Source organism: Notolabrus celidotus, chromosome 18, assembly GCF_009762535.1.
Source record: "Notolabrus celidotus isolate fNotCel1 chromosome 18, fNotCel1.pri, whole genome shotgun sequence".
Taxonomy (NCBI): domain Eukaryota; kingdom Metazoa; phylum Chordata; class Actinopteri; order Labriformes; family Labridae; genus Notolabrus; species Notolabrus celidotus.
Genome location: NC_048289.1, coordinates 4,510,424 through 4,582,512, shown reverse-complemented (window position 1 = coordinate 4,582,512; position 72,089 = coordinate 4,510,424). Strand labels below are relative to the sequence as shown.

Below are 72,089 nucleotides of genomic sequence, written 5' to 3'. Positions count from 1 at the left end.
TGAGATAAGACAGTTTATTATGTAGTTTACTCAGTCTTGGACAGCTTTTATAATCTCACAGGTGAAACAACTTAAAGCTCCTGTGAGGAACTTTTGGTTGCAGTCTAAAAAAGCAGTCTATGTCGATATAGTCCTGTAATTTTGTACCTAGTGTTTCCTGACAGTCAGATATGTCACTCATTGAAATGTGGAAACTGTATCAGCTGTGTGGAGTTAATCACTTTGTTTGACACCTACCCTCTGTCAGTGGGTTCAGTCCTTACAAACAGCTTTACAGAAATAGTCGGCCTTCTTGTTGATGGTCTTGTGTGCTTGTAGTTTCATAAAGACACATTAATGTTAATTTCAGTCTGTTTCACAACCTGCTAAAGACTCTTCACAGGAGCTTTAAGCTGTGGAAGCAGCTATTTAACTATTACTCATTTCTACAAGTGTTTAGATAAATGTTTCTCACATGGTCATACCTGTTTGTGAAATCACGTCTGATGGAGCTGAGAGTGTGGTAGACCGGAGCCGACAGAAGTTAGAGTGAGACCTTTATCTCTGTTTGTCTTTCTCTTTTTGTGTTTGATGAATGTGAGCAGCAGGATGAGCTTGACCTCTTCATTCAGAGAAACAGAGGTGAAGAGGAGTGCACAGGCCTGCAGACAGAGAGGCTACACTGGAGGAATCACACCTCTGTCTGCAGGTAAGGACGGTACTCAGCATGCAGACTGCTGGTACGTGCAGTGTTGCCTAAAATCATGACCTGTTTTATTCCACTTTTCATAAAGAGTCAGAGTCAAAGCTTCGGACAGAGTTTTGTGAGAATATAAGAATCAGCTGTCATTTACGTACATGCTCACTCACACTTGAACAGAGGCAGTCGTTGTTGTTTTGCAGTCTGTGACAGAGTACGAGACGACAGGTGGAAGAAGTGTGTGTACACATTCCTTCTGTTTCCCCTCCACTTGTAGGAGCCAGCTGACAGCTTCTGAGAGGTTTATGTCTGCTGAGCAATAATCACCAGTGTGTGTGCGTGTGTGTGTGTGTGTGTGTGTGTGTGTGTGTGTGTGTGTGTGTGTGTGTGTGTGTGTGTAAGCGGTGAATGTGACTGAGTAAACTAGACTCTAAGAGAGACGCTTAAAGACCCATCAGAGCTTTTTGTCCCCCTCACAAGAGCCCTTCACCGAGACAAACATCCACACAGTCGAGTTAAAGAAGGTTTCCTCTGACAGCACAGACCCAACAGCTCCTTAAAGAATGACACACTCAGACAAATACTTTGAAGCTGTTCAGGAGCGTTGATTTGTTTTAAAGAATAGTATCTCATCTGATCAGCCTCTTCTCTCTTCTAGATAACCTGATTATACAGTTTCAGCTGGTGCAGCCTCTGTATGTTTGATAATAATGATGATGTAAAGGTTTGTTGAAGTGTTTTTATTTTTCAAGCTTCATTCGAAAGAAATGATCAGATTCAGTTAATCAATAAAGAGGATGGTGAACTAAATGCAAGGGAATAAGGACTTTACATTTCAGTCCTATTTTCATACTGATCCAAGAAACTTCTTTATTTTTTGTTAGGTTTTTTTCATTGACGACAGGGACCACCAGAAATGTTGTTGAAACACTGAACTGTGTAGATGGGTGAAAATGATGAGTTCAGCCCTTCCACCCAAAAACCGAAATAGATAAATGATAATGATCATTATTTACATAGCACTATCAAAACAGGGTTAAAAAGTGCTTTACTAATAAGAAAGAACAGAGGACAAATAAAAGGAAATGAATGTTAGAAGAATAAAAACAATAAAAGATGAAAACAATCAAAAATCTGAAATATAACACATGATATATATATGTATATATATATATATGAAAGTACAATAATATTTGTTTATATATTATTTTTTTTATAATTTGATAGTTTTTATATTTTGTGTTTTTATATAAATATAAATAAGATAAAAAATATAATATATAAAAATATTAGATATAAAAAATGTGAAAATATGACATAGAAATATGACATTAAAATTTTTTTTAATCCAATGTATAAAAACACTAAATATAAAATCTTTGAAGTATAGAAATATAGGATATGATAACATAAAATATATAAGAAACACCGAAATCTAAAATGTATAAATACATAATATAAAATATATCATTTATAATATATAAAATATAAAATATACAAAATATTAAAATATTAACTTTTCAAATATAAAGATATAAAATACAAAAATATAACACTATAAAATATAAACATATAAAATATAAAGATTATGAAAATATAAAAAAATATGAACATCCATCCATCTATCCATCCATTATCTTGCTTGCTTCTCCCGTTTGGGGTCACAGGGGGCTGGAGCCAATCCCAGATGACTTTGGGCGGAATACAAACAAATTATAAAAATATAAAGTACTGCCAGTGTCCCTGCATAAATAAGATTAAAATCCTCTTGATTAAAACACACTCAGGTGACATATCCTGTTAAAGCACATTGTTAAAAAGTAAAACAAAAATAAATAAACAAGAGCATCAGAGTTCAAAATAATTAGACCTAAGCTCAGCATCCATCCATCCATCCATTCCGCTTATCCCATTCAGGGTCATAGGGGGTCTGGAGCCAATATGCCAGCTGTCTTTGGGGTTGAGGTGGAGTTGAACAAATTGACAAAACAAAAACAAAAAAACAAGTAAATAAAAAATAAATAAAAAAAGCGACATGATGAGAGTCAGATAATCTTGAGACCAATTAAAATCCCCTGACTGCTCTAAAGGCCTGTCCAGGCAGCACGTCACTCACATGTATTGATTTTGGATTATTAAAAGAATCACAGAAGATGTTTTGTGCTATCTCTCATCATCTGAAAATGTAAAAATAACTTGATATTTATTGCAAACCATCCACCTTGACAGAGATTCTAAGAAACAGCAGCACGTCACGGGTCACTGCAGGCCTGCTTCATTTTCATCTTATTATTATTATCATGACCAGGTTTGTATACCGTGGGAGCAGAGAACAGGAGGGACTTTCTGCAAAGGAAACCAAACATCCTTGAAAAACATTTATCGTTCAGCATGAGAAAGTTTTGAATTTACATTTCTGAAATATATCTTATATATCTTATCTTTAAACTCTGCTATTTTTAGATTGAAGGTGTCCTTGAAGTAGTTTCAGTTTAGAAACCAGATGTCTACCAGGAGCCCCTCTAGTTCAACTTTTTTTTTAACAGATATTTTCTTCAAATGGTTCCAAATAATACTTTTTTAACTGTGCAAGTAAAATTTGAGCAAATTATATAAAATATTACATAAATACAAAGCAAGTACTTAGTGATATGAGAGTGTCTGCTTTCCTTGTAAATGTATTAAACTTCACTCAGTCTCTTTGGACATCTAAACTACAGTGATCAGAGACAGAGCATTCAGGCATTGATACAAAATAAAAAATAATATATTCTATAAAACTGATTTTATCTACAGTGTTTAAAGGAAACAAACACGTTAAAGGGAGGAATCTGATTTGGGACACAGATGTGGTTAAACTGGTCATGTGTTCTATCTGGCTCCCTCTGCAGATCATCTTCAGGTACTGCTGCATCTCAGTGTTCAACTGATGCATGTGGGTGGTGGAGTTGAAACAATACACACCATGCATAATATAAATTATAATAGTATTTACATTCGAACCAAGATTGTGATTAGTTATTCCAGTTTATAATACCCTTTTTGTAAAAGTTTTGAATTTTTTTCACTTTTTGGTACGTTTTTGATTTTTCTGTTTTCAGTTTCAGGGCGATGCGTCTCATTTTTTCAGCACTTAATTTGATCGACAGTTAAAGAAACTCAACTCAACTAATCTTTATTAATATATCCCTTTTCATACATTCAAGCAGGCAGCTCAAAGTGCTTCACAAAAGAACTGAGACAGAAAATAATAGCAATAAGGTAAAATGATAAAAGGCTAAAAAAAGATAGAGGAAAGTAATATAAAATACTAAAAGATACAATACAATCATTACAATAAATAAATAAAATAAAATGAGAAAAAATCCAGTAAAAATAAATACAATCATTACACTAAAATTAAAAATATATATATATATATATATATATATTAAATCAGAAAACTACAATAAAATCAATCAAACACATATTTCAAATAAAATCAATACAATAAAATCGTTAAATATAAATTAAAATCAATAAAATAACACCATTACAACAAAATCAATAAAATATAATAACATAAATAACAGAATAATAACATAGAATAAAAAATAAAATAAAATAGAGTAAGATAGAATAAAATAGAATAAATTAAAATGATGCTAAAACAAGGTAGAGGTAATTTATATGAAATACTTAAAAAAAAACATTACAATAAAATCAGATATATACCGGAACAGTAAAATGAAATAAGATAACAAATAAACTCAGAAATTATTTGAAAAAAAAAGGCTTAAAAGAGGTTAACTTTCTTTATATACTTGATGTTTGCATTAGCATGTGAGCATGATATAGCAACAATCTCCAAAATGCATAACAATGTATTTTTAGGAGATTTTAAATCTCACCCTATAGTCCAGCAGCAGAGGGAGGAAACCCTGTGCAGCACTGAATGCAAAGGTATTTTAACAGAAAACAATGTGCATAGGATTTTTAAAAATCTGTTCAAATCTTATATTAGTTTTGTGTCTATAAAGCTGTGAGGTCATGCACTCAGACATTGGTTTCAAAGTTTTTAAGACACCAAAAACAACAAAACAAATAAGTACAAAGAAAAATCCATCTTATTTCTGTTTGCTCACACCTTGAATAATTTATAAAACTCTGAATATATTATCCGTATTTTTCATTTCAAGTTTAATCTGTCCTGTGACTTCATGGCTTTGTTGGATACTCAACTCTAAATGGATCAATTAATGCATCTTATTACCCGGTTTTCTTACTGATCTTCCCGCTGTGTAAGATGCTTGATTCTGATTGGTCAAAACCCCTTTACAATGGTTATTAACTTTCACTAACATGAGCAATACCAGAAGCAAACTGATCACACATTTTGGGGGGTGTTATCACATGTCACCCATATCCCACACAGACTATTTAAGACTAGGTGAGACCATCACTGAAGAATCTCAGGTGTAGTCTGACTTCACCACAAAATAACCGGCTGATGTTAAACTGGCACAACATATAAGAAAGAACCAGTAAATACTTCATATTTGTAAGTGGTTTGGTGCGCTTTCATTGTGGCGTAAACAAGAAGCAACTGATAGATTACATTTTTAAAGTGGGGCACCTTGTCATGGGGGGCTAGGTGAGATCGACTCACTTTAAGACAGAGCCTCTAGTGGCCAATGAAGGAACTGGAGTTTTCAGGAACTCAGAGTTGGCTTTCATTTTGTTGCTGCTTGGTGTTAAACACATAATTGCTTTCCCTGATTCTCATATCCTTCAGGTTTCCAGCCTTCCTCCATGTTGTTGTTGTTGTTGTTGTTGTTGTGTGTTTACTTTTCTAACTGTTAATTCATGTTGTTAAACTCTCACTTGAAATTTCATTACTAAACAGCCCATAGAGGAATAGGAACTCATCGAACATAACATGTAACGGACAAAGGGCAATACCAGAGTTGTTACAGGATATCAATATTATCTTTTCTGACCGTGCCAGGGAAGTTTTTCCTGCTTTCAAAAATACGTCTGTCCCAAAATGTCAGATCTCAAACATGGTCTGAAAGGTCTGCAGCCTTGTTTGAACATCTGGACAGCCTACCTGGCTCTGGCAGGGGACTGTTCCCATTACAGGATGTCCTTCAGAGCTATTTGTTTGGAGTGTAACTTACAATGGAGGTCAGCAGTTGTATAGCAGCCGGTGCTCCGGACAGACACAGGAAGCTGGCAGAGCTCAGAGAGGAAGAGCACATGGACAGAAGAATGGGAGCGGTGACAGTTCACAGTGGACACTCTGCTGTGATCCATACATCCTCTTTTAAAAGGGAAACATGGACAAGAGATTATCACATTATGAATAATACGGCATCGTTTTCTCCAACGTTTACACAGCATTCAAATGGACACCAATTGTAAGGTTGGTGCTTTTAAAGCACAGATCTAAACAAAGACAACAGTTGTTAAAGTGTGTGACACTGACTCAATCAGTCACATGTTTTATAAAGCTCTGACTGTACTCAAAGGTTAGAAAGAACAAAACAAAACCTGAACAGCAGGTGGACCTATACCCGCAAGCCAAAAACGTTTATTCTTAATCTCATGAACCTTTTTAGATTTGACTTAATCTGCAAAAAATGAAAGATGGATTTTTATTTTATAAAGCTACATATTTTAAATGTACATCAGGCTTTAAAGTTCCAAGTGAAGTAAGAAAACAACGGCTGTGTCAAATCATTAAGCCCAGCTAGTATTTAATAAGGATACAACACAAGGATTTTTCATTTGTGCAGTCAGATAGGCCAGTACTGCCATCTTATTGTGTTTCACCATACGTGAGTAAAATCTCCTGCCCTCTTTATTTGCACACATTTAACGCCTGAATATTAAATTATGTGTATTTGTCTACCTGAGCACCCAAAGATATAGAGCTAACTTGCAATTCCAACAGACAGCTGGAATCAGGTGACATATGAAGGTTTTCACAACACAACAGATAACCTGAACTCCTGACTCATTTTCCTCCAAGCTCCTTTTTATTCCTGTTTTGCCATTGTTCTGTTTTCAGACGAACAGAACAATGGCATCGTACAGTTCTTCAATTTCCAGATGATTGAACCTCCGCCAGTCGGTTCCTCACATCACTCATCACCGGAGGATTTCCAAGCGAGAAGCGCAAATTCCCTTCATTTGCTTGAATTACTTGCTCCATTTGTGCCACCATATTCATGCCATCTGACAAAAACTTGATCTAATTGCATCTTTACATTGACTAAAAAGAATTCACTTGAGACAATGAACTGGTGACGTGGAGCACGTAGAGCAATTTGTAAACATGACGAGGTTGTGAGTTTGGCAACAGAGGTAAAGTGGAGTACAATACAACTCAGCTATATTTATCAGCTATATCTATCAGTGAAGCCAGAAGAAACCATCAGTTATCTAAATTAGAAGCTTGTCTTAAAGACATAAAGACCTGGATGACCAGAAATTTCTTACTGCTAAACTCAGAAAAAACTGAAGTAATTGTTATTGGCCCCAAACACCTCAGAGAGACTTTTTCTAATAATATAAGTACCTTAGACAGCATTAGTCTGGCATCCAGCACCTCTGCTAGGAATCTAGGAGTCCTATTTGATCAAGATTTATCCTTCAACTCTCAAATTCAGCAAATCTCAAGGTCAGCCTATTTTCACTTGCGCAATATTTCTAAAATTAGACACTTCCTATCTCAGAACGACGCAGAAAAACTAGTCCATACATTTGTTACCTCCAGGTTAGATTACTGTAACTCCCTCTTATCAGGCTGCCCCAATAAGTCTCTAAAGATTCTTCAGCTAGTTCAAAACGCCACAGCTCGAGTATTGACTAAAACTAGGAAGAGGGAGCACATTTCTACAGTGTTAGCTTCTCTTCACTGGCTCCCAATAAAATGTAGAATAGAATTTAAAATACTTCTTTTAACCTACAAAGCCCTTAAAAATCAGGCACCCTTGTATCTTAAAGAGCTCATAGTGCCCTATTACCCCTCTAGAACTCTACGCTCACAACATGCAGGCTTGCTAGTTGTACCTAAAATCTCTAAAAGTAGTATAGGAGGTAGAACCTTCAGTTATCAGGCCCCTCTCCTTTGGAATCATCTACCAGTCAGGGTCCGGGAGGCAGACACCCTCTCCACTTTTAAGAGTAGGCTTAAAACTTTCCTTTTTGATAAAGCTTATAGTTAGAGCTGGATCAGGCTTGGACCAGCTTTTGTTATCTGCTATAGGCCTAGACTGCCGGGGGAACTGGCGCACTGACACACTGGGATCCTAGCTCACCCCCTTCCCCCCAACCCCTTCATCTCTTACTTTACTCTCCCTGTCCCATTAAAGTTACTAACCATAGACCTTTCTGGAGTCCCTGAGCTCCCTTTTCTCGTAGATTCCTCTGAGCTGCCGTAGACGTCCTCCTGCTGCGGACGTGCTGGACTCCAGCGGCAACAGCTTCTACTACTCGTCTCATCACTATCACCTCTCTCTCTTACTCCCCTCTTTCTGTCTTTACAGACCCAACACGGTCTCAGCAGATGTGTGTCTAACATGAGTCTGGTTCTGCCTGAGGTTTCTGCCTGTTAAAAGGAAGTTTTTCCTCGCCGCTGTAACTAGCTAAATACTGCGATGTGCAATGCTCATGATGGATTAAGGTGGGGTCAGACTGAGTCTTATCCTGTCTTGAAGTTGGGTCTCTGTTCATAATTTGACATAGAGTGGTCTAGACCTCCTATGTTTGTAAAAGCGTCTTGAGATAACGTTTGTCGTGATTTGGCGCTATACAAATAAAGATTGATTGATTGATTGATTGATTGATTGATTGATTGATTGATTGATTGATTGAATAGTACAATACATTTTCCGAGTAGTCACTGATTTGTAAATCAAAATGGAGAGTTATAGTAAGCAAGTTTTTATCAAAAGATTTTTTATTTTCTTTGTCTAAATACAGTTTTTAGTACTGTAAGAGGAATCATAGGGGAACTATAGATGTCTACTTCTCTCTGGACTGACATCAGTAATGTGTCATTTCAACACCAGGTGAGTAACCATAGACCTTTCTGGAGTCCCTGAGCTCCCTTGTCTCGTAGGTTCCTCTGGATCTCTGCTGCTGTGGACGTGCCAGACTCCAGCTGCTACAACTACTACTATCCGTCTCACCACTATCATCTCTCTCTCTCTTCATCTCCCTCTATCCCTCTCTCCAACAAGGTCTCAGCAGATGTGTGTCTAACATGAGTCTGGTCCTGCTGGAGGTTTCTGCCTGTTAAAGGAAGTTTGTCCTTGCCACTGTAACTTGCTAAATGCTGCAAAGTGCTCTGCTCATGGTGGATTAAGATGAGATCAGACTGAGTCCTGTCTGTAAGATGGGACTGGATCTTATCCTGTCTTGATGTTGGGTCTTTGTTAATAATAGAACATAGAGTATGGTCTAGACCTGCTCTGTTTGGAAAGAGTCTTCAGGTAACGTTTGTTGTGGCTTTGCGCTGTATAAATAAAGATTGATTGATTGGTGTCTCTTATGTCGGGAAGAGGACAGTACATATCCAAAGGTTGGAGGGTTTACTCCAGCAATAATCTTTCCTTGACATTTTACCAGTGTTTTAATCAATCAAAGCTCCTAATATATAGACTTGGAAAGGGAAAACAGAGAGAGAGAGAGAGAGTGTGTGTGTATGTGTGTGTGTGTGTGTGTGTGTGTTTGCGTGTGTGTGGATTTATAAGTATTTTCCATTCATCGATCTGTCATGTTATATCTTTGCATACATTCCTGCTTCTCTTTCCCCCATTGTGTCGCATCAGAACATCTGTGTGTCTGTTCCTGCAGCTCCGACACATTTCCTATACTGTGTGTGTGTTTGTGCGTGTGTGCGTGTGTGTGTGTGTGTAAGTGACCCACTTCTTGTTTTCAGTGGAGTAATAAGGAAACTCATAGTCAGGGCTTTTGTAAAGAGTGTATTGTTAACCACTACGTCCACACTCCTAATCGGCCAATCCATTTGGAGAAGAAGAATAGCAGGAAATAGAAAGTGGTTGTGTAAGCTGCTCGGGGCCCGCTGTGCTCCTCCAAAAGGCCGTTTCAGAAAATGTGGCAACCTTTCTGTGGTACCATTTATTTTTGTCTACACTCCTCAAGTGGCTCGCTTAAACAATGACATCATGGGACAGGTGTGCTGAACATCTTTGGTTCCACATTGTTCTAAGTAAATAATTGGGAAAAATAAGACACTGGTTAAGGAAAACACATGGAATACAATATTAGAATAAAAAACTCCACTGTAATACTCTCAGCTATGATGTACCTCAGTGTTTCCTCACATTTTAGGGGGTAACGCAAAGCTTTTAGTTCTGACACAGAAAGATATTTGTTAGCAGTGTCACAGGAGGCGTTCTGAGGCTGGTTTGAGATCTTAAAACATTGAGACAAAAGTTTATTTTCTTCTTTTCCAAAGGATTCAACCTCTTTCTACATCTTAAATGTTCCTTTGAGTATTTCAGAAAACCAAAGTGTGAAGCCCTTAGTGGCTAATGACCAAGTCTCACCCATTTCTCTGGGCTAGGCTGTGGTTTGGTTATAAAATTGAATCCAAAGCTTGAGTACCGAAAACCTACATTTTGGATAAAAAGGAATAACTCTTCTGCTCGCATGAAAAAAGTGACTCTACAGCAGATTTATAAAGTATTTTCCTAATGAGTTTACACAACCTCACCTCCAAAGGTTTACTTTATATACAAACGACAAAGATAAAGGTTGTGCTTTTCCTTTTGCCGAAGGGTAACTTCAAATTAACGCAGACTCACAAGTCTCTACAGTTTGAGATAAACAAGGAAACTCTGAGTAAAAAGTAGATAGCAGCGTTGGCCTCGCTCCAAAGGCCACACACAGGATCTGGCTTATAGAGGAAGAGAAGACCGCTGAGTGGGAAGGCTGGGGAAGTCAAGAGGAAACAGTGTGGGTAAGTTCCATATTGCATAATCCTTTGTAAATATGCATTGCACTACCTAGCCACAGTAAAGATGTGTGGTAAAAACTTTAGTTATGTGACTTTTTTGGTTAAAATATCTACCAATAATGTGCTGAACACTCCTCTGAGATGTGATTGCATTTGGCACTTTGCAAGGGTCAAGTTTGACTCTGCATTATTCTATCTTTATTCTATTTTATTTGGTCATATTGATTTTGTTTTTGTTTCATTCAAATTATAATATATAAATATATATAATCCAAGCAGGCATAAAAGCTTTAACTGTCGATACTGCACTTAATGTGATAATGTTTATAAGTTCATTAAATTCTTCAATTATTGTGTTTTCTGCAGTTACAGCCCTACAACATAGACATTGTCAGTCTTTTTGCCAGTGGTCTAGTTTTCTCTTGAAGGTCATAGAGAGGCACTGTTGTTAACTTCAGTCTGTTTCATTACCAGTTTAAAACTCAACACAGGGGATAGTGAGTTAATATAGCGTCCAAGTCAATTTCCATACATTGCACTTGACAAGTACTCATACTTTGTTTTATGGTATTAGAATAGGTATGAATGCACCTTTTGAAAAAACTAGCTCTACATCAACCACTGACAGTATGCTGCATCTGTGTTAACACATGAATGTACATAACAATGTCTGAAAAAGGCATTTACAATTCACTCTAAAACATCTCAGTATATTTATTGATCAAGGGAAATACCAACCAACATTTAAATCAGTGATCATAATCAAATATTCAATAAAAAGAAGATAAACATAAAGCTCCTTCTCACTCCTTCCTTCTTGTAATTTAATTATGAACAGGCAGCAGAGTGAGGAGGAGCTTTGTGCTTAAATTAAAGTCTCCATCTGCTGATGGTGTTTTAAAGTTGCATGCGTTTATGAAGCCAACAGGCCAGGCTCTCTCTTCATTTACAGTATCACTGAGATAAATGTATTCGCAGAGAGCTGCTCAAGTCAGTTTAGTTGGCTACAAAGTCCAGTGAATCACAAGGTCTCTCTTTCCTGTTGCTCCCTCTTTTTCTGCTGACCTTAGCAGGTGCCCTGGTTTTCCCTGCCTGTCACACACAGACACAGAGTTCTTGGTTTCCCTCTCTGTCACATATGTAGAGATTTGTCTTTGTGGTTAGAGTCCGAAATAGAGACATGAGCGGTGACAGGGTGCATGCTGCTTTACCTGACCCTCCAGTGCAGAGTGAAGATGAGAACAAGGAGGAGGAGAAGACTTTTGGGAATATCTTGGCGGAGTTAGAATCTGTGGATCTGCCTCTGGGAACCACTTTAAGGTAAGCTAATGTGATACGCATGCAGGGCAGATTCAAAGGATTGTTGATCACAGCTCAAGAGTTAATAATAATGATAATAATACATTTTATTTATAACGCACTTTTCATTTCAAGAAATCTCAAAGTGCTACAGGCACACAGTAAACTTGAAAAGTAAAAAAAAAAAGAGTACTTAAATGAGTTAAAAGGCCTCTTTAAAAAGGAATGTCTTTAAGTGTTTTTCCAAAGCATCCACGGTCTGTGGGGTCCTGAGGTGGCTGGGCAGGGAGTTCCACAGATGTGGTGCAGCAGCACAGAAGGCCCGGTCTCCCATGGTCCGGAGCTTGGTTCTGGGAGGGTGGAGGAGGTTCTGATGCGCAGAGCATGAATTACGGGTTGGGGTTTGCTGGGTGAGGAGTTCTCTGAGGTATGGTGGGGTGTTTCCATAGATGCACTGATGGGTGATGAGAGCGACCTTGTAGTGTATTCCTGCAGTGACGGGAAGCCAGAGAAGTGTGCGGAGTACTGGGGTGATGTGATTGTGTTTTCTGACTCTGAGTAGGATCCTGGCTGAGGTGTTCTGGATTAGCTGGAGCTTGTGGAGACATTTACTGGGGGTCCCAATGAGGAGGGCATTGCAGTAGTCGAGCCTGGAGGAGATGAAGGCGTGCACAAGCTTTTCAGCATCAAATACAGTGAGGGAGGGGCGGAGTCTGGCAATGTTCCTTACGTGGAAGAAGCAGGATTTGCACAGATGTTTAATGTGGTTCTCAAAAGTTAGGTGAGGGTCCAGTCTCACACTGAGGTTGGTGACAGCGGATGAAATGGGGATGGATTGTCCAGAAAAGGTGATGGTGGTTATGGAGGATGATTGGACCTGGTGGGGGGTGCCAATAAGTATGGCTTCGGAGTTCTTCCTTTTAAAGTGAGACACTCTAATCTTGTCTCATGCTTATGCACATTTAGAAATGTCAGCAACCAAGACAACAGATCCATTTTATGTTTATGTGGTGTGTATGCATTTTTATTAGACTTTACTAAAAACACTTGATATTTGAAAGATTTGGCAAATCTGTATGTTCCGGTTGATAACATAACGTCCTCAATCATAGATGAAGTATTGAAGAAAATCTGTGTTTGATTTTAGTAAGGATGCAAATAAAAACATGTCTTTTTATAGAAGAAAGATGTAGCACTAAATTCAATTTAGCAGAGGTAATAGATACATATTAATTCATGAATAGAGGCCTTGTAATTATCTGCTTTCATGAAAAACATAATAACCAATGTCATTATTCTAAGTGTAGTTGCTGGGTTGTTGTGGACTACATTTTAAAGTTCATGAAAAGAGAGAAGAGGTGTTACAGAAATATAGGCCAACAGCGTATATTTGCATTAGTGTGTATACAACTCAAGGCCAGGCAAGGCAAGGCAAGGCAAGGAAACTTTATTTGTATAGTGCATTTAATACATGAAGGCAACTCAATGTGCTTTACATTAAAACATTAAAAGCATTGGAAACATTCAGACATGCACAAAAGAGCACAACTAAAATGACAAATATAATGAAACCTAGAAAAGAAAAGGAAAGTTAGAAATATATTAAGAATAAAATTTAAATTTGCATTTAAAGTGAGTTAAAATAAGCTAAAATTGGAAGGCAGTGGCAAATAAAAAAGTCTTAATCTTTGATTTAACTCAACTCAACTTTATTTATATAGCACCTTTTAAATACATACACCGAATTAAATACATAAATAAATAATTTAATAAGAAAAATAAGTGTTAAAGCAATGATTAAAATAATAATACAGTCCTGGGCTAAAAAATAAATATATAGTATAAAATATTCAGTCATGCTGCTGATACTGACTGCAGTGCAACGATGGTGCGCCCCCTACCGGCCAGACCTCACACTGACCTGCACTCTGCTGTAGCTGCAGTCACAGCCATAACACACTCACACGCGCGCGCAAACACGCGCGCAAACACACACACACACACACACACACACACACACACACACACACACACACACACACACACAACAATCATGGCGGAGAATGAAACCCTGGAGTGTATAACGGAGCACGAACGGATCTTACAGGAAATAGAGAGCACGGACACGGCTTGTGTCGGCCCCACTCTCCGGTAAGAACATACGTGTCTTTGTAAAGCTTGTGATAATTATAATGTGTGTGTTTGTGTTCGCATCTCCTCCATTATCAGACCTTTGTTCACAGGCTAGCTTTAGCTCCCCTCTCCACCGGTGGGCTAGCGTTAGCAGCGTCAGGCTGTGTGAGGCTGAGGAGCTCAGCTAACAGGCCGACAGTGACCACTGGATCTGTGCCTTCAATGCAGATCAGGGAAAACATGGTTTCAGAGGGTTTTCCGGGCTCTGTGTTTTTGATGGTCGGCTGATGACCTGTCAAATGTGACCTAAACATCCTCTGTGGGTGTGGCTGTCGGACCTCACATCTTGTAATCATTACACAGCTGATGTCAGCTAACCATGCTAACAATATCTGCTCGGTGTTTTAGCAGCGTAAACATGGAAATGAGCCTCCTGTCATCCCGTTATAACACCGTGTGGTGCGTCATGTCGAGCCCCTGGTGTCGTGTTGTGGTTTCCAAAGAGCTGGCCAGAAATAGGAAGTCCAAATGCCTGAGCCAACTGCCTCATACACCCTGCATCGTTAATGTTTGATAGCTGCTGCCCAAGGCCAGGACGAGGACTTTATAATGAGAGGCTACAGGAGCTACTGTGCACCTGTTTCTACCCTACACACACACACACACCTGTCCTCACCTGTCTCCACCCTGCACACACACCTGTCCTCACCTGTCTCCACCCTGCACACACCCCTGTCCTCACCTGTCTCCACCCTGCACACACACCTGTCCTCACCTGTCTCCACCCTGCACACACACCTGTCCTCACCTGTCTCCACCCTGCACACACCTGTCCTCAGTGAGTGTCTCCACTCTGCACACACACATCTGTCCTCAGTGAGTGTCTTCACTCTGCACACACACACCTTTCCTCGGTGAGTGTCTCCACTCTGCACACACACCTGTCCTCACCTGTCTCCACACTTCACACACACCTGTCCTCACCTGTCTCTACCCTACACACACACCTGTCCTCACCTGTCTCCACCCTGCACACACACACCTGTCCTCAGTGAGTGTCTCCACTCTGCACACACACCTGTCCTCACATGTCTCCACCCTGCACACACACACCTGTCCTCAGTGAGTGTCTCCACTCTGCACACACACCTGTCCTCACCTGTCTCCACCCTGCACACACACATCTGTCCTCAGTTAGTGTCTTCACTCTGCACACACACCTGTCCTTACCTGTCTCCACCCTGCACACACACATCTGTCCTCAGTGAGTGTCTCCACTCTGCACACACACACCTGTCCTCAGTGAGTGTCTCCACTCTGCACACACACCTGTCTCCACCCTGCACACACATCTGTCCTCAGTGAGTGTCTTCACCCTGCACACACACATCTGTCCTCAGTGAGTGTCTCCACTCTGCACACACACACACACACCTGTCCTCAGTGAGTGTCTTCACTCTAAACACACACACCTGTCCTCAGCTGTCTCCACTCTGCACACACACACACCTGTCCTCAGTGAGTGTCACACACCTGTCCTCAGCTGTCTCCACCCTGCACACACACACACCTGTCCTCAGCTGAGTGTCTTCACTCTGCACACACACCTGTCCTGTAGACGTGCCTGCAGGCGGCGGTTGTTTTGCATACCAGGAATACCAGGTGAATGAAGCCCTGAGGCTAACAACTCTGAACTCTGTCAGCTTGCTCCTGGTTTTCATGTTCAGATTGTTTTATGCTGTTGAACTTGTTAAAATGTGACAGTCAGCAGATCTTCCTAACAATGTCCGGTTCATCTCCAATCCGCTGCGGTCCGGCTCTGTGCTCTCTCGTCCGTCAACACCCACCGGTTGCGTTTTCAGAACGCAGCACGGGGCAGGACCTCCGGACAGCTGGAGTCATGTGACTGAGGTTTACCTGCTGAAATTACTGAATCAAGGATTCTCCTCCTCCTCTCCTCAGCCATGTTGTCTTTCTGGTCCTCTGAAAACCTCTGACCTGTTGACTCCAGGCCTGGCTCCGCTCATCATGACGGTTTGTTGTTGTAGTTAAGTGAAATACGATCTGGTGATAACACAGAGTGTTTGATTCTGAAAATTAACCGGATGTTTTCATTTTGTTTTGGTGAAACCTGACTTCCTGTCCCGCTCCATCTGCTCTGTTGAGATTGATGCGTCGTGCTCCAGCATCCGGCAAAAATAGAAGTCTTGTGTATCTGATCCGGAGGACTCCGACCTGCTGGATCAGAGACAATTGGAACGTAACGGAGTGGATCCAGTGGAAGTTAACACATTGAATAGAATAGAAATCAGATCAGATCAGGTGCTGTGGCTGATCAGAGACGGACCGGACATGGAACGGGTTTTTTTTTGGAAGTTACCCAGTGTTCATGGTGCAGTGCTCTTGTTCAAATCATTCTGCACATCCAAGTTTCTAAAATAAGGATATCTGCTTGTAAGGTTTGTTTACTCATAAAAGACAAAACCAGTATAGTGAAAAACCTGATCATACTCTGCATGAAAGCTCTGCACTCATTGATGTTCAGTCTTCAGTCCCTGCTGTGAGGGCTTGTGTAATCACAAACATGTTTACTGACACACCTGAGCCTGTTTCATAGAGTCAGATCAGATTTTTCTCTCTCTCTGTCGTTTGATTATTTTTGCGTTTACACAAAGAATAATAATAAACAGCTAAAACTACTACTTCTCATTACATCAATTCATACAATACTACTTAATTATTTGTAGAGCTAAGTGTCTGTGGCACATTTGGCATCATAAGGTTGATTAAATGTTGGATATTCAACACAGAAGAGTGAATGTTTAACATCCAGAACGTTCCTCTTCTGGATTGCAGCAGCTGTCTCGTTGTGTCATTTCCCCTGTAACCATACAGAGTTTCATGGTCACACAGTGTGAGGAAACGTCTGCACATCTTGTCACTACAAAATCCAACACTTAGGTCTGCATTTCACTGAAGCTCTGCATCAGATTATCTTTATTTCACACAAAGATTTCCAGTGTTGTGATGTAACATCAGTTCAGGAGTGAGTTGGACTGTGATACAGAAGAAACACTATGATTCCTTTCAGCAGCACTCAGAGGACGCTCTCGTCCGGCTCTCCCAGCAGAAAGCAGGAAGATAGTGACTTATTAGTTTCAGCTTTACCACCTGGTTTCAATTATTAATGACATGAAAGAGGAACCTCTCATGGTGCCATGGAGGCTGATCTTTATTTGGCTGTATGGATGTGAGCACGTCCGGTTTGCATGTCCACAGAGTCTAGTCTTTATACACACAGAGAAGCTTTCAGGTACAATGATGAGCATCATCTCTCTGTTACAGACTCATTATTGAACACTCTTTGGGTTTTGGTTCTGTTCAAGAAAAATTCTGTCAACGTTAGAGCTATTTTGTAAATTCCAGGGATCAAAAGAAGTTTAATCTTTATATTTGAGGTGATTGTTATATAGAGAAATAGACATTTAAAGAGTGACGCCCAATTTGTACAGGATGCGCCGCGTCACGTTACGTCAGCACCGTGCACTGCACAGCCGATACATTCCTATTCTAGTCAATGCTCATGTTTACACAGGGAGTGCCACTGTGTCTCAGCTCCGTCTCTAGAGCGTGCCCCGTGCCGCTAGGTAGAAGTATGCGTCAAGTCTATTTTCGACAGAGCCTGCGCCCAGCACGTGTCAGGCTTAAAGCTAGGCCTTGTAGCCACAGAAAACTAGCATGAATTTGAATGTAGCATTTCCTCAGGACTCCGCTACGCTTCAAACACGCATCCTGTGTAGCAGGGCGCTCGCCATTAGACAGAGCAAAGCTGTGCTGCTGACAGAACGTGGCGCACATGCTCCCTGTGTAAATTGGGGGTTAGTGGATGTAGGGCAGGGCGATATTGAAAAATATGTTATCACGATAAAAAATGTCATGTTAGTCGATATCAATAATTATCATGATAAATGTCAAATCATTATTTCATTTAAATGTAAAGTCAGATTTTTGCTTCTGAGTGAAAGTTGAAGACAGTTTGTTAGTTTGTATCTGGATTTAGTTTTCTGATGAACTTCTTGAATCATTTCTGAAGGTGCTAACAGGAAGCAGGTCTTAAAATGTAAAATTAGATTTTTGTGAAGTTTTAGTTTGTACATTCTTATTTTTCTCAGGTCGAGGTTATTTCAATAATTTGATTTACATTGAAAACAAATACATCAAATTGTATTCTGTGTATCAGTTTAGGAGAGTACTGTTTTGTTTTTGTTTGTTTTTTTAATTATATTTTTGTCCTTTTTGCCTTTATTATATAGTACAGCTGAAGAGAGACAGGAAATGTGGGGAGTAGAGAGCGGGGGAAGACATGCAGGAAATGGTCGACCGGCCGGGAATCGAACCGGCAACCCCTGCGACGAGGACTGTAGCCTCTGTATGTGGGGCGCTTAGACCGCTAGGCCACCAGTGCCCCAGGAGAGTACTGTTTTGAGTTGTGCTCCCTCCTTTAAGATTACTAAGGGTTACAGGCGGAGTGTTGTTGTTTCTAACAGTGCAGTGAATGCATCACGGTTATTCAGTGTTCAGGTGTCCTACGGTCACGGTGGACATTAAACGTGTTGGAGATGCACAGCAGAAGTTGTCTCTGTCAGTGTCAGACTAACCACTTGCTGTCCCTCGTCTCAGCTGTGTTTACATTCCGCTCCGAACGTTTTAAGCCCTGCCTACCTCTCACCCTGCAACATGATTGGCTGTTCAATGCCGTCTTCTTCTTCAGTCAAATGTTGGGTGGCAACTAGTGTTTAAGGCTCACTAGCACCACCCCCCCTCCATTTTAAGTGGCCGGGGGGTGTAATTACATGTTTATTTATATACATGTTTTATATTTATATCGAGAAAAATTATATTGCGATAATTATGTTTATCGAATTATCGCCCAGCACTAAGTGGATGACATCTTCCACTTGTCCCTTAGCAGCTGAGCTGACTTCAAACCCTTCTGCCAAGCTCTGTAGAAATATGAATGAACATTTGTGTAGGGAAAGCAGCAGCTCATTTGTTAAACAAAAATGTCTCCAGCTGGTGGATCTGTGGATCTCTACAGGTATCAGAAGGCAGGGTTTGGCTGTGTGAGGGACTGTCAGGGAAACTGAACAAAATAAGAGATCAAATTAAACCGAAAGTTACTGTGATTGGAAATCAGACTGTGCTATAAAGGATGGATTTCATTTGTAACTCCCTGACATCATCATCATCATCTTTTTCCTGGTAAGGAAACAAATACACTCTCTTATCAGTTTAAACAAAGGAACCTTACCATGAGCAGAAAGTCTTGACATGCAGCTGCTTTCTGTACGTCAAGGTTGCTGAAGGTCGTCTGTTTGTGTCCACTAATCCCATTATGACACCTCCGGTCACCTCATGGGGTCATTGGTCCGGTTTGATGGAGACAGACTGAGGAGGTACTCGTGTAAACCCTTCAGTTCTGATGTAAAGTAAGACTCCTCTGATCAGTGAATATAACCGTAGCATTGAGAAAGATACTGTTGAGTACATCGTGTCAGTAACTAGTTCTTTTAAAAATGCATGTATGGAAATATGGGATATGCTGCCATAGTTGTTGCAGAACAGTGATATAGGATACACTGAACTGATTACTCAGACAATGCTTGTATAGAGAGAACAGGATTAGTCCAGGGACTGAACGCTGCATGGGAGAATGATAAGGATGGGCATTTCAACCCAAGGTACTGTTCAATAATCACTGGCATCTATTCAATAATTATTCGTAAAGATCAACGCCCCCCCCTCCTCCTCAAAAAAACCAAACATATATCCATATGAATAAGAAGCTAGAAGCCGAGGTAAATATATTGGGATTTTTAATAATAATAGGGATGGGCATTTCAAGCCAAAATACTTTTCAATAATCGTTGGCATCTTTTCGACGATTATTTGAATAATCAACCCCCCCCACACACACAAACACACACCTGTCCCATTGACAGCCCGTTTGTGTGGCAGTCACATTAACCAGCAGCAGGACGACGTGCTGCTAGTAGCGGGTACTGACAGTGTCCGTCTTGATCTTTATGTCGGTGCTTCTGTGACGCGGCGTGGCGTGTGTTTTACATTTTACAGCTATGCTCAGTCTCTGGAAATACATGTGTAGTAGTCAAGCGGCAACCTACGGTCTCAAACTATGAAGCCCATGCGGAAGTGTTATAAACTGCAATACATCGAGAATCCGCTTGAGGCTGGCTGCAGAAACACAGGAAACCACATACACATGAATGGGAAAAAGACGATCTTTGCAGCATTAATAAACATGTTTACAGCCTGGTTCAAAAAACGGCTTGGTTCTCGGCACACACTGTACGGGGGGTGAATTTCTTCTAACGCGACAGTTCAGTAGATATTAAGATTACCAGTTTTGCCCAAATAAGGACATGACCGACTTGACTTCCGGTCGGAACATAGCTGTTAGCTAAGAGGCTCAAACTCCACCCCTTTACTTCACACTCTGCCTGGTTGAGTTTTGCATTTCCAATATGGCTGCCGCCGTCAATTGGCTTCAAAACAGCGCTCAGGAACAGATGGGTGACGTCACGGATACTTGCGTCCATATTTTATACAGTCTATGGTTGTAGTGTGAGATTCCCAAACAGAGAAAATCACAGCGACTGTCACTAATCTTTTCTTCTTCTTTTTGCTATTTAATGCAGTTAGCCTTCCTCTTCTTCTGTTTGCTAATGCGGTTAACAGCTTTAAGACGCTCTATAGCCACCGTCTGGCTTGAATACCGTATTACAACCAGGCACTGGTAAAAACGATGAAAAATTGTACTTGAAATAATAAAATAAAATGAGATAAGTGAACACATATGAGAGTGTTTAAAAATCATGTCCTATCCCTAGAGAAAACATGATTTTAATACAGACTTGGCATCACTGAAATATCACATTTAAGGTCTTAAAAACCTTAAAAGCAGCTTCTTAGGCATCTCAACATTCTTATGATAAATTATATAACAGCAGCACCATTTTCTCTGTGCCACATTAACCAAACTCTGTGCAGTGTCTGTGAGACATGTGTAAAAGGATAAGCTGACCTGAAGCTTCACGCACCTCTCTGAGTACATTTCATGAACGTTTATTCCAGTAATGGAGAGTCCTGCTCGAAAGTCTCCAGACAAAGACTCTGTATGATTCTTCACATTTATCTCTGACTGTTTGATTCATGTGAATATAGTCTTAAGGGTATGCAGACAGATGAAGATGAATAGTGATAGATATTGTTGGATACAGATGGAGCCTCGTTTATCTGTTATCTATCTATTCTGTACGGCCTGTTTCCTTTAGTGTTGGTGGTTTAATGTTTGACTGTAGCACGATGGAAATATTGGACTTCAGTCTTGTTTTCAGCGCTTTGTTATTATAACACATTTAAAGTACTCCTACATGTAAAAAAAAATCCACCAGCAGTGCACTGAACCGCCTAATAGTTTTGGTTAGAGCTCTGGAACACATATCTGTACATGAATATGACTCTGTAGGCATCCTCTGCAGAGTCTTGTATTGATCCTGGGTTCCTGAGAAGTATTGACTAAATGTATGTGAGAGGGCTTTGTGTGCATGCAGGAGAGCCAAGGAGGTGAAAAACATGAGAGGAATACAAACCTGGAACTTGAAGTAAAGAGGGGGCACCACCAGCTTTCAGTCCTCCTTGCAGGTAAACGTCCGCATGCCTGTGCTGGTTACTCATTGCTCCAGTTGACTAATCAGACACAGCCTACGTGCAGCTTTGTCTCCATTTCCCAGATGAATCTACTGCCAAACCACAGCACTCTAAAGGCCAAATTCCACCAGATCCGTTTCTGGTCCGTCTCCGATACATCACAGCACCAGATCTGATAGGTTTCTATTCTAGTCTATGTGTTAACTTCCACTGGATCTGCTCAGTTGCGTTCTGGCTGCGAATAGAAGTCTTGAGTATCTGATCCAAAGGGCTCGCAGAGGGCTTATCTGAGCTGCAGGGCTCCGACCTGCCGGATCAGATACGCAAGACTTTTCTATTTCTGCCGGATGCCGGAGCACGATGCATCAATCTCAATAGAGCAGAATAAAATGAAAACATCTAGTTAATAAACACTCTGTGTTATCAAAGACCCAACATCAAGACAGGATAAGATCCAGTCCCATCTTACAGACAGGACTCAGTCTGATCTCATCTTAATCCACCATGAGCAGAGCACTTTGCAGCATTTAGCAAGTTACAGTGGCAAGGACAAACTTCCTTTAACAGGCAGAAACCTCCAGCAGGACCAGACTCATGTTAGACACACATCTGCTGAGACTGAATTCAAATAAATGATTATTATTATTGCAGAGTTATAAAGGTTATTGATATTTTATCTTATATATAATTAAGATTAATGTCATAGACATCATAATCAAACCATTACCAATTGCTACTATCGGTATATTTTATATAGATACATAAGTTATAAACATTTGTAATCATTTATGAATGCAGCACTTCACTCCTCTGACACTAGATGGAGCTGTTACTCCAGCTGAAGTTAGGGCAGTTGATGAGTAAGTCTGTGAAAGTTCTCAGTTATCCAGGTCATGGTAATTCAAAGCTTGATCCGTGAGGCAAGTGGACTTGGTAGAACTTCTTGAAGCTGTTCACCTCTCCTCCGAATGGCTTCTTCAGTTCTGAGCAGACCGGGGAAGAGCTAGAAAATATAAGCCTCTAACAGTCGTGGGTGAGTCAACATCATAAAGTGTGTCAGCACAGTGTCATCGCATCATTTCCAGGATCTGATCGCAAAAGCCAACATTACTAAAAACCGATGACTCATGTTTTTAATCTCAGGTCATTGCTCATAACTGAATAATCTGTTGTTAGCTTCGTTTATCTTTTACAGTGAGGGCTTGTTCCTGAAATATATTTATTCAGTGATTTCTGCAGCAGCCAGGATCTTGTCAGTACTAAGCTGATCTTGTCAGGTAGAATACCTAACCCCTCACAGAGTTTCAAGGCTTAAAAAACAACAACATAGACATCATCAAGCTGATAGCCGATGGCCTTGTTTGCTTTTATAGGTCATACAGAGGCATCATTGTTCATTTCAATCTGTTTCATGACCAGTTAGATACTCCTTACAGTAGCTTTAAAATACATTGTTATACATTTGACATCAATACCTCTCAAATATGTTTTTTTTGTATAAAATACAACATAAAGGGAATATCCCTGATCACTTCAAGTCTTACTTCAAATTAAATTCACAGGTCCACAGGTTCTTACTCAACTCGTCAAACTTTATAGAAGTCAATTCTCGATACGTTTCAGGGTCACCAAACTCTGGAATATTTATTCCAATGTGGCTAAAATCTGTCTGTAAAATGTTAAAAAAAAAAGATGCCTGGAAAAATATTTAACCACTGTTATTGAATTATACTCATTATGTTCAACCACATACTCATAGACAGGTACACATCATATTCATATGTTGTACTTTTGAATTCTACTGATGTAATAACTTTATATTAACTGTTCATTTTGTATATTTTTGTGTTATTTTATTTTTAGTTTCAACTGTTATCTTTATGTGTCAATTTAGTATTTTTAATTGATTAGTGATATTAGAACATTGTTTTGGGTGGAGGCTTCAAATAAGCTCTCTGGGTTTTCTGCCTCTTCCTGAACTGTATATTATTCATCTTTGCTTTTTGTGTGTATTTTTTAATAGACATAAACATTAAGCTATTAGTTAGTAAATTAACTGGATAAGACCACTGATAAAGAATACAGAGTGCTGGGGAAGACTAAGGTGACTGGCAGCATCTAATGGGAGAAAAACTGAGAGGTGAGGAAGGACAAACTTCACTGAACACTGATCCTCTGACGACCACATGATGGCGCCTGTAACACACGAGCTGCAGGAAGTACACTGCCCCTGTGATCTCACTGATGCTGCTCTTATTACCAGAGGAGGGAAACAGAACCATTGATTTTGAACCTGAGGAGATTTAGCAGCAAACAGTTGACCATGCAGTCTTTGCCATCCCATCACAACTTTGAACAGAATCTCATTTAACTGTTTGCATAATGAAACTGAGAATCAGGAATATTTAAATGGTATAAAGCAGTTGAGGTGTCCAATAATAGTGTAGTCTCTACCTTTTTCTCACATGCAAGTGTCTGATCTTTTGACACTTCTCATCAGCAATGCATTTTATAAAGATGCCCAATAACATGGCTTATGTCGGGGATTGATTCACTTCATATTGTCACATCAAGTGGTTCGCATGTGGACAAGGCTCATTAGTGACATAGCATGTTGCATCAATCCTTAACTACTGTTGTACTGTTGGAACTCTCTCTCTTTCTCTCTCTGAACAGCTGCAGCAGAGCATGTGTCAGGAGCTGCAGGTTATCACTCACAGAGGGCAGGAAGGGATGAGAGGTTGTCTAGTTTATTGTTTCTGGATGACGATCTTGTAGCTTACAGATATTTCAACGACAAAAAAAAACAGTAGAAATGGTCAGAAAATATACCCAGGGGACCTCCCCGGACTCGTCAGTGTGTGGGAAATGCTGGATATGGATATGCTGGATTGTTATCTGGAGCAGCTGCTTGAAAAAATATAGTCACGGCCAAATTCCACCAGATCCGTGTCCGGTCTGTCACGGCACTGCATCTGATAGGTATCTATTCTAGTCACTGTGTTAACTTCCTCTGGATCCGCTCCGCTGTGTTCCGTCTGCGTCTCAGATCCGGCAGGTTGGAGCCCTCTGGATCAGATACACAAGACTTGGAGGCCTGGATTCAACAGGTCAGAGGTTTTCAGAGGACCATAAAGACAACATGGTGAGGAGAGGAGAAGGATATTCATCAGTTCAATAATTACAGCAGAAAAACCTCAGTCACATGACTCCAGCTGTCTGGCGGTCCGGTTCCGTGCTGCGTTCTGAAAACACACGGCCAAATTCCACCAGATCCGTCTCCAATCCGTCATGTCACCAGATCTGATAGGTTTCTATTCTAGTCAATGTGTTAACTTCCACTGGATCTGCTTCGTTGCGTTCCTGAGTGTCTCTGATCCAGCAGGTCGGAGTCCTCCAGATCAGATAAACAAGACTTCTATTTTTGCCGGATGCTGGAGCACGACGTATCAATCTCAACAGAGCAGATGGAGCAGGACAGGAAGTCAGGCACCAAAACAAAATGAAAACATCTGGTTAATTTTCAGAATAAAAGACTCTGTGTTATCACCAGATAGTATTTCACTTAACTACAACAACAAACCGTCATGATGAGCGGAGCCAGGCCTGGAGTCAACAGGTCAGAGGTTTTCAGAGGGCCAGAAAGACAACATGGATGAGGAGAGGAGGAGGAGAATCCTTGATTCAGTAATGTGGGAAAACCTGGGTCCCATGATTCCAGCTGTCCGGCGGTCTTGCTCCATGGACTGCAGCGGTTACGCATTTCTCCAGTGGACTGGTTTTACATCAGTTTACCCAAACCCACAGCCTACATACAAGTCTATCTCTACTTTCTGGATCAACATATTGCCAAACTGCGTCGTGCTACCACCTGTCACCTGTGTTGGTTTACATCCTGGTAGTAGAGCAGTACAGCATTGTGGCAGCAGCTATTAAGAGGCGGTCAGGCCCCAAAATATGAACGATGAGCTTAAACAACTAGTTAATCACTCCATATTTCTGTCTTCCTGTCTCCATCTTAATCTCTCCCAAACACACACACACACACACACACACACACACACACACACACACACACACACACACACACACACACACACACACACTCTCGAATGCATACAGTATACACGGCCATCTGTGCCTGTTGAAGCTGGGCCAGGATATGATGACAGGATGTCTTTGTGTCTGTGTGTTTGTGTTGGATGACCAGTCGTGATTCATGGCAGGGTTCTTTGCGGTGATGTGCAAACAGCTGGTCATCTCGGCCTCACCGCTCTCACCGTCGTGTTGATTCTCTTCTTTTCTGCAGGGCTGTTGTGAAGCACACAGATCAGATGTGTGACATGTAAATAATCTGTTCCGGTGTGTTAGATATGTTTGAATATGAATCTTTACTCCTTTCTTTATACAGAAGTGTTAAATGACACACACTCCCAACCCTGCGATGACACGGAGATGCTCAAATGATGAATTCTTTCAGTGTGTTCGTGCAGATGCATCAGTGACTTCAGGATGCTCATGAACAAAAACTTACGACCTTCACCTTCTTCTTCCCTCCTTCCTCTCCCTTTCTTTGACCCTCTGTTTTCTCTCCGTGTTTGTTCGTATCAGGTCCATTTACGATGACCAGCCCAACGCCCACAAACGCTTCATGGAAAAGCTGGACGCCAGGATAAGGAACCATGACCGCGAGATTGAGAAGATGTGCAATTTTCACCACCAAGGTTTTGTGGACGCCATCACGGAGCTCCTCAAAGTCCGAGCTGACGCCGAAAAACTGATGGTAAGAGAGAGATTAGTATGAAGAGGACTACAGCGACCAGAGGAGGCTGTGAACAAGAAATGTGGTCTGCTGAAACTAGAACTAAAGTGACCATGAACTCCAGAAATGAATGTTCAAGAGGGACTTTTTTTTTAATGAAAGAATTTATTACACCACTGAAGGGCTAGTTTATGTTTAAAAGTCACTCCACAAATGTTACATAGAAATGGAGAAGGTTAATTACCTTAAATATGAACATGTTTCAGAAATGATTAGAGCATGTTTTTTACACCTTTAGTGAATTATCCATGATGCAGCATGTCTTTTTTTCCACTATAATTTTATAAGATATCAAACAAAACACTAGCAACAGTATTGGTCTGAATATATGAGGACTGTGATGATCAGACGGCTCGCCCTTTTCCAGATTTTATTTTGGATACGTTCTTTTTGAAGATCAAATCTTGTTATTATAAATCTTGTTATTATAAAGAAAACAATCACATTTGAAAATAATGAACGATAGAAACACGTAAAAATAACTCTGGTGTGTTTAACACCTTTTTTCAAGATCTTATATTATATATATTTAAATATTTTTTAATCTTTTAGGTGAAAGTTTTACATTAAGTTGATCCCAGCAGTTGAGCCTGGAGTGGGGAGGCTTAATTGAATCCATAATCATTGGCATCTATTCTGCGATTATTTCGACACACACACCTGTCCCCTTTAATGTCCCGTTTGTGTGGCAGTCAGGTTAACCAGCAGCAGGATGAGGTGCTGCTAGTAGTGGGCACTGACAGCATTTGTCTCGATCTTTATGTCGGTGTGTCTGTGACGCTGCGTGGCGTGTGTTTACATTTCACAGCCTTGCTCAGTCTCTGGAAATACGTGTGTCGTAGTGTGAGATTCAGAAACAGAGAAAATCACTGCAACTGTCACTAATGTTTTGTTCTTCTTCTTTTGCTCTTTAATGCAGTTAGCATTCTTCTTCTTCTGTTACTGAATGTGGCTAGCAAACAGCTTTCATACGCTCCATAGCCGCCGTCTGGCAGGAATAGCAATAGCAATTTTATTTATAAAGCACATTTCATTACATGTAAGCTCATTGTGCTATACGCGGAGAATTAAAAAACATTAAAACATTTAAAAAAAAACAATAAAAACATAGACAAACAATTGATACACCCAACTTACATTCAAACACGGCAAATAGCAATTGACAGAGAGCAAGACACAACAGTCATTATATCATTCATACACTTTGGAAAAGGAAGATTATTTGAGTTGTTTTTTTTAAAGTAGAGACAGTAGTGATGGACCTGACGTCAGCAGGTAGTTTGTTCCAATGAAAAGGACCACAGTAGCCGAAGGCTCCTTCACCAGGCTTTGATCTGACTCTGGGTACATTTAAAAGACCTCCACCTGCTGACCTAAGGGTCCGGGTCGGGTTATACAGTATCACAACAAGGCACCGATGAAAACAATGAGAAATTGTTCTTTTAAAATAAGAAAATGTTCGCATTAACTCTTCAATTTTTACAAAGTGAACGAACATTGAAACATTCGAAAACAATGTCCCAACCCTAGTCTGCGTAGTTCCCATACCTATGCAGAGGCCTATGCACGTAGCAAATGTGCACCTCCTCCAAAATCTAACTACACGTTGAATCGACGCAGACTGTAATTGGTCCGCTCAGCCGCATTGTCTCTCCTGCATTTACAGCACTTCCTGGATTTCTGTACATTTAATCTCCACCGACGTGTCCTCTCTATTCTTCACTGTAATCATGTCTGTATGATAAACAGCAACATGTATCAGCTGTAGATGAACATAACACGCTCTGAATTGCTGTAAAAAAGTAAACATAGAACATAGCAGGCCTGAAGCAGGCGACCCGACTATCAGAGAGACCCCACTGCCCTCAAGCGTTTCAGCAGAGTATTGCTGCACGACACGGACACATCAACGCACAAGTATGTAGTGCTCATGTGCGTGTCTTCCACACAGAAGTAGGGTCAACACAGAAGTATAAACCAGCCTTAAGAGAGTGCAGAAGCAACAAGCTGCACAAAGCATCCAAAGGAACCATATCAGAAGGTGAGGAGAGACTTCACAGCAGTCGTGCATCTCTCTGATCCTCCAGGAAGCACACGCACACTACTCTGAGATCACTCAAAGAAAAATGCATAAAAACTCACAATATTGACCATGGTGTATCGCCTGTTGGTGTATTACCCTCTCTAAACTTAGCAGTAAAACAGAAAACAGAAGCTACTGAAGTGTGAGAACTTTGATGGACACATTTTTCAGTTTGACATCTTTAAATCATCTTCTCAGTGTGGTGTAAAACTTCCCACATTCATCATACTCCAGTTCCAAAAGTTACCTTCCATGCAGCATCTATCTGTGACTGCGTGAGTTTATTCACCGATATCAAGTGTGCAGCTTTGATTATTAAAATGAAATCTACGTGGGAGACTATGAACAAGAGCAGGCGGTGAGGAAACAGATTTGTTGTTTGCACAGCAGCACTGTCAGTGATGCAGGGAGCCTTCTCTAGAGGACTTGATCGTCCTGCATCCTTTGAGAGACACAGGATTTCACAACATCAGTGTCTCTGCTCTCGGGGAGTCGCCCTGTGTTGCTGCTCAGTTAAAGAAGAGACGATGCTTATGTAGTTGGTCCTGCTCGTTTGGAAGCGTCCCTGTTGAAAGGGTTGTCATCAAAAAGCCGACTGGTCATTTGGGTCATGGCTCTCAGCCGTGTGACAAGAGCCGAGAGTTCAAAAATCCTCATCCAGAATCGAGAAGTTTGTCACTGAATCTGTGAGAAAGAGCCTGTCACAAGCCATTAAACCCCATGAAAGGCCCAGTGCACCAATGATGGGTTCAGGTCCCTGCTGCCTGGTTAATCTGAATTTGCCTGCTTTTGTCCCGACCCCTTCATGGACAATGAGCTGATTTCAAGGCTGAGCAGCTGCAGTGAGGGAGGTAGAGAGGGAAAAGAGAGGGCATGAAGAGGGGGAGCAGACAGAGAGGAGAGGGACAGATAGACATGTGACAGCATGCTGAACCTTCACCAACGTTTTCATATCTCCACAAGTGTTTTTTTAACCTTCATGACAAGTTAAACCTCCTGAAGTTTGATGTGATCAAAAACACAAACCAAACGTGTTCGGCCATTGTCCTGCATCGAAAAAAAAATAAAGAGACTAATGGATTCCAAGGCAAAGCAGTGGTCGGCCGAGGAGACAAACTACCGTTGTCCGCCATCGTTGTTGTTGTGAGGGAAAGTTCGAGCTGGCGCTGCTGGGAAAAGCGGTCACGTAAATCTGACGTCATGACGTGCCTCTTCCACGGGCTTGAATGGACTCGTGAACCAACAAACGGGTGCCACGCTGATTTCGACTTCAACCAGCTCCGAACCAGCGCGAGCACCAGCCCCGAAATACAACCCGGTTTGCGTTGGTCAAAAAGAGTTATGTGATACAGATCTTGTTCTATATGTAGCAGCAGGATGATGGAAAGGAACGTTTGCCACAGTTTGATCCATTGATTAAATAGTTTGTTAAATCTCAGAGGCATATGCTTTGACCATAAATTAGGGATGTAAGGATACACTCAACCCATGATTCGATTCAAATACCCATTTTTGGTTCGCAATACGATTCTTTCAAGTTTTTTAAGAAAACTGGATTGATCTCAAGATTTAGATAACCATTATTTTATTTCAATTCTCAGATATGGACAGTTGCAATATAGCTTCTCTTATATTTCTTTATAAACAAAGTAATCCTTTTTCATTTTTAAGGTGTGTTGTAACTCAAATAAAACCACTGCACATTTTTTTTCAGCACCTTGCAAACAAACTCAAAATGAGTGTTGAAAAATACCTTGTTGGAAAATTTCAGAACAATTACAGAGAAATGGAAAGTGAATGATTCCCAAATGAAAGTATGAAATATTCAAACAAATGAGGTACATCTCTTTAAATAAACTAAACAGCAGCTCATGCTTCTGGCTGTGAATTGACATGTTTTTCTTCAGGAATATCAGGGAAAAACAAAATGCTGCCGTACCTCAGACTGTAAACACAAAGGTGCATCCTGACCCGCTCGGTCTTCACCTGCTGCTGCCATGTCTGTTACGCTCAACTCAGCGAGTGACGACAGAGCAGCGCAAGAGACTTAATGATGTTTAACAAGCGGAGTGAAATGCAGATAACACCTTCTGCTGTTTAAAAATAATATCACAATACAAATTTTGTTGAATCGATTTTAATCCATCCTTATTTGTACCGATGTTTTACGGTCTGGTGATATATCCTTACTTCTTTACTGTAACCTGTCTCTGTATGAATCCTGAAGCTGTGCAGTTAATCTGATGTCTGTGTTTCAGAGTCAGGTGACAGACACTAACCGAAGACTACAGGAGGCTGGACGAGAGGTGAGCTGCAGACGAGATCTGTCCTTTAACTTGTAATCTCAGGGTGTCGACCTCACCAGCCTCTCATGGTCACTTTGCGTTGTGTGTTCTCTCAGGTGACAGCTCAGACAGAGGAGGTGATCCGCTGCCGCATCCAGCAGAGGAACATGGCCACCACTGTGGAGAAGCTGCAGCTCTGTATCCCAGGTACGATCACGGCGGCTCTGTTGATCACTTTTAGCTCTGATGCTAATGAGATGTTCACCTGAATAACCTCAGGGTGCTTCTGGAGACAGTACCTGCACCTGTATGTAACATGTTTACATACACTCATATATCTTTATTTTATTGCACTTTTTAAAACAAAGTGCTTGAAAAATCAGACAGAAACAAAAGACAATAAAAGAGAAATGTGAGGAAGAAAAATAAAAGGAAATAAAACAATTGAAAATCTGAAATAAAAAATGTAAAAATATAAAAACAAATGATAAAATAACAAAATCCTGCCAGTGATACTTCCTTAAAAAAGAATAAAGCCCTCTGGATTAAAACACGGTCAGGTGAGGACTCCTGTAAAAGCACTTTGATAAAAATGTGTTTCTAAAAGAGATTTAAAAGACAAACATAACCTTGGAGGAATAATACTGATAATAATAATAATATTTATTTATATGGCACTTTTCAAAACAGGGTTACAAAGTGCTTTACAAATAAGAAAGAAAAAAAGACAATAGAAGAGAAATGTGAGGAAGACAAATAAAAGGACACTAAAACAATCAAAATTCTGAAATATAAAATAAAAAGTATAAGAATTGAAAATATATGAAAACAAATAATAAATCATAGAATCTTGCCAGTGATGCTGCTTTAAAAAGAATAAAAAACTCAGGAGTGGTATACATAATTTGCACGTGAATCTCTTGTCTCCATACAGACTTGTCTGTTATTATGGATAATGTTTTTTTTTTTTTTAAATGAATTCATTATTTTTTTTAAATATATTTTATTGTATTCTATTTATTAATTATTATCATTATTATTATTATTATTATATATTTTTTACTTTTATTTGTGATTTTCCTGTCTTGTTTTACAACCTTCCGGTTGTTGGGTCTACTTACTTACTTGTTCAAAAATAAGAAAAAATTATAAATAAAGTTGAAAAAAAAAAAAAAAAACAACCCTCTGGATGAAAACAGGCTCAGGTGACGTCTCCTGTAAAAGCACATCGATAAAAATGTGTTTTTAACCCATTAAGACCTAAAACGCCTGCTAAAAACACCTTTAAAAACCTAAGCATAAATTGTACACAACCTCTGAAAACCTGAAGATTTTCTGGAAAAAAATCTGAGTTGTCAAATTTCACTAAAACCTTTATATCTCAGCCTCTGGAGCAGATAGAAACATGAAATGAAAACCATTTGATAGTTTAGAAATTGGGCTTTAATGGGAACATCATTACTTTGCTCTTATGTGCATTAAACATTTTCAAAAAAATCATCTAACAACAAAAATATTAAAAATATAAATTAAAATGATTACAAAATATTTTTTCCTGCAAGCGCATTTCATTGGTCACATGTCTTTGAAAAAAAAACTCCCAAAACATGCACGTCATCCCCGTCATGTGTATTTCAGCGAATCACAGTGCATTTCATTAGTCACATCTCTTGAAAATGATGACACCGTCTGAAATGACCTACACGTTGCATCCGGTCTTATAACCGTGTATATATCCCATCTGGCCTTAAAGGTAAATACGCGTATATGATGCGTCTGGTCTAAATGGGTTAAAAGAGATTCATAACCTTGGAGGAAAACATCGGTGTGCCCTGCACGCATTCAGGAAGTGGACATAAAACTTGTGTGATTTCATCAATGATCATGAAAGCTGTTTTCCTAATCTTTTCTGTCTTATGTTTCTCTGATAGTGCTGAGATAGTCTGCTTAAATGAAAGGGGGACACTGCTTAGCCAAAACAGCTGATTCTGATCAGTCTGTTAAATAGAGACATATTTATTGACATAATTTGATGCATATTTAACCATGTTTTCAAATCAAAGTTACACTAAATTTGTTGCTAATTACTGCCACCACATTCTCTCATACACTGCACTTATAAAAGTGATTTAATATAACCATGGGAAGCTGAGTTTCAGATGAGTAACAGCTGTTTGGTTAATGACACTAAAGCACTCAAAGCACCATACAGTATACAGCAGCAGTGATGACACTACCACTGCGTCTAGTAGAGGTCTGTCTCCTCTCCAAGCCCATGGGCAGGGTATTATTTTGCGTGTGCAAATAACTTATTTTCAGAAAGGAAAAAGTGTGGCGACGGTGGCCTAGCGGTCTAAGCGCCCCACATACAGAGGCTACAGTCCTCGTCGCAGGGCTTGTTGGTTCGATTCCCGGCCGGTCCACCATTTCCTGCATGTCTTCCCCCGCTCTCTACTCCTCATATTTCCTGTCTCTCTTCAGCTGTCCTATGAAATAAAGGCAAAAGGGCCAAAAATATAACTTTAAAAAAGTGAGAGAACATGGTGTACTGTTGCTGGTTACTCATTGTCTTCTCTTCCTTTGCAGTGCTTGAAATGTACAGCAAACTAAAGGAGCAGCTGGAATCCAAAAGGTAACTATTTCAGTACAAGATTCCTGAAGTTGGAAGTCTGGCTGGTGCAAATGTGATTTACCAAGATACCAGAATGCAACTCTATATCTACGTACACCAACTACTGTACCTTCTTTTGTGCAAAAGCATGTTCTGCATCAGTAGAATCTTTGCTGTCTCCCATCCCAAACAACAAAAAATCAATCATGCACACATCCTGATACGTATAAACATGACGCAAACAAACAAAAGTACCTCCATGAGTTCATATTGGTTAAATATTGTGACGCTGGCTTTGGTCAGAGGTGAACTAAGAGCTTTCAGCGTAAACAAAAGTGTCCCTGAAACTTTGGACTGAACTGTTTCCATTTTTAATCAATCTACGAAATCCTCCGTAGTCATGACGCACGTCTTCGACCGCCTGGCTCACCCACTGCTGTGCAAGTTTGATTGAACTTCATTTTTACCCCATGAACTTCATGTTTGGCAGTAAATGACATGCCTGTCTGTATGAAGTGGAGAGGGGGGTTCACTTTGAACAGGAAAATAATGACCCTTTCTTGTTCATTACTGTGTACCAAAGGAAGCGGCCATTCACTGGCAGGACAATTGACCCTCAGTGTGCCCTTGTTCACAACAAGGCCGCCTCTCTGCGGCTCTTTCACAGCCCACAGCCAATCCAAGGCAATTAGACCATGCTGACTAATGACATGGTCTATACACATCCTATAAATTAGAATGGCTATGTATGTCCAAACGGCATATTTTTATCTGTACTGTATGTGCTGGTGCCCAGGTCACATTCCCTTCAATGTCCTGCCACTTGCAGCCATTGTGTCCTCCATCCTGGTGCTCTGCACTCTGACAAACCTTTTCACTGTACAGTTTATGAGGCTGTCTTCTGTTCATGTGTATACAACACATTTTACACTCACTGACCGACCAATTAGATCCCTTCGCAGCCTGCCTATCAGCCTAATGATGGGAGCTCAGTACACTGACCCCAGGCTGAACCCTGGTGTTGTGTGCACACTATGAAAGACCTCAGAATCTGTAGAACTCAGATGGCTGAACAGGCACTAAGAGTAAGATATCCCACAGTACTGCATGTAAGGTATCAGACATCCAGGACACCTTTCTCTCGAATCGCCTCTTTAGGCCTTAAGATGCAGATGATTGGTCAGTTTCATTTGAAGGTGAACAACTTGCACCCTAACAAGAGCTACATTATTTGTCTTTGCAGATACTATGCTGCCCTGAAAACCATGGAGCAGTTGGAGAAGGTCTACATTCCCAGGTAAGCTTTTACCATCCAGGTTCCTCAAGGAACACTAAGAGGTGGAGGAAAATGTGAAGCTTGACTCTCGACAGTCAGAGCAGACTCTCTAAAGTGGTCCTATCATGTGTTCTCTGCAGGGTGAGTCACTACAGGTTCTGCCAAATCATGGCTGAAAACCTGCCCAGACTCAGGGAGGAGATCAAGGAGATCTCCATGTCAGACCTCAAAGACTTCTTGGAAAGCATCAGAAAACACTCCGACAAGGTTGGAGAGACCGCCATGAGACAGGTACAGGTTCTGGGTTTCTACTGAATCCCGAAACGGCTGTGATGAGGTCTTCATCAGCTCATTGATCTGTGTGTTCATCTGTTGTGTGTCCCTTTAGGCGCAGCAGCACAGGACCTTTAACAGCGCAGTAGCCAAGCAGGCCACTTCAGGCCACTACACCAAGCCTGTGTACTCGCTCAACGGGCGGACACACACTCATAACGGCCTCATGATGGAGGAGGACTCAGGAGACGAGGAAGGGGATGAAGAGGTGAGGAAACACTGTGTGTATTGTGACAAGTGATCGCATATAGCTTCACGTCGGGGTCTTGTCTCACCCTGTCAGGATACTATTTCCCATACCTACCTGCTAATCATACATTATCCCGCTTATTACCCGGCTGCTACCTTGATTAAGATTATTTCATTGATTTAAATGATTTATGTTTACAGTTTTAGTCCCAGTGATTCCTCGTCAGTGATCGTTCCATGGTGATAGATTCTTCTCTGCCTGTTGCGGTGGATTGAACATGAAACTGTCCTCATTCAGCTCTCCTTCTTCTCTGAGCTCTGTGGTTCACACACCTTTAAAAAGAAACTAATGTCACAACTTTGAACCCTGCTGCTATCATCACCACCGCTCATGGTTTAACTTTCTTTGTAGAGATCACTAACCTAAAGTTTCTCTCACCTGCTCCACTCCTTTATCATATTGATGGACAGGATTCAATATGAAAATGTCTGTTAGCCTGCTGATTTAGCATGCTAACTGAAGCTAATGTTTTAGCCACATTGTTTTGGTGCTAACGAAAGCTAACGGTTTTACCTCACCTTACGTTCTATGGTGTCAACAAGCAGAAGCTAAATGTGTCTGAACTCTTGTCAGTGGATTGATTTGACATGACGTGTGATCAGTTTGTCTCTGGTGTTGTTCATGTTAGTGAAAGTTAATAACCGTTGTCAAGGGGTTTTGACCAATCAGAATAAAGCTTCTCACATGACCTGAGGATCAGTAAGAGAGCAGGGTAATAATACACCTTTAACGATTTAGGTCAGTTATAATTGTGGGCCTTTTTACCATCAGGTGTTTAGGAGCTACACACATCAGGAGAAGGTTATGCGTTCCTTTCTCTTTTTTCCCTTAAACTGGGTTCATTTGTGTCCTCAGACTAAGAGTGTTCAGGACTTTGTTGTATGGTTGATTCTAAATAGTTTGAATCCTTTGGTCATGTTACATTATCAGTAATCAAACATTGATGCTTCATTCGTAGTCTTTATTGTTCTGTTTGTTTTCTGTGCTTGTTTTGTTCATCACTGCTGAATGAACCTGTTGATGTTTCTTCTCCTTTGTCTGACAGGTCCTAACAGCTCAGGACCTGGTGGACTTCTCACCTGTCTACAGGTGTTTACACATATACACAGTACTGGTAAGTGTCCTGTCGTCTCCATCTCACACACTCACACACATTGATTATCTTTCCAGTGATCACTGAACCACAGAAACTTGAAGGTTTACTGACATGTTTAAGGACTCAGGTTGAGGTAAAAGTCAAAGATGGGGTGCATTTTGTTTCAAAGCCTGGCTACTGTGGAATTAAATGTTGCATCCACACAGAGAAATATCTGTGTTTAAGAATTTAACATTACTTTACACCAAGGGTTCCCAAAGTGTGGGTCTGGACCCCCAGGCGGGTTGCGGACACCAATGGGTGTCTTCCAGATCTTAAAGTGATCTAAAGTTGCTTATTTTACCCATTATTGTAAAAAATATAGACACAAACAGTTACATTTGAAATAGAACCCTGCAAATAAGTACATTTCATTAGTTTTCTGCCTTTCTTTGTTGCCAGATGACTCCTAAAGTTAGGGTTAGGGTTAGCTAACAGTTAATTAACAAAAGGATCAGTAGCAGCAGGTTAATAAACACCAGCACAGGAAACACAACCACATGTGCATGTAGGTAAACTAATTTAGAAGTATGAAGCAACATTTAACCACTTTGAGGGACAGTTGGTGTCACAAGTCTTATATTTTTGTCACCTATATTTTGGGGGTCGTGGGCTGAGAAGTTTGGGAACCCCTGCTTTACACAACAGTATCAACGAGTTCAGCTGAAATACTCCCCTATATGTGCTGAGATTATTGTTAACTACGGACATTAGACCATATAAAAAGAGCATTTCCTCATCACTCCTACGATATAATCTTTACATTTTATGGTCCGTGAGAAGTTTTTGAATTTTGGCACAAATAAAATGAACAAATCTACGCCTTTACCCAATATGTATCTGCAAGAGATGAATAATGAGGATGATATTAACTTTATAACACATATAAGCTCTGCACTGAAGACCTCTCCTTTCTATATTTCTTCTTTAATTTCACTTTCATTGGCTTCTCTCAGCTTTGTTGTGAATATTAGATACACCGCTCCTTTAAGAAAAACTGCTCCTGTTAGCTCGTCCTGCGTCGGGCACAATACGCACACATTCATTAGAACAATGTTTCCACTTATCACTTTAATAAAAAAAAAATTCAGGTTACATTTTTTAACATAGATCACATTTTCTCTGCTGTGATTTTTCATCCCTGTCGATAATCTTTGTGTGAGTAACTGAAGTCTGGTGATCTCCTCTGTGTCTGCAGGGAGACCGGGAAACATTTGAGAACTACTACAGGAAGCAGAGGAAGAAACAGGCCCGGCTGGTGCTGCAGCCACAGTCCAACATGGTGAGCAAGTTAAACTGATGGAGTTACTGTCAATGACTGATTTCTGTAGCACTGAAGTGAAACGCACACTATATGGACAAAACACCTGTGAGTGATTGAATTCAGGTGTTTCACGCAAGCCTCTTATCTCCAGCGAAGACGATCTTAATGCTTCAGCACACCAAGACATTTTGGAAGATGCTCTGCCTCCAACTTTGAGTCCACAGTTTGGGGAAAGCCCTTTTCTACCACAACATGTCTGAGTGCACAAAGCACGGACTGTAAAGACCTGGTTTGAGCCCTGACCTCAACCTCATCCAGCACCTTTGGGATGAACTGGATTAGAGATTGTGAGCCAGACCTTCTGGTCCAACAGCAGAGCTTGAGCTCATAAACGCTCTACAGAATGAACGGGCACCTGTTCCCACAGATACCCCTTTTCTACTAACGCAAACCGGGTTGTAGTTCCAGGCTGGTTCAACTTGCGAACTAACTCGGCACCAGTTTGTTTTTACACCCACTCGACTACTTTTGGATCCCCTGCAAGGACCAAATTGCAAGGAGGCAGCTTGTTTCCTCGACCAACCACTGCTTTGCCTTGGTTCTCAATTGAGCACTGGTTCATAACCAGCCCTGAAACTGCCTCTATGCCTCTGTGGAAAGACTTCAAAAAGAGTGGAAGCTGTTAGAGCAGCAGATGGGGAAGAACTCCATATTAAAGTATATGAATACAATGTCATCACAGTCCCTGTTGGTGTAACGGTCAGGCGTCCAAATACTGTTGTCCATAACGTCTACCTGTAAGAACATTCAAAGAACCAGACTCCTGCTTTTGTGTATTTATTTATAACATATGTGTTTATGTCTGCATACTTTCAGCACGAGACAGTGGAAGGCTACAGAAGATACTTCAACCAGATTGTCGGGTAAGGAGGCGCTCTCATTTTCTCTCCTGTCAGCTTACATAAAGATATGGCCCTGTCACACCATGACGATTAGCCAGCGTATTCCGGCGTATAAAAAAATTGGCATGTACGCTGGCGTACGTCCCATAAGTTACAGGTAAGTGTTGTATAAGTTAAGAGCACACTGAAGCACGCTGGTATACGTTGTAGTATGGCTGTGACGCCAGCCAATATGCTGCTGTTAGTAATAGTCAGATCGCCCCCCACATAACAAATTGAACACCCATGATATTTTCTTTTAACATAAGAAGTAAATCTAAAGCGGAGTGAAGATGATAGACAGTGAAAATCTATGGGAACTTTAGGACAAATATCAAGGAAAACCAAATCTGTAGTCCCGTCGACGGTCCATGTTCAACAGTTTAAATATGCATTCATTCCATTCCAAGCTTATACTTCAGTTATGTCCCTGTCACACCTTGACGATTAATCCAGCGTTTTCCCGACGTATTAAAATTTCTCTAAAACACTGACATACACTGATGTTTTTTTCAATTTTGGGAATATACATATCATATTCATAATTTCTGCCCAACTATAGTCCACTTGTGCAAAGTGCGCTGCAGCGCAATAACGCAGATGACGTGTATAAAAGGCTGCCGCTGGTTAATGACGATGTCTACGTTCTGAAATGAGATGCTCTTCATTGGTGATAAAAAAAGGTGTGTGTTATTAAAAACTCTGCAGTCTCTCTTTATAAGAACATGATGAGCCGTGAAGAGTGTCAGAGGAGTGAAACCAGCAGGAACACAGCCTCTCCTCTTTACAACAAGTTACACTTATTGACTGCAGTGCTTTCAAAAACGTCACATTTTGAACTTCATTGAATTCAACAACAGCAGCTTTATCATTGAACACCAGCAGACTCTGACATGCTGGCTTCAGCTTCTGTTTCAGAGGCTCTGCTGTTTGACACTGAATGAGGGCTCCAAGGCTTCACACACTCACACACACGCAGACACACAGCTCTACGTGTGTCAACGTGTGTCAACCATTGCAGAACTTACCTACAACTTATGGCAGGTGTATGCCGGACGTATGATCCATACGCTGCATACTCGCCGTACTACGACGTATACCAGCGTGCTTCAGTGTGCTCTTAACTTATACAAAACTTACCTAGAACTTATACGACGTACGCCAGCGTACCCACCATTTTTTTTTTTATGCCGGCATACGCTGGCTAAAACGTCAAGGTGTGACAGTGCAAATAGATACAGTGAGCTCCAGCCATCACAGGACGGGGACACAAGTCGCCGCATCAAGGCGCCTCTTTGTCATTTCCTCCAGCTCGCATTTGTCTGATAAATGTCTAAAAACTGGTTTTGGATAAATCATTACCAACAAATATGAAAGTATTTAATACTCTCAGATCAGGGGGATCATTTCAGGGTAAGATTGACAGTCTTGACTCCTTTCTCTGTGGTAGATCAAGGCCTCTCTAGAGAGCCGGCAGCACGTATTTGTCAGAATTTCAGCCTTTAGCTTTATTTCATGGCGCTGATGTGTTCCCTGTGTTGGGTGCAGCTTTCGGAGTGTGATACTTTGTGAAACGTCTCAATGGTGGTGCTTTAAAGTGTTTATGTGACAAGCTTTTTGTTTGTGTGTGTTTTCAGTTTCTTTGTTGTGGAGGATCACATCCTTCATGCCACGCGAGGGCTGGTGACCCGAGCCTTCACCGATGAACTGTGGAACATGGCGCTGTCTAAGATCATCGCTGTGCTCCGAACACACTCCGTAGGCTCAACACACACACACACACACACACACACACACACACAGAGAAACACACACACGCATACACACAGAGCCAGCAGGGAGTTTACTATGAATGAGAAGGTGACTGTTAAGAGTTAATCGAGATAATAGAGCCTGCTGTGGATCTATTTATCCTGGAAGAAACTTCATTCATTGGTTGACACACACACCAACACATATGCATGCACACACACACACACACACACACACACGCACACGCACACGCACACGCACACGCACACGCACTACTGCAGAGGTCAATACACCCACAAACACACTAATGATGTCACTCTCAGGAGAAGAGGTCAAAACACACATACGCATGCGGCCAAAGAGGAGGTCATTGGGGCCTTAATGAGAGACAGATTGCAACAATAACAGCAGATTAAGGAGGCATATTCCTGACCGCTGGGCTCCACTCAGTTGTAAATGACCCAGAGGATTATGCTAACAGGCCAGAGAATGGGTCGCACAGCTTGGGGTGAGAACAGTGACAAAGGCCCCGGTGTCCCCCCCCCCCCCCGGCCTCCAGCCCCTCTGTCGGGCCGTGACACAGGCGGCTCCAAACTGCCAGGGGTCCTGCCCTTACAACCACTGCATGGGCAGGCCACAGGGAAGCAGCCTTTTCACTAGCCTGTGTATGAGTCACTCTGCTGCTAAGTCAGTGTAAAATCACTAAACTGTATTGCAAATCATAAAAAGCCTTTTAAGTTGAGATATATAAATAAAGAACTCCTTCAGATTATCACAGTATTCATCATCGTTGTTCAAACACAGCTGATAAAGTCCACACTGTGTGGCTTTAACAGGATACACACAACATACAGCCGGGCTCAGACTAAAGCACGTGAGGTACGGTGTCATAAAACTGTCCCAGCCTGTGAGGTACATTGTGATGGTCCGGTCTCCAGCTGGTTGTGCGTGTGTATGTGTGTGTCTGAGTAAACAGAGAGGCAGGCGGCCGCTGCTTTACGTCAAATCTCAGCCTGTGTTCATTTACTCTGTTGATTTACACACTCCCGTGTTAGCAGGATCCCTGTGTCAGAGTTAGGGACTGACTGTGTTGCTTTCAGGGTCGTAAATCACTCTGCAGCACAGAAAATGGAGGGACCTTGTTGGTGTTGATTGACCCTTGGCTAGGTCCCCTCCCCTCCCCCCCCAAAACTCCCCCGGTCACTGTCACCCTGTCTCCAGCTTTCTGTTCTCCTTTATGTTGTTAACAAAAACAACTAAATAACAAAGTGTTTCCCTCACAGTGAGCAGAATATAAAGACACTTCTTGTGCTTCAAACTCATTGTTTATGAATCACGTGATGCAGAAAGTGACGCATGTATCATTGATGCTTCTTTTTGTGGTTTATTTTATGATAAAGGATCCTTAAATTCACCACATACAGCACTAATGTCAACCTTCAGATTTTAGATGGTCATTAAAATATCCATGTTGTGTCTGTTACTCTCTAATGATGATGTTTGTTGTCCCCAGTCATACTGTGATGACCCAGACCTGGTCCTGGAGCTCAAGAATCTCATAGTCATCTTCGCTGACACACTACAGGTGGGTTCAGGGCAGCACGTCATGTGACTCTGAAGTTTAAAGAGAAGCTGAGATTAACACACCTGATTTTGTCTGTTTGTGTGTGTGTGTGATGTCTCTCTGTGTGTGTGTGCAGGGTTATGGTTTCCCTGTAAACCGGCTGTTCGACCTGTTGTTTGAAGTCAGAGACCAGTACAACGAAACTCTGCTGAAGAAGTGGGCGCTGGTTTTCAGGTGAGCTCTGCTGACGTGTCCCGGTGAGACGAAGCTGTATGAGATATTTACACCAACACATCACAGAATCAATGAATCAAAGATTCAGATTTTTGCAAGACTACATTTGTTTCTGAAGTTTCACCCTCTGAGAAACAAACATATGCTCAGAGAAGTGTAGTCTTTATTGATGTTTCTTAATTTCCTAACATTTTAAGGAAATCATGTCTCCACAAGTGAAAGATCATGAACAGGATTTGAGAGTCTTATTTTGAAATGTACAATGTATAATTTAAACACATTCAGGTGTGTTTTTTCAATCATAACTCTCAGTAGTTTTAAAGATTTTGTTTGAATATCATCGTCTAAAGTAGGGATGTTAACAATTAACTGAGTATTGATTAATTGATTGTTAAGAACTTAGTCGAACACGTTTTTTTTGTTTCAGGGAAAAATTCATGTAGCATTTTTCTTTATGTTTCTTTTAATGATTCATCAATAACTGATCATTAACATTTCCAAACATTGATCATGGAGAATACTTAAAATTGACATCCCTAGTTTTTAGCCTGAATATCTTTGTGCTGACAGCTAATACATCCGCAGCATGTGATCGAGATAGGAATAAACCTGATAAGTACAAAAAATGAACAAACTTAACGTCCCTGAGAGACACTCGTGTGTTGAATACTAAAGTTTGCACGATTGTGGGTTTTTTCCACAGGGAGATTTTCGAGCTGGACAACTACAGTCCCATCCCCGTGGAGACGGAGGAGGAGTACAAAGTGATCGTCAGCCGCTTTCCGTTTCATGATGCGGAGATAGAGAAGGTAACAACAGAGATCACAATCCTGTCATTTGACACTGTCTTTTCAGTCTGATGACCTCATGATGGTGAAGGACTTGAAATCATGACCTTGTGTGCATAAGAGGCAGGCAAGTTGTTTACTTGGTTTCATTGTGTTGGAGCAGCAGGAGTTCCCGAAGAAGCTGCCAATGTCTCAGTCCGTCCCTCAGATCTACACGCAGGTCAAAGAGTTCATTTACGCCAGCTTAAAGTTCTCAGAGTCACTACATCGCAGGTTAGTTGAACTTTATACACTCTTTGTTGTGTCCTGTTAGACACCAGAACACTTTGCTGATGACCTGTTCAATGTCGACTTCTGTTTTCAGTTCAACAGAGATCGACGACATGTTGAGGAAATCAACCAACCTGCTGCTGACGAGGACGCTCAGCAGCTGTCTGCAGAACCTCATCAAGAAACCTCACATAGGACTGACTGAGGTACGTACACACTGCAGTGACTCATTACTGACATCTTATAGATCAACATATTCTAAACTTTAACCTTCTGTTGTAGAAATGTAGTTGATGAGTTCTGAAATAGTGGCTTAAACACAGATCTGTCTTTTAAGAGATGTATTCTTTGCAAAGAAGGTCAGACAGTCAAATAGAGAGCTATGAAGCTCTGCAGAGTGTGACCGAACATCAGATGAAATTAGCTTCTCTTTATAAAACAGAAAGAGTCAATCAATAGTTATCAGTTCCTCTTTAGGAGAGGGTCAGGCTAGTACCAACTCTCCCACACCAGATCTAGACAGCACTGTAGACGTGCCGACACCATAATCCGACAGAACACGTGCAGAACAGAAAGTTCAAGTTCAGGTCAGGGGAGAGAGCTGTACTAAAATCTTCAACTTTCCATTACACCTTCCTTATGCAGCTTGTGCAGATCATCATCAACACCACCCACCTGGAGCAGGCCTGCAGGTATCTGGAGGAGTTCATCACGAACATCACCAACGTCTCTCCTGAAACTGTGCACACCACAAGGCTCTACGGCCTCTCCACGTTCAAGGTAAATGGGACTGTAACACAGGAATGATTGGTCATAATGCTGCAGGTTATTGCTGGGCAATGCACAAATCAGCTGTAAATTCAGAGCTAATGCTTCTTATGTTGAAAGAAAATATCATGGGTGTTCAATTTGTTATTTGGGGGCTGATCTGACTATTACTAACACCAGCATATTGGCTGGCATCACAGTTTTCCCGATTCCTCATTTCAAATGTGCACCTCTAGTTCATCACTGGCATTGGGATAAGTGTTAGGTTGTATCTCATCTCTTCAAAGCAGCTTTCAAAATGTGTTCTTCAGGATGCTCGTCACGCTGCAGAAGGAGAGATTTACACCAAACTCAACCAGAAGATCGATGAGTTCATCCAGCTCGCAGACTACGAGTGGGGCATGGCTGAGTCAGACGGCCGTGCCTCCGGATACCTCATGGATCTCATCAACTTCCTGCGCTCCACTTTCCAGGTCTTCACACACCTCCCGGTGAGTCTTATCCACCTGCCGACCTCTGACCCATCGACCCTGCCACCTTCCCCCCGTTGAACATTGTCATATTGGTTCTTAGACGTGTGTGTGTGTGCTTCTTTTGAATCATGTGTGGGTGTTGATGTTTGTCGGAGGGATGTGATAAATCCATTTTGAGTTGTTTCATTCTTCCTGATATTAAACCCCTCACCTTATCTACAACATGTTTATCATATCCCTTTAAAAATGTTGCTGCAGTCTAAAAGTGAGCTGCTACTCAACACATTTTAAAGTTGAACTACGTGTGAGCGATGCTTCGCTGGTGTGTCTGTGTGCATGTGAACCGGGCTGTTCCTGAGCTTCTGCACTTTATCTGAAACATGACACACTTGGTGAAATCAAAGTGTGGCGGACTCTGAGAGCTTTGGCCCTCACATCCTCAGCTTCAGTCTCTGCGGGCCTCCTGCCCCTTCTTCTCTCCATCGTCTCTGATCGTGTCTTGAATGACTGACGGTTCATTTATTATTTTGTAATATTGTCTCCCCACTCACCCCCTCTGTTATTAACAGCTCTGTGATTCATTTCTTTTACCAGCAGTTTTACTCCTTGATTAATTTTTCTTGTCAAGCATGCAATATATCTTTAGCTGAATTGACCTCCTCCTGTCCATTTATTGTTGGCACATTTCTTTTCCTTTCCTTTCCCTCTTTCCCTCCCCCTCCTCCATTTTTGGTTGGTTTGGGGGTGTCTCTGCTCAGAATAACAACAATGACCATGCATCGATGTCGGTGAGTATGCCTGCCTGGCTGTTACATCACTATACTGCCATTCTCCAGGCAGAGTGGAGATGAAAAGCATGCTGTTGTTTGACTTCTCCAGGCTTGTTGGTTCTTCTGGCACCTGTTGTAACAGTTACTGCCAAATTCCACCAGATCTGTGTCCGGTCCGTCTCCAATCCGTCACGGCACCGGATCTGATAGGTTTCTATTCTACTCAATGTGTTAACTTCCACTGGATCCACTCCGTTGTGTTCCGGCTGCGTCTCTGATCCAGCAGGTCGGAATGCAACGGATCAGATACACAAGACTTCCGTTTTTGCCAGAGCGAGCGGGACAGGAATTCAGGTTTCACCAAAACAAAATTAAAACATCCGGTTAATTTTCAGAATAAAACACTCTGTGTTATCACCAGATCGTATTTCACTGAACTACAACAACAAACCGTCATGATGAGCGGAGCCAGGCCTGGAGTCAACAGGTCAGAGGTTTTCAGAGGACCAGAAAGACAACATGGATGAGGAGAGGAGAAGGAGAATCCTTGATTCAGTGATTACTGTGGGAAAACCTCGGTCACATGACTCTAGCTGCTCCGTGCTGCGTTCTGAAAACGCAACCGGTGGGTGTTGACGGATGAGAGAGCACGGAACCAGACCGCAACGGATCAGAGACGGACCGGACATGGATCTGGTGGAAGTCTGACCTTAGAGGGAACACCTAAGGATAGGTCTGAAGCAATAAAGTGTTTCATCCAGGGGGATAGCTCTTATAACGCCAAAGCCAGAGAGAGAGGTCCTCAGAGATCACTAGATGCTGGCCATGAGGCTCATTCACCTGTCTCACCTCTCTTGAATACTCTAGATATGTTCAAAGCGTTTAAAACAAGCCTGTAAGCTTCTCCAGCTGCATGATGGGAAGTCTGAATGAGCCTCGGTATTCTTGAGGAGCTGTTTTTACCTGTCACACTCTGACAGATCGTCCTCTCATTTTCTCTTCTTAGATTCCTTCGTGGAACAGGATCTTACTGTCTGAATAACCAACCCAAATATTCACACATTAGTCAATAATCACATACAGTGATTCTTCTGGTGTTCAGCCGAGTGTGACACAATCAATACTTAAATCAAAAAGACACTCATCGCCATGCGTACGATATACAGCTGTTTAAAAGTATCCAGCCCCCAATGCAAATTAGGTTTATTTGCAAAATGTACAAACTTTCAGCTGTTTGCAATAAACAGATCAAACAAGATCAATTTAAATAGCTCCACACAATATTTGCTGATGTTTCCTCAAATTTCAACACAAAATGTCACTCATAATGATTACTGCAGTTTATAATAATTCAACCCCCTGAATACAACCGCTTATAAGAGGGCATTTTTGCAAATCAGGTGTTGTCTCAAACACACCTGATGCAACTTATCAAAAGCTTCAGTAGTTACATCAGGTGTGCTTGAGATAGAACGCATTGGATGTGTTAGATGTGTTACATGTTAGAAATATGGTTAGATCAAGAGAACTGTCTCAGAAATGAAGAGAAGAGATCATTGCCTTGAAAAAAACATAGACTGTATAAATAATGGACATAGTATCCGTAACGTCACCCATCTGTTTCTGAAGCGCTGTTTTGAAGCCAATCGTCAGCAGGTGCCATATTGGAAATGCTGAACTCAACCAGACTTCTGTTGAGCTAGTGTAAGGTAAAGAGCCGGACCTTTAGCCTTTTCGCTAACAGCTACAGGGTGCATGCCTGTCAATCAAGGCAGCCATGACCTTATTTGGGAAAAACTTGTCATTTTAATACCGAGTTATAAAAAATTCACCCTGTACTGCGTCTATCGATAGAAAAGTTAGCCATTCAGACCGAAGCTGTTTTTGGAACCAGGCTGTAAACATGTTTATTTCTGCTGTAAAGATCGGCTTCTTTGTATTGGTGTGGATGTGGTTTCTGATGTTTCTGCAGCCAGCCTCAAGTGGACGCTCGATGAACTGCAGTTTATAACACTTCACATGGGCTTTCTAAAACCGGAGATTGCCACTTGGAAAAAACAAGGATGGGGATACAAAACAATAATACAGGCACTGAATGCTCCTGGAGATAGAGTTGGAAGCAGAGTTTGCACGTTTAAAGTTAAAGAACAGAGGCGACTCCACTGGAAGAGGAAGCTACTAACTGCTGCCACCAGATTCCTGAGGAGGCAGCAGACACTGAGGTTTCAGTAAATAAGCCAAAGACGTTTTGGAGAAATGAAACAAAACAGTTTGTTTATTGCAAACAGCTGAAAAGTTTGTACTTTTTGCAAATAAACCTCATTTGAAATGGGGGTTGAATCATTTTGAAAGCAACTGTACACGTATTTTTAACTCCTAAAAGCCCAACCGTCATTTACTCCCGCCCAAGCTCCTCAATAGCTCGGACGATAAGCATCAATAAACTCAGTCTTTTTAGGCCATAATTATTATTTTTTTTAAACACTTTCAAACTTCAAAAAGCAGCAACTTCACTTTGAGTGAAGGACACAAACTTTAAACTTCACCAATTCAGAGTCGATATACTGTGAGTGTAAGCATGCACCTTTTGTGGCACCTTGTGTGTGAATGGTCCCCATGTTGGCTTCCAGTCTTTGCAGAGTCAACAGTTTGTGACGTGTCTTCAGCCATCAGGCTCATTGAATGAACAACATTCAATTCTGCCGCTAAGTGTACCACCTGAAGAGTCGGCATGATGGCTGTAAGAGAGGATGTTGTGAACCTCAAACACAGAACAGACATGTTTATAATAATAATAATAGAAATAATAATAATACATTTTTATATGCTACAGATTTATATATGTACACTACCAGTCAAAAATTTGGAAATACTTTCTCATTCAAAGGTTTGTGTTAATTTTAATTATTGTAAACACTGTAGATTAATACTGAAGACATCAAAACTATGAAAGAACATATCACACTTAAACCTCAAACACGACTATGTTGTGTTTCATGTGTTCATTATTAATGGAGCTATATGTGGGGCTTACATGCATGACCTGAGCTGTGTGTGAGTTTTGTTTTATGTGTGATGTTTTCCACATGATGGGACATTTAAAGCACCATGAATGCTGCATTCACTGCATTCACTGTCACTGTGATTGGTTGTTATCATTGCAGCTTGTATCAACACCACACATGGATACAAATCACTGCTTTGAAAGTTTCATGCACCTTTCCATCTGTACAGTTGTGAACTTGAGGATACCTGGTCTCGTGGGGCTGGGGCTTCTTCCATCACTGAAAGTTTAAATCACCACGTGTTAGGTTATAAATAATAATAACAATCAATCAATCAATCGATCAACCTTTATTTGTATAGCGCCAAATCACATCAAACGTTATCTCAGGACGCTTTTACAAACAGAGCAGGTTTAGACCACTCTATGTCAAATTATGAACAGAGACCCAACACCAAGACAGGATAAGACTCTGACCCCACCTTAATCCACCATGAGCAAGGAAAAACTTCCCTTTAACAGGCAGAAACATCCAGCAGAACCAGACTCATGTTAGACAGCCATCTGCCTTGACCGAGTTGGGTCTGGATAGAGGGATAGAGGAGAATAAGAGATAGAGGGAGCAGTGATAGTGATGAGACGAGTAGTAGTAGCTGTTGCCGCTGGAGTCTAGAGCGTCCACAGCAGGAGGAACTCAGAGGAACCTACGAGACAAGGGAGCTCAGGGACTCCAGAAAGGTCCATGGTTAGTAACTTTCAATGGGACAGAAAGAGTTAAAATAAGTGATGTGGGAGTAGGGGGGAAGGAGGTGAGATAGGATCCCAGTGTGTCAGTCTAAGCCTATAGCAGCATAACTAAGAGCTGGTCCAAGCCTGATCCAGCTCTAACTATAAGCTTTATCAAAAAGGAAAGTTTGAAGCCTACTCTTAAAAGTAGAGAGGGTGTCAGCCTCCCGGACCCTGACTGGTAGATGATTCTAAAAGAGAGGGGCCTGATGACTGAGGGCTCTACCTCCCATACTACTTTTACAGACTTTAGATACGATGAGCAGGCCTGCTGTTTCAGAAGGTCAGACTAGGAATGGTTACTAGTTTCCAGGTCTCCGTAACAGATCCTTGTGTCTTCATCCTGGTCCAGAGGATGTAGACTGTGTGAGCAGAGAGTGTTCCCTGCCAGTGTTCAGTCATGCTGAGGTTAATGTGTCTCTTTGTTTGCAGCAGAGACCTCTGGTAGGTTTTAAAGAAGTAGCTCAGTCTTTTACCTGTGCATGCTGCAGTCACAGGTATGCACTCAGGAGGAGCTCTGCCCCTGAAATGTTCCAAAGTTTCTCATTGACACACGCTCTTCACTGCGTGGTCTTCTCCGTCAGATGAGGTGGGTGGTGTGCTGAGGGCAGGTGGTCAGTTTCGGGGGGCAAAACATGACATCACGCTCGCTGCAAAAAGCCTCAGTGTGATGTTTATAGGATGGAGGTGGATGAAGCAGCAGAGCAGCAGCTATGGCTAAACGGATGGATGTGCATGCGTCTATTTTTCTTCAACCTCAGATGTTTTTATTCATCCTGTCGCTGTTCCTCAACAGTTGCATGACTTAAATGTTGTTACCCAACTCGCTCACAGTGAATTCTCCTCAATATGTCCTGCTGCATTCACACATCGGCTCACCTTGATTCCAACTGGAAGTTTTACCAATAGATATTGTGTATACTGTATAGAGTCAGGCTGAAAATGTCAGCTGTTTGCGTTCACACATGCAGCCCGACCTCTATAATTTAAGGACATTTTCAGGAGTTTAGTGCAGACGAGAACACAGCTAGCAGACTCTTTCAGTCTCTTTAGCATCGAACAGATCCAAAACTAAACTAATGATTATTTTCCAGTGGAAGTATACCGCAAAGCTCTGGTCACACCACAAAGTGACAACACAGCTCATGTGACGGGCCGCTTTATATTCATGGTACCAGAAGCAGAGTGAAATAATCCAAACTTCCAGGAACTAGCTGGTAAACAGCCGAAGCTATACTCATGTTTTTGGCTCCATTCCTTAAAAGCTTAGAAACACATTTCTGGTTCCTGACCCCTGGCCTGGATCGTGGATTGTTGTGGATTGCAGACACCTGTGTGATGCATATTTACACCTGAGTCTCTGTTGGTCCTCACTGTAAGATGGAGCTAACAGTCTGTCTTTGTGCCTTCTTGTTCTCATCCCCCACATCTGTTTTTACTTCTTCATCCATTTCCTAAAAACCCTCCTCTCCTCCTTCCTGAACCATTCAAACTCTCCTCTCACTGATCTCTTTCCTCCCTCTTTACGCTGCTGTGCCTCCTGCATACTTTATCACACCCCAACCTTTCCTGTGCATGATTTCCCTCTCTTCTTTTACTCGTGTCAATGCCCTATACCTCCTTTATCCATTCATTCTTGTCCTTATTTTTCGTCCACCACTCATATCTTGCTTTATGCATCCTCCCCTTCCTCTGTCCCTCCCTTGTTCTCCCTTTCCCCTCGCTGTCTTTCTCTCTGCAGGGTAAAGTGGCGCAGACCGCTTGTATGTCGGCCTGCAAGCATCTGTCCACGTCTCTGATGCAGATGCTGCTGGACACAGAACTCAAACAGATCAGCATGGGGGCCATTCAGCAGTTCAACTTGGATGTCATTCAGTGTGAATGTGAGTTCAAAGAAATGTGACTTTTGAATGTCTCACTCCGACACAGGCGCAGACTTATCTTTGAGTAGTTATGATGTCTGGTGTGGATTCATCGTCAGACTTACATTTAACTGACAGACCTCTTTATAAAATTGCTCCAGCTCCAAACAACCATGTGCATTATTTTTATAAAGCTGTGAAACCTGAAGGCCGCCACGAGGGGTCTCACTCTCCAGGTTCATCTCTGCCTTAATACATCTTCATGTATCAGGAGTTATATTACTCTGCAGGTGCTCCAGTTAGGGGAAAAACTTGAGACATAAAGATTTTGGCTTTTGAATCAAGCTTTGAGTCGTTTATTCCTACACAAGTAGTTATAAAATTATAACTTTGAAATGTATTTTAATATTGCACATCAAGGCAATCCTGCAAAATGTGTCTCTGGTAAATTTAAACATAAAACAGGAACATTTTAAAGTTAATTCCATTGTTTTAAAGCTGTTATGATGTCCTTACAAAAAACAGCAATTCAGAATAATTGTCAAAACTAGCAAAACATACTCAAGCTGTTGATCATTTACTTCATTATGGTCACTTATTTAGTACAATATTTGGACCAGAAGCATAAAAAGATAAGGTCAAAACATTTTTGAAAAGGGTAAGAGACTGACGAGTCTCTCCACCAAAGAATCTCATTAAAGATGAATCCACGCTCTTTCACAGAGAGGCTCAGCAGTGCACACATTTTCTGAGGGTTCTGTTGAGCACGATGGAAACACCTTTTTAGTCACAGATACACTACCAGTCAAGAGTTTGTAAACACCTTCTCATTCAAGGGTTTGTATTTATTGTAATGATTGTAAACACTGTAGATTAATACTGAAGACATCAAAACTATGAAAGAACATATATGGAATTATTGAATGAACAACAAAGCGTTAAACAAATCAGAATCTGTTTTATATTTTAGATTCTGTAAAGTAGCCCCCTTTTTCCTTCATGACAGCTTTGCACACTCTTGGTATTCTCTCAGTCTGCTTCATGAAGTGGTCTCCTGGAATGGTTTCTAATGAACATGAGCCTTGTCAAGAGTTCATTTGTAGAATGACTTGCCTTCTTAATGTGTTTGAGACCATCAGTTGTCTTGTTCAGAGGTAGGGTTAGTACACAATGGATAGCCCTATTTGACTACTGTTGTAATCCAGATTATGGCCAACCCAGATTATTTCATAGTTTTGATGTCTTCAGTATTAATCTACAATGTTGAAAATAATTAAAAAAAACAAAACTATTGAATGAGAAGGTGTGTCCACACTTTTGACTGGTAGTGTATATCTGAATATGTATTAGCATATATGCTGGCCAATATACAGAAGAGGTTTAGGGCCACAGGGGAAAAAATGAAGGTGCAATATATTTTTTTTTATTATTCTGAGAAAAAAGTCTCAGAAATCTGACTTCAATGACAGAATTAAAAAAAATATATTGCATCTTGCATTTTTTTGCCAGTGATCCAAATCCTCTCCTTCTCACATGAGAAAAAAAATCTGCCCTGTGTTTTTGAATTAACGACATACTGTGATAGTAAAATCCTATTAACACCTCAAGCCCACCCAAGGAAGTAAGGCGGTGGTTTAGTTTAATCCATTTTTAATTTACTTTGGGTTTAAAACATTGGGAGATACTCGTGTCTCTGAATAACAGATGGTTTTGTTATTAGCTTGTCAACATTGCACAGACACCTGAGGACTTTGCAGCTGTTGATACATTCAGGGAGGCCTCCAAATAACTTGTTAATTCAGAAAAACAGAGCAGATTGTTTATAAGACATAAGATAAGATAAAACATTCCTTTATTCGTCCCACAACGGGGAAATTTACAGTGTTACAGCAGCACAGTAGAGAGTAAACAAGAGCATATAAAATATTAATTATTAACACAAATATTAACAATTAAAAGAGAAAATTAGCATGTCTTACCAAAAGTATGCACATAACTAAATAGGTAAATTTACAATATATTTACAAAATATTTTTACTCAGAAAAATGGAACACTTTTCTTGTAATTCCAAGATAATTCACTCGTTTATTCTGAAAAACCAAACTGAATTGTTTTTTTCTCATGTGAATGCAATATGCTTCAGCACTCTTCCATACAAACACCAACAAGAAACAGCAGTAGCAACATTTCAAAGACATGTTTGAGGTCAATTTGAAATCATGACACCATACACAAGTTTGTCCACTTGTTCAAAATCAGAGATCAAGTAAAGTAAGTCTGTTTTTAATAACATGTGTTTTAATATAAATAACTAAAGACACTCTTTTGTCTCCACGATAAGCTGCCTGTGTTCTGTGTTCTGTAAACTGATTGTTGTCTGCTGGTGTTTGTGCTCTCCTCAGTGTTCGCCAGTTCAGAGCCGGTCCCTGGCTTTCAAGGAGACACACTCCAGCTGGCCTTCATCGACCTCCGACAGGTAAACCTTCTCACTGATGAACTGAGCTGTGAACTCAGCAACAGCCAGCAGAGTTTAGCTTTACTTTCTGCACCAATGTTTGTTGGGTTTGTCATTTAAAGCTCCAGTGAGGAGTTTTTGTGTGGTTTTAAAACGGACTGAAATAAATGTTGACATGGGGGTAGGTGTCGATTCTTGATGAGCGGTAGATTTGACTGAAAGCAGGATGATCATTTTGTTAACGAACGGTAATTACACAGATACAGGACAGATTTAGCAATGACCACTTGGTTCAAAAGGGGTGACAGACTGACATGGACCAAAAGTTCCTTATAGGAGCTTTATTTAAAACTTGATTTATAGTATGAAACTTCCTGAACATATTGCATTGATGTGGTCCAAATACAAAGCCTGACCAGTTAAACATTAAATATGGAGGACAGTTTCTAAACCTACTATGAGACCTTCAGAAAAGCATGTTATGATGAGTTGGATCTTTAAAAGTGTCTTTCAAAATAACAAACATGAGGCTGTCTGTACTCTGATTGTCTGATCTTAAAAGTTTACAGAGAGGACTGGATCTGTAGGAGAAGTTCCTGTCTAACATATGTCAGGGCCTCATTCTTGGTATCATCTTTCAGTTGGGTGTGTGATGGTTTGTCCTGCATTCATTTGAATCATTACTTATGTGTTACAAATGAAGCATTTCCTGCATCACATCCACCAGTAGTTTGTCTCATATGGTGTGTGACCTTTTCAACTCCCCCTTGTCCCATAGTTCACCTGCTCAAGAAAATTCCTATTTCAGCACACACAAGCACAAAGCGTCTGCCGCCTGCTCTGTTGTAAACACCAGTGGTATGTAAAGTGTTGCTGGGTCTCATTAACTTGTTTCTGCGTTGACCTGTTAATCTGAGCCTGGGGGAGGCTTGGCTCTGCCCCCAGTCCAGGTCACACTTGTACTTAGGGAGCTTATTGAAAGAGGAGTGGAACATGAAAATGTGATGGTTTCACTGAGTGGACAGGAGAAACGAATGTGTGTTTTCTCTTTCTTTAATGGGGTTACATACAGGTGACCAGCGTGAAGCTAAACCTGGGGCCCCATCAGACAGATCAACTGAGGTGCAAACATCAAGCGTCCCTCTCTTTCATGGATTATAACAGGCCATAGATCTGTAAAATCATACCAGTATGCAAAGAGTTTAATAAGTAATAAGTAAATGGGTAGGATTCTGTATTTGCCCTACTTTTCCTCCAGGGCGGACGGTTTGTGCTTGTGTGAGCTGATATAGGAATTTTCTTGAACAGGTGAACTACGGGACAAGGGAGAGTTTAAAAGGTCACGCAACATATGAAACAAAGTACTGGATGTGATGCAGGGAATGCTTCCAGGACTAAAGCTGAAGAAGTACTGCAGTGATCAAAACGCCCTTTTTCTAAAATCATTAGGAATCAATTTGAATTCAAACCAGAAAGGTATCATAGCTAAACAGAACTAAGTCACCTGATCATGTACCCTGTTTGTGATTTATTTTGCTCTGAAAGCTCCACAGAGTTTTAGGGTCTCAAGTAAAGTAGGTTGAGAAATGCTGAATCCTGAATGATGTTACTTAAAACCAATGGTGGACAAAGTACACGTCTTCATGACTTCAGTCAAAGTATAGATCCTCCTGGTCAAATATTACTCAAATACAAGTAAACGTTTTTCCATCAAATTATTATTTGAGTTAAAGTACTGAAGTACTTTTAAAAATACTGAAGTATTCAAAGTACTTCTTAAAAAATCTCAAAACGTTGTATTTTCACAAAGCATGAGTGCAGTCAAGAATACATAGGAGTACATTCTGTACATTCTGTTTATTTAGAAACTATTACTTGAAATCTCTAAAAACTATACCATGGAATAAAAACGGACACTAAGTTATTCCAAGCACAGACAGCTTAGTTTGAAATGTTCATCTGGAATGAAACAAATGTTACGTAGCTCAACACACTTCCTCAGGTTGGACTGTGAATGTTTGTATGTTTGGGCAGAGTTGGAAACAGGGAGAACATTTCAAACCATACGTATCATTCTTCATTTTAAAAACCTCTAACACGGGCTGAAGATATGACCATGGGTGCTCAGGTGGAGAATTATAGCCATCATTACCACCTCTAAATGAACTGCCTGATCTGAGTGAAATCTGCTCTGTGTTTGCTCCACGTTCAACCGTGGAGACGCACGAAATACAGGTGCAACTAAACCACTGAGACAAACAGAACTACACAAACACAGTTTACTGTCTTAGGGACCAGATTTCAGAAAAGATAAGGAAATTCATGAACTGACTTCAAAGTAAAAGTAGTAACTAGAGCACTGATAGAAATGTAGTGGTGTCCAAAGTACAATAATTGTCTTCTGAATGTAGTGGAGTAAAAGTAATACGTTTCCTCAAAACATAATACTCAAGTAAAGTATAGATACTCAAAAAATGTACTTCAGTAAATTTACTTTGTTACTGTCCACCACTGCTTAGAACCTGTTACAGACACAGAGATACAGACGATGTCTAAGTGACATTGTTCTCTATTTAAATTAATTACTATGGAAACTTTCAACATTTTTTTTTCCCACATAGAAGCAGAGAACGTCAGCCTAACAAAATAACTTTGCATATTCACCATAAAGAGGATAATAAAGGATGGCTAACATCCCCAAAGGACGTGACCTGAGAGCCTTACCTGCCTCTTCTTCTTCACTTTAGTTAAATTTCCTGCAGTGCAGCTCATCACACTCAAGATGTGACCATGCTCTTTTTAATACAGACTGCTGGGCTGACATGTTAATCCTAGCCTCAGGTGAAGAGGTTGGGAGTCATCCACAGGCCGAGGTTACAGAGAGGTCATCCTTTTACTTTCCCTTTATCTAATGGCTGCTGATTTTGTAGCTATATGTGCTTTTAAGATGGTTATCCTGTAAGCACTGAGAGTGATTGGGGGACAAACATTCAAGGCGCATGATGTGTGTGTGTGTTCAGAAACACGCGAGAATAAGCAGGCCTGTGGGAAAAAAAAAAACATGATTAAGGTTGTTTTGTCAGCTCACAGAGATTTGTGTTGCTTGCAGCAGAGTTGATGCTAATGCTCTGACCTCAAACTGATCTGGATGAAGGCTCTACAACTCTGTGATTAGTAATCTTTATTAGTAATAAAATACACCTAATGAAAAGTTAATAATGTGAAAAATCTGGAAATATTAGCCGTGGATATTACTTTGATTCTCACAATGTGTTCAAACGTGTCCTTAAACTGTTCAATGGAAGATCAAGCGCTCCTGAGGAGACGAAACCACAAGCTAGTGCATTTCTAACATTGGGCCCAGGACCAGTACTGTGCTGCCCCCATTGTCTGTGTCTTAAAACAAGAAAGTGTACATCCTGTGCATAAACTCAACCTTATTTATAGAGCACCTTTCATGGATACAAGCATGCAGCCCAAAGAGCCTCACAGAAGAACACAGAGACTGAAAACAACAGTAATGGTAAAATAATAAAAGACATAATTACAAAAAAAACACTTAAAAATAGAATAAGATCAATACAGTAAAAGTAATACAACAAGTAAGAGTGGACAGATCAGATAAATACTATAAATAAATACAATAAATAAAGATTTTTAAATAAATAAGACACATTTTGTTAAAACAATGATTATAATAGATGAATAAATAAATGTTGTTACAAAAATTATAATCATACATAAATAAATAAAATAATACATTTAGAACAATGATTTTAATTTATAGATAGATAGATGTTGTTTAAACAATGATTAGAATAAATAAATAAATAAAACAAAAATTACATTTATTGCGAGGATCAGTCAACATTGTCCAAAAACATCCATGACAAAATGAATTGCCATCAAATTGAACTCTGTAAATTATTGGTTATGGCGTTGAGCATGTTTATCATGCTGTGAGTGAACAGCCTGAACTCCCTTGTGTCCTTACTGTCTCTGCTGAGGGTCGTACACGCAAAACAGCGACAAAGAAGTGCCAGGTGAACAGAACGCGGCAGAATAGCAGCGCTGATGGAACACCAGATCTCCTAAAGCCTCTGAAGTACAGGAGCATTTCTTCATCAGTGCTGCAGAGAACAGTGCTGTCTCCAACATTTGTAAAGCAGTTCTTTCTGATCCTAACAAAAAAAAAATCAGCCAAATGGTTGCAAGAGGCTAGCTGCTGGAATTTGGAGCAAACATTCACTATAATGACTCTGAGTAAATCTTTCCCAGGACAAGCTGACCTTTTCACAATGACACACACACACACACACACACACACACACACACACACACACACACACACACACACACACACACACACACACACACACACACACCTGTCTGAGTCATGTGACCGAGCATCCACCACAGATACTTTATGTGGATGAAACTGAGCAGCTGTAGAGCAGGAAGTCAAACACTGAAGTTAATATCTAGAAACACAAAAGCATCAAGACAGTGACTTATGACAAGGTTAGACCTTAAATTAGTGTGTCGAGTGATATTTATACCAGTCCCTAACATGCTAAGTTTCTAACACCTAAATTATTACTGACGTCTCTATAGCCGCAACTTTGCAGCAGCATCGTAACAAAGTCCTGTCATCATCACACCTTTGTACCTAAAAATTTAAATCTGCACTGGGATAATCATGGTGACCTAGTGTGTGATTTCACATCGCATCACAGCGATGTACAGAGGAACAGTTTGTAAACACATAGCTGTAGCTTCACAGAGGCAAAGCTGCTTTGTGCCACCATCATGTCTCTACACTCTGCAGACAAGACATGACAGGTTTCCCTCCTTGAACTGGCGATTTTTAGGAGCCTATAAAGCTGATAGCACTATCACGGACTAGATAGACTTGATTTATTCAGCTAAGGAGAAATTCAAAAAGCTATTTTTATCTAGAAAAACCTTAAGACGGTCATTCATGCTTTTATCACTCCCCGTTTGGACGACTGTAACTCACTGTATACATCTTTAAACAAACAGTTTGCACAAGTTACAGCTCGTCCAAAACACTGCAGCCTGACTCCTCGCTAGAAGTCCACATCACTCCTGTTTCAGTTTTAAGATTTTATTTTTGACTTTTAAAGACGCTCTGGACTCACACCCCAGTAAATATATGAGCTCCTCACCCCGTACATGCCCGGTCGCACTCTGAGGTGCTCAGCTGAGGCTCTGCTCGTCGTCTCACAGTAGCTGGGGCCGTTTCTGTCAGAGCCCCAGCCCTCTGGAACAACCTCCCAGAGCAGATCAGAGATATTTATCCTCTTTTAAATCTCTTTTAAAAAAACACAATGGGCTTTTACAGAAGATGTCACCTGAGCATGGTTTTTAAACTTTTTTAGGCAGCATCACTGGCAGGATTTTTTAATTTCATAATTTGTTTTTTATATTTTAGATTTCTGATTCTTTTAATCTTTTACTTTTTGTCATTTTTATTCTTCCAACATTTATTTTTCTTTTTATTTATTTTTATAAATGCCTGGTCACTGCCAGGCGAGATTAAATGCATGCCACCAAAAACAGCAAAGTTTGACAGTGAGTGATACAGTAAAAGAAAGCAGGAGGAGATTCTTCATCATAAAACACTAACTACTGAAGTACAGGACATGATCAGCTGAGAGATAACACTCATCACTTCACCCTCAGGGGTCACTGTAACGATCACTAATTGAAAGTTCCTTACTGTAGCTGTAGGTTAAATTCCTTTAAGCCCTTAATAAGGGGGGAAAATAAAAGCTTACCATCTGTCAAAGATAATAAATAACTGTTTAAACAAGCCAGGAATTTAAAGAATCATTTTTGAACTTAAGATTCAGTTGATGTTACTCAGGGAGCCTTTCCTCACATGCATCAGTAAACCAAGACATACTTTGATGCAGACAGATTTTAGGTTATTTAGCAGTCCTGTTTACTAGTCTCCTCATCGTGTATAGCAGGGGTTCCCAAAGTGGGGGTTGGGAGACACTAAAGGGGGTCACGAGAAGTTTTCCAGAATTAAAAAAAAATGTTTTAAGTAATCTAAGATTGCATCTTTTACACATTGTAATTATATTGACAACAGCATCAGTAGCAGCAGGTTAATTCATAAAGCACAGAAAACATGTGCTTGTAGCTAAGCTTATTTTCTGCAGACTAGCTAAATGAAGTAAGAAGCAACATTTAATTACCTCGAGGGACAGTGGGGGTCGTGAGTCTTTGGCACCTTTATTTTTGGGGTCGTGGCCTGAAAAGTTTGGGAACCCATGGTCTATAGTAGAACCTCCAGAGGCTCAAGGAGAAAGGGTAACGCAGAAAATATAAATGTTTGCTTTTCATCTTTTCAAAACAGTCACAAGTCACACAGCTGTGGCAACAAATTAAAATGTACATTAACTGAGAGCAAAGAAAGCAGACCCACCCGTCATCCCACCCAAAACTCACAGACTTGATTGTGTTTATTATTAAGGAGCGTATACTGCGATTACAACCGATTCCTGACTAAACAAAAGCTGCACATCAAAATCTTGGATATCAAGACTATCAAAAAAAGGCACAAACAGACAGGTCGCTCAAAGAACTCAGCAGAAGCTTTTTTATACAACTAATCCCAGTAAGGTTTCCAGTGCCCTAAATGTTCAAACTAAACTAAACCCCCCAAAAATCTACAGGTAAGTCAAGTCCAGGCAGGCACCTCGGATTACAACTCCCATCCCAACTACTGTAGGAGCAAATGCATTTAATAATCGTAGTAGAGCCTCCAAAGGTCCCAACCAACCAAAAACCTGAAACAAACCTAACACAGTGGTGGTCCAAACCACCATCCATCAATCAGTCAGTCAATCAATCAATCTTTATTTATAAAGCCCCAAATCACAACAAACGTTATCCTCAGACTCTTTCCAAACAGAGCAGGTCTAGACTGTACTCTGTGGTAGGTTGAGAAATGCTGAATCAGAGCACTTTGCAGCATTTAGCAAGTTACAGTGGCATGGACAAACTTCCTTTAACAGGCAGAAACCTCTAGCAGGACCAGACTCATGTCAGACACACATGTGCTGAGACCGAATTCCATCCATCCACTTGTTTTTGTCCAATCATGGTCAAAAGGTAGAACACACCTGGAGTTTCCAAAAGTGAAGACCAAATTTGGTGGGTGTGGAGGGCTCTGCTGCACTATGCAGGATCCATCAGACTCTAGCTCCTGAAATGGAAGAGAGGGCATGCACAGGACTGCATCAGCATAACTGATAAAACCAATGCAGATTAATACACATGATATCACACACCTGCTTTGGACTGCAGTCCTGTGAGTTGTTGTGTTTTGTCGTGAGTGTTTGTGAGTTGTTGTGAGTTAACAGAGTGTTGCAGTGAGCTGTGGCTCATCATTTAGCTCCAGGTGAGAATAATGGCATTGTTGCTAAGCCTCTCAGTGTGTCGGAGTCTCACTCAGCTGAATAATGCTATTATCACTAAGCTGCTCTTTCACTGCTCTTTCAACATGACCCACACACCCAGCTGTTTCACCCTATGACATTAGCATACACTGTGTGTGTGGGTGGGGTAGGGGGGTCATCTCCATCAGGTTAACCAGGGGTCATGGGGGGGTCATTTTAATGTTCCTGTTCACACTTAAAACTCGTCACGTGGAAGGAGCACCCCCTCCCCTCCCTGCTTTCTCTCTCTTCATCTTTCACTTTTCTCTCTCCCCTCCCAAAAGACACACTACAGAGTCAGTGTTATGATCACTGTAACCTCACAGGATACAGTGTTTGCGGTCCATGGACCCAGTTCTTTATGGACCTGCAGAGAACAAATTCTTGCTTACAAAGTCAGATGTGAAATAACTTCAACTGTTAAAGTGTTCAGACTGTTACATGTGAATGCCAGGTAGAATAATCTGGTCAGGTCTCCTTGATAAAAGAACGTTAGACTCAAATCAAAGTAGATTGTCCAAGAAGAGCTGATGCAGAAACCTCAGTTACAGAAAGGGTTGAATTAACCCTGTGCTGCAGAATGTAAGTGAAGTCACAGGCTCCAGTATTAAGGGCCATGCTGGTTCCCTTTTTTAAATATACATGAATGATTCACGATGTTTCAGTCGTATCTAATGTGAATGATCATACTGTTATGCTGTTGTCAAATTTGAGACGATGCAGGGAAAATATGTTTTTATTTTTTAATACATTTTGAATATTGTACATCTCTGTGTGTTTGCAGCTCCTTGACCTGTTCATGGTGTGGGATTGGTCGACCTACCTGGCAGACTACGGCCAGCCAACCTCCAAATACCTAAGAGTGAACCCAGCCACGGCCCTGGCTCTACTGGAGAAGTGAGTGCTGCTGCTGCTGCTGCTGCTGCTTTCACACAGACCAAAACATTTAGATCTCACTTCTCAAGGCAAGGTAGCATTGACAGCTTAAGGTGCTTTTTCACGTCGAAGTTCAGAGTCTAGAGGGAAAGCATGAAGTCATGTTCTCAAATTCAACTACCATGCTCTCCATTAAGTAAATAAGTTTACAATTCAATCAGTCAATCTTTATTTATAAAGCCCCAAATCTCAACAAATGTTATCCTCAGACTCTTTCCAAACAGAGCAGGCCTAGACCGTACTCTATGTTCTATTATTAACAAAGACCTAACATCAAGACAGGATCAGATCAAGTCCCATCTTACATACAGGACTCAGTCTGATCTCATCTTAATCCACCATGAGCAGAGCACTTTGCAGCATTTAGCAAGTTACAGTGGCAAGGACAAACTTCCTTTAACAGGCAGAAACCTCCAGCAGGACCAGACTCATGTTAGACACACATCTGCTGAGACCGTGTTGGAGAGAGGGATAGAGGGAGATGAAGAGAGAGAGAGATGATAGTGGTGAGACTGATAGTAGTAGTTGTAGCAGCTGGAGTCTGGCACGTCCACAGCAGCAGAGATCCAGAGGAACCTACAGGACAAGGGAGCTCAGGGACTCCAGAAAGGTCTATGGTTAGTAACTTTAATGGGACAGGGAGAGTTAAAGTAAGAGACAGACAGAGAGAGGAGAGAGAGGGAAAAACAGGATCCCAGTGTGTCAGTCTAAGCCTATAGCAGCATAACTAAGAGCTGGTCCAAGCCTGATCCAGCTCTAACTATAAGCTTTATCAAAAAGGAAAGTTTGAAGCCTACTCTTAAAAGTAGAGAGGGTGTCTGCCTCCCGGACCCTGACTGGTAGATGATTCTAAAGGAAAGGTCAATTTAAATCCAACACCTTTAATGTTAAAACAGTGAAATGTGCATCGAAGTCAGCTGACTGATTTGAACAGAGCTTTCTGAACATTGAACCATCTATTAACAACCTTAATATGCATGTAGCTGTGTCTTCTTCTGTCTGCATTCTTTCTTCTCTTCCTCTAAACCCTTCCTCTTCTCTCTGCTGTTTTTCCGCTGCTGCTCAGAGTCCACAGAGGGTAGGTGCAGCTTCTTCTCTTGCTCATGTTTGTTTTTTAAAATCCACTCTGGTTTGTGTAGGATGAGCAGTCAACAAATAAGGTCACAGGTGATGCATGAGTAGACAGTTTTGCCAACCAGTATCAAGTCACTCTTCCTGACTCACAGTCTGGTCCAGACGGAGTGAGGGGCGATGAAAAAGTGTCCCAACATCTTTTTTCCAACATACAGAAATTAAATTAAAACTGTATTCTTCTTCTACAGTATCAGTGTCTGATTGGCTGAAATGATCTGAGGGACAAATAGTAAAAATCGCTGAGTGTTTCTTTAACCCTGATGTTTCTGTTTGTTTGTTTGTCTGTCATCAGGATGAAGGACACCAGTAAGAAGAACAACATCTTCTCTCAGTTCAGGAAGAACGACAGAGACAAACAGAAGCTGATAGAGACTGTGGTCAAACAGCTGAGGAGCCTGGTCAATGGCATGTCCTCCTAAACACACACACACACACACACACACACACACACACACACACACACACACACACACACACACACACACACACACTCTGACTAACAGGGGCGACAGAAGTGTGTGTCACACATAAGTAAAGAATGAAACATGCATGCAGTCACATGCACACACTGAACTGCCGAGACTCCTCCAGAGGCGACACGTCTAATGACCCGATAACACACACCAAGACAGTGACATATAAAGAACACACAGGGAAGTACACACAGTAAAGGGACAACTACACAACACATGAAGGCCCAGCAATACACACACTGTACAAGGCATGCAGGGAACACACTCGCACACACACACATGAAGTCCTGTCCTCTCCCCACTGTTATACCTGTCTTAATACTCCATGTAAATAACACACACACACACACACACACACACACACACACACACACACACACACACTCACACACACACACACGTCCATACAGAACAGTTAACTGGACTCTTCAGGAGTGAAATGTTTGTAGAGTATTTTTAACGGCTGTGATAAGACAAACTATGTTTTGTACCTCTGTGAGAGCGTAACGATTGCTGCAGACTGAAGCACAGGAAGAGACACGAGTACTGGAACAATGAGGTCAAAGGTCAATCTGACTACAGCACTGTTCAACAGCAGAGATGGAGATCTTTAATGCACCGTCATCTTCCCCTTCAGAAGTTTAAACTGTTGAAACTTCAGCCGCAGCGGTGATGCATGATGTTGCATCGTGTCTAAATGACTATCAAGACTTGAGATTTGGTGACCAGAGTATTTCGTTAGTGTCCAAAGTACAAAGAAAACTAAATCCAGCTGAACTCAGCCTACATCAACAGTGACATCACTATTAATGAAAGCATTTACAGAATTTAATTAATATATTTATATGATTTGAAACTCTATTTACTTATAAACAATCTCATTCAATCACATTTTGATCCCACTCATGTCCATGATCATACCATCTTGCATGTCTTACAGCCAAATTCCAGCAGATCCGTCTGTGGTCCATCTCTGAGCAGAGGAGGAGGATAATCCTTTATTAAGTAATAACAGCGGGAAAACCTCGGTCACATGACTCCAGCTGTCCAGCGGTCCTCCTCCGTGCTGTGTTCAGAGAACGCAACAGGGGGGGTTTGACGTATGAGAGAGCACGGAGCCAGACCGCAGCGTATCTGAGACGGACCGGACACGGATCTGGTGAAAGTCCTGTGTAGCACATACCATGTGACTTTGGTTTATTTATATAAAACGGCTTTCTAAGGATCAGAAACCTTCAGTATGAAAGCCGCAAGACTAAAATGCAAATGGTCATGTATTATTATAAACTTTGCATCATAGGATCAAGTCATGAACGAGGATCCAGAGTTTAGTTCAGACCCTGCATCAGCTCCTTTCACACAGCCTGTGCGAGGCAGGCTCGTCTGTGTAAAACACTCAAAAGTAGAATGGTGGAGCCAGGTCGTTCCACCTTTGAACCGGCGGCCGAGGTTAGCATCAGAGGTGAAACGACTTCTGTGTGCACAGAGACGCCAGGATGAAACAACACTATTGGTTTTAGGTGGAATATCAGCTGAGCTTCCAGGCAGAGCTGAGGGCTGTCAGGTTTGATCTAAGCCTGCGCCGTCATAACACACTCACAACATATATCAGACGGGTCCTCTCTCTGTTTGTCCTTCACAGCATTTCTACAGGACTGTTGTAACTTTGGACTGTTACTAGTTCTGATAAAGACTGAATCTCATTGTTCCCGTACTTGAACCGTTGTCCCTGTGTGTGCGCATGTGCAGGAGCTAAGAGAAGCTGAGGTGATGAATGGATGGCAGAATAGATGAATGGATGATGACGTCTTGAGAGACTGATGTTCATGAGAAAGTGACGTTTTGTTGAGCCCCTCCATGGTTTGCTTGCTGTTATTTTTTGTCTGCCTCACATCGTACATTTAAAACAACACCGACAGTACACGACGCTCACGGCCAGTGAACGGGGTTAAACCTGGAGGGAGTGACTGGATATGAAGGTGACTCAAACTCAGATTGTACTGTACATCTTCATTCTGTAACAACACACACACACACACACACACACACACACACACACACACACACACACACACACACACACACACACACACACACACACACACACACACACACACACACACACACACACACATATCAGCTGGGTTGATGCAGGTTGTTAAAGGGATATTTCAGTCTTTTTGAAGTGGGGTTGTATGAGTTTTGTGTCACCAGTAATTGTTCTAGCCACAATGGAAACTGCAGGAGAAACAGCATGCAAGCTAGGCTACAGCTATCTAAAGATGGGGCCAAGTCTGCTCTCATACTTTAGCTAATTTTGAAAGACTCTGACCCGAGCACTCATCTAGGTTTAGGTTTACAATCTACTTAGGATTTTTTCAGCACTTCACTTTGCCAGTGTAAGCCTGTTTTTACACTATTTGCAGACACAACACAGACTTGCTCTTCCGTCTGCAGCTCACTGATCGGCTGTTCAGGTCTGCAGCTTCAAAGAGACAGAAATACAAACAAAATGAATAATGAATGATACTAAAAGAGACGTAGACATGCCGTTTACTGCAGACACACATGGAGGAAGAAAGAGGAGAAACTTCTGAGCTGAACTGGAGAGCAGGAGAGATCCCGAGTTACCTGGTGGTGCAGGTGTGTAAACTGTGAGCTACTGCCGATGAACCGAGAAAACTACTTGCTGTCACGAGTGAGACTTGGTAACAACAGAACCTCTGGATCTTTTGGGAATTAAGATAAACCAGTAGATCAAACAGTCTCGCTTGCGTGCTCTCTCTCCCTGCAGTTTCTCATTGAAGGAGCCGAGCTGAGCGGCATCTGTTGTGACATAAAACTCAAACAACCGACATATCCCTTTAAACTTGTATTTATGAGACTGCACATGTGAAAAGCAGGGGCTTCGATGTCCTGATGACAGCTTTGGTTTGGATTGTTGTCACCTGCATTAAGCAGCCCTTAAAAAATGAGGGTTCGCATCTGATGTCACATACCAAAAAAAACAGCGGGATATTTGGATACACTTGAGCACAGCAATGGGAACGTGCTTCAGGGTTAAAGTTTGGAAACACTCATCAAAAGTAAATCATCGCTTCAAGTTATAAACCAGGAAAAGCTACAAATGAATCCTTCCTCTGTAAAAATGGACAGTTCATACGACAGCGTCACTTCAGGAGGGATGACTACAACGTGCTAGAGAGGAGTCACATGACTGACGGTGTAAGCAGCTCTCAATGCCTCATCAAACCTCATTATTGAACCATGTCCTGGGTTCATGAGAGAAAGAATGAGATACCCTTTAGAAATGATGAGCTTTAATCTGGATGTTTGTAGAACCACGCAAGAGTAAATATTGCACCGCTCACCGACATGATGATGAGATTTAGGCCATGTAGATGTAAGTAATGCACGGGATGCTTTTGTCTCTCGCCGTCCGTCATGTGTCTCTAACCCTGCAGGTTACAATAGTTCATTACCAACCTTTTATTTATTTATTTATTTATTTGAACCATAACTCCACCTCCCTGATCCACACACTGAGATCTAGATGTGATTACATTTTAATCCTGCTCATGTCCATGATCATACATCATTCTACAGCTGCAGACAAACATGTTCACACCAGGTAGAGGTGAGGCCCCAACACCTGCGGACCATCTTGCATGTCTTGCGGCCAAATTCCTCCAGATCCGTGTCCGGTCTGTCTCCAATCCGTCACAGCACCAGATCTGATAGGTTTCTATTCCAGTCAATGTATTAACTCCCACTGGATCCCCTCCTTTGCGTTCCAGCTGCGTCTTTGATCCGGCAGGTCCTTTTGCCGGATACCGGAACACGACGCATCAATCTCAACAGAGCAGATAGAGCGGGACAGGAAGTCAGGTTTCACCAAAACAAAATGAAAACATCCGGTTAATTTTCAGAATAAAACACTCTGAGGTTTTCAGAAGACTATAAAGACAACATGGATGAGGAGAGGAGGAGGAGATTTATCAATGCAGTAATTACCACGAGAAACATCAGTCGCATGACTCTAGCAGTCTAGCGTTCCTGCTCCGTGCTGCGTTCTGAAAACACAACCGGTGGGTGTTGATGGATGAGAGAGCACGGAGCCAGACCGCAGCGGATCAGAGACAGACCGGACACGGATCTGGTGGAAGTCCCGTGTTAAACCTGCTGGTCTGTACTTGCAGAAGTCCTCTACAGATTAATAATCCAAAGGACCTCCAGCTGTGATGAAGGTGGTATCATGAAACAGTGACATCAGTGCTGCCCTCGTCCTCTCACTCAGCACCCCGTCAGTCGTAGGGTTCGTGATATGCACCACAGCTCACTGACACAAACTTCAAATAAACCTTCTGGAGTTGTTATGTTTTTATTGATTATATATATACATGCTCTATATTTAACAAAGTCTGATTTGTCTTTTTGTTCCTCAGGGTGAAATGAAGCTTTAGAATCTCATAACCCACACACAGTAAATCCACAAAGCACAGCAATAATGAATTGGTTCCATGGCAGCCTCTCTGCAGGTTGAAGCTAAACTCAAAGCTGCACGCGACTCCCGATGATTTTATAACGAGACTGTTTCTATCGGCTTTACGTTCGGAGTCTGTGCTCCGCTTTCAGCAGCACTTTTGCACTGAAACTGAAGTTTTGTTTCTTTGAAGATTGTTTTGCCTTTTTTTAAAGTTGCTTGTAAATGCCACTGTATATAGTGCATATTTTGTAAAGAATATTACAGCAGTGCGTCTGCTACAAACAGAAGTGGAGGTGGACATCGTGACATGCACCGCTGTAGACGAATGAGTAAATACTATATCAGTAATAAGAGTTTGAATTTGTTGCTTCCTTGGTGAACGGCTCGACGGTGTGAGGAGCTCAGTGACTTACATTGGTACCTTCTCTCCACTCATTTGCATGGTTATCATACAAAAATGCTATATTATGTTGAAGCATAAACCCTGTGTAAAATTGTGAAGTATGTACATACCAGTCCAAAAGATTTCAAATATCTGCCTATTTGTATCATCCAAAATAAATGACCGTTCCAAATCACTCTTTAGTCTGAGCGTTTCTGTACACACTCCTCCTGTCTGCGTTTTTATCATGTGTAAACTTGTTGATCCTGAATTTGTTAAAAAAGACAGAAAGCAAATAATGATGAAGTTACAGAAGCAGAAAAATCCTGTCACATTATTAATTTAGTACAGACGAAACCTTATGTCACAATCATGCATTCTTTATTTGATCATTTCAGTCAAACTCAAGACCTCCTATGAAGGATTCGGTTTAAGGCATTCCTGGTACAAAAGAAGGACTCATGCTCATGGACTGAGACTTGTTTTGCACAAGCAGCAACCTCTGGTCTCAAAATATGAATCCCGTGCAGAAGTGTTAAAAACTGCAGTACATTGAGCTTCCATTTGAGGTTGGCTGCAGAAACACCGGAAACCACATACACACCCATTCAAAGAAGATGATCCAGTGGTGAATTATTTCATAATGCAACGGTTCTTTAGATTACAAGTTTTGTCCATTTAAGGGCATGACTGACTTGATTGACAGGCAGGAACACTGTAGCTGTTGGCTGGAGGCTCAAACCCCGCCTCTTTACCTCACACAAAGTTTGGTTGAGTTCAACATTTCCAATATGGCTCCCGCCGACGATTGTCTTCAAAACATCGCTTCAGAAACAGATGGTTGACGTCACGGAGACTACGTCCATTATTTATACAGTCTATGATGTAAACTCGAGGGGCTTTCAGAACGAGCCAATCAGAAGAGTGAGTCAAAAGGATCCATTATTCCACTCCAACAAGTTTGCAATGTAGGGGGGAAGCTTTCCAGTAAGGGCCTTAGAAATATACAAATACCAGTGTTTCACCAGGTATGAATCTGAGAGCAGAGTGGTAAACAGAGTCAACCTGCAGCATGTCTTTAAATCAGGGGTTCTCAAACGTTTTGGGGCCAGGGACCCCTTACAGGTGAGAACATTTTCCAAGGACCCCCTCATAATTGTAAAAGGATTAAGCCCATGCTTTAGCTTGGCTGGCTTCATAGGTTGGTTCACTAGCACCTGAAGACTCATGAGGCATTTTGGTCTCCCGTCACTGTTCTAAATAAAACCAAACTATATATACCTGTCGTCATAATGTCTTAATTTAGCTAGCTTTGGCTTAGCATCACTTGACTATGTGAACTGCTTTAGCAATGACTCCATTCTCGCAAGACAGTAAGCAAAGCTAAGTAGTAGCTGGAACAGTTGTGACCAGAGTGATGTGTGAATGAGTGATTCGTGAGAGATTGATGTGACGTGTCGCAATCATATCAGTTTCAATTGCCCAAAGCTATCGAGGGTGGGAGTAATGGGGGCTTGTTTCATTGACGCAAATGGTCCTCATCTGTAGATATGCTGGGGTTTTTTTTAACAATTATTTCACGGACCCCCACGCTATGGTTCGAGGACCCCCAGGGGTCCTAGGAACCCCTATTTGAGAACCACTGCTATAAATCACATCAGCATGATATAAAACAGATAAAAACACTGTTCAACAAGTGTTTGTATACTAATATCAGTATGTTTGCAAAAAAAATAGATTGTTGCATCATTCTGTACTAACTTCATCAAAAGAGTCAAGCACACTTAAATGAATTTGTCCATACAGATAAAAGTGTAAGGAGTGTGGAGTTTAAAACAGCAGGAGCGAGTGGAAGGACCTGTCTTTAAATGATAATGTACTGTTAATTTACTTACAAAGTGCAGGATCAGGTCACCTGTCTTTGTGGATTGGACTGAGCAACAAAAGTGCTTAGAATAAAGGGATATGTTGGTATTTTTAAAGTGGGGTTGAATGAGGTACTTGTTAACAGTACATGTATTGCTCACAGGATAAGCCGGTCAGCTTGGTCCTGTTATTAAGAAACTGAGAACTGACAAAGAAGCTAAGCTATCAACCGCTGGGGTCAACATTACTGCATTACCACCAGTTTTGTGGATCCCATACAGAAGAACGTGTGTGAGTTTTATAACAATGCTAGCTGGATAACGTTAAATGAAATAAGTACACAATATTTTTGTTAACAAACGTGTGCAACTTTATTATTTAGATAAATACTAGTATCAGATCAAGACTCTGTATCAGAGACTCCGATCAGGACATCCTTACAATCAACTGAATCCGGCCTTAGGAGTTAAAGGTCCTGCAAAAAGAAGCTACCAGGATGTTTGCATACAGTTATAAAAAGTGATGTAATTTTATTTTTCAGGCTCCATCAATACACACCAACATGTTCACATTCCTTACTCATGTTGTTAAATAGAATCCACAATGTGAGCAAAGCAAACATGTTAGTTTAGTTTCTGTTTTTATTTTATGAGGGTGAACTGTGCCTTTAAAATTCAGACGGATCACACCTCACTGAACCACCAGCCCTGATGTCGACGTGTGTGCTCTGCCTCTCCCTCTCTCACACTCACACAGTAACAGAAGCGTCACTTGTTCTGTGAAAGTTTTGTCATCTTGGATCTCTCCCTCGGAGCCTCGCTGTGTCCCACCACACACACGCTAACTGGGAAACAGCATGTGAACTTTGGCCTGGGTCAGCGCCTGAATGCGAGGATCCCTGTCGCCGCAGATGTAATGAGGCGAGAGACATTTGGAGAGCTCTATTATCACTGGACAGGAGCGACCCTGCCAACACACACACACACACACACTCACACACAGAAATGTGTTTGTTTTCCTCAAAGGGTCACGATGCACTCTTAGCTCTACTGTCTTGTTTATTTCTGCCACCGCTCTAATTTAACATTGTGACCTTTGTTTTATGAAACAGTCCTCCAGCTCTCAACACAAAGACACAAAGAGACAAAGATACAAAGAGACAGAACAAAGATGAGACAGATTGTGTTTATATTTAGTGTTTGAAGAGGGAAGTCGTTCTGTCCGTTCTGATGGGAATCAGAGGAGTGAGATTCTGAGACTAAAGTAGAAATGTGGAGAATAGTCCTAATGATGAAAATTCAGATCATGTTTCACGTTAAAGGGATAGTTTAGTATTTTTGAAGTGGCTTTGTATGAGGTAATTGTCAGTAGTGAGTGTACGGCCTACAGGGGATCCCAGGCAGCTCGGCTCCTTTGTTTAAAGGGCCGCCAGAGTGGAAGCTAAGCTAACGAGTGCTGCAGACAGGGTCAGCTCTACCTCACACCTAAGCTAATTTAAAGAAACTATCATCCAAACAGTGATGTCGGTAAGTGTACGCTCAATATAGGCATATGTCTGATCTTTAGGAAGCACGGTTCATGCACACGACACAAACCTGTTCATCCTCCTTACTTCAAAAAAATGTAACTATCCCTTTAAGAGCCAGAACAACAGGAATAAAGCTGTCTTACTTCTCAGAATGCTAAATTATATTTAAAAAAATGTCCTCCTTTCATTGGTCCTGCTCCTCGTCACAGTATTCAATCAAAGAAGCTACCATGTGATGAGGAGTTCCCTTGTAGGAGGGACTGGAACGTTTTG

General features: G+C 41.1%; 1 protein-coding gene across 2 annotated transcripts; it reads left to right on the top strand.

Annotated features, from left to right (window-relative positions):
* Positions 1 to 13,866: 13,866 nt before the first annotated feature.
* Positions 13,867 to 68,618, top strand: exoc6 (exocyst complex component 6). 2 transcript variants are annotated; one of them, XM_034708530.1, is made up of 24 exons: positions 13,867 to 14,099; positions 26,424 to 26,595; positions 30,976 to 31,023; positions 31,119 to 31,209; positions 33,589 to 33,634; positions 34,857 to 34,910; positions 35,030 to 35,180; positions 35,278 to 35,430; positions 36,518 to 36,586; positions 37,806 to 37,889; positions 38,748 to 38,794; positions 40,450 to 40,570; positions 42,078 to 42,149; positions 42,265 to 42,362; positions 43,066 to 43,171; positions 43,314 to 43,423; positions 43,515 to 43,626; positions 44,066 to 44,200; positions 44,500 to 44,679; positions 50,963 to 51,104; positions 53,487 to 53,560; positions 61,796 to 61,908; positions 63,014 to 63,025; positions 63,374 to 68,618. In XM_034708530.1, the coding sequence occupies exons 1-24, from the start codon at positions 14,002 to 14,004 to the stop codon at positions 63,498 to 63,500; spliced, it is 2,415 nt and encodes an 804-aa protein (XP_034564421.1). In that variant the 5' UTR covers positions 13,867 to 14,001; the 3' UTR covers positions 63,501 to 68,618. The 2 variants fall into 2 exon arrangements, with proteins under 2 accessions (XP_034564421.1, XP_034564420.1); XM_034708529.1 differs by lacking the exon at positions 63,014 to 63,025 and having other exon boundaries at positions 13,909 to 14,099; positions 63,374 to 65,268.
* The last annotated feature ends 3,471 nt before the right edge of the window (positions 68,619 to 72,089 follow it).

Excerpts from the sequence above, each read along its gene's own strand:
- exoc6 (XM_034708530.1), top strand. The coding sequence starts at position 14,002 with ATGGCGGAGAATGAAACCCTGGAGTGTATAACGGAGCACGAACGGATC. Across the intron at positions 35,181-35,277 it reads GAGAGACCGCCATGAGACAG|GCGCAGCAGCACAGGACCTT; the intron begins GTACAGGTTCTG and ends GTGTCCCTTTAG. Across the intron at positions 43,172-43,313 it reads ATGATGCGGAGATAGAGAAG|CAGGAGTTCCCGAAGAAGCT; the intron begins GTAACAACAGAG and ends GTGTTGGAGCAG.